We start from the raw sequence: 72089 nt of genomic DNA, 5'->3' as shown, positions 1-72089 counted from the left end.
TTTTTCATCAATGAAATGAGAATTCTGGATCAACAGGAGACTTCTGCTACTGGTTTGGTTTTCTTAATACCATCCTGCATCCTCTTAAATAGGACACAAATGGGCCAGAGGATGAGATCAGTGACAGGAGGAAACATAAAACGGTGGCTTGACTGGCAGTTTTTAGTAATGCTTCAGATTAGGAAGCACAGGTCTGTGGGCTTTAAAGAAGAAGGTGGTGATGACATAATTATGAATGAAAAAGAAGTAATAACCCTGATCATGATATTGGTACATAATAAACACTGAAGTGTCCAAGTTTGCTTGGCATGTTTATAAAGAAATAATGAATTGCTCAATAAAGATGGACAAAATGATTTTTAATTATATTCTACATCATATCATTTACATACAGAAGTTTCACAGATATCATGGGTGAGGAATGATATAGGCCACCATGAAAACACACTGTCAAAGCTTAGAACTTCAGATGATGTCATAGATGAATATATATTTAGGAAGATAGAAATTCCAAGGCGGAGGAATGGTGGAATGGTGACTCAGTGGCAGAATTCTTACCTGCCATGCCAGAGGCCTGGGTTCCATTCCCAGAATCTTCCAATGCCAAATGAAAACCAAGGATGAAATAAAAATTTGAGCTCTGATAACATGAACACTAGGAAATCCTTTCTAAAAATATACTTTAAGGATGTGAGAAAATGAAACGATATATTTCCTCTGTCCATCTCCCAGACATGAAATGTCTCCAGTAGAGGTAAAAAGTATTTCTACCCATCATGAATGAAGGAATGACCCACAAGTAAAGTAATAAAAGGAAAATGGGCAGGCAGTCTGTAGACTAATTAACTTATACAGTGAGTAATGCTGTATGTTATTTAAATACAGTGTTTTGAATAATAATCTACATGCCAATTCAGTTGTCATCATTTCACTTACTTACAATTATTCAAATCCCAACAACACACTTGGGTCATGATGTTGGAAATTGAACTCCTCCTATCCAGGCTTCATGGATGTTTACTTGTTTAAACCTCTTAAGAGGAAGCTATGGTCCCAAATTCTCCATTTAAAATTGTGAGAACTATACACATGAACTGATGTCCTGATTTTCTGATTATAAAAAGACATTAACTGTGTCTATTCATGGCAGCATTGACAGTGAATAAAAATTACTGGAAAGAGTAAAACGTTGTCATCAGAGCAGACATTAAATGCAAACAGTCAAAAATCCAGTACATCTACACAAGCAAACCTTTGGTGAATTTGAATTAACTGAAAGTACAAGAAGGAGACTTTCAAGAAAGTTATTTGCTCCGAAAACCTATGTGGATGTAGACACTATATTTACTTTTGTATAAGTACATTAATTAGATGCAAAATAACATCTAACTTTAAGAGTAGTTTCAGATGTGTTTCCATAAGAACAATGCCTGGGAATATAAAACAACAAGTTGTAGGTGATTGCATCAGCCATGCACAGTGATGATAAAATAGCAGTGGTGTGGAAAATTAACCCTCCCCCCGAAATTATCAGAGCAAACCTTGGGCTAGCAAAAGATGATTTGCTCACACAATAGTGCTGTCTTGATTACATAAGCATGAATGCAATAATGTCCTTAGGCCACAAAAAGTCCACCTGGAGAGGGAGCTTCCCATTCACCTCACCCTTTCTGGATTTTACTGTCAACCCCACTTTGATTTCTTGATTTTCCAAGTTGCCACAATCTCACCTTCAGAAGATATGTAGGGAGAATATTTTCCTTTTCACTTGAGTTCCAGACTTCACTGCCCATTGTGGTAATTAGGTTCAGGTGTCAACTTGGCCAGGTGAAAATGCCTAGTTTTGTTGCTGTGGACATGCACCAATGGCATGTGAAACTCATCTGTCATTGATTACATCTGCTGTCAGCTAAGAGGCATTCTGGCTGCACTGAATGATGTTTGATTTAATTGGCGGGAAACATAAATAAGAGAGCTCAGCCAAAGCAGCTCAGCATGCCTCATCTCATTACATCTCCAGGCCTCTGGAGATCCAGAAAGGAATAATCCCCTGAAAGTTGGTGGAACACAGAAGCCTTGAGAGAAGGCCAGCAGAGATTGCCCTGTGCCTTCCTGTGTTAAGAAAGAGCCTCAGTTGAAAGTTAGCTGTCTTTCCTCTGAAGAAGTATACTTTCTTAAATAAGACCCCCTTTATTAAAAGCCAATCCATCTGTGGTGTGTTGCATTCTTGCAGCTTTGGCAGACAAAAACACCCAGGAAATAAGGAAATGACAGGTATCTATATTGGAAAGTTTTTTAGCATTACTTAAGTTGTTCATTGTTTAATATTATATGTCAGAACAGAATTGGATTCCAAATTTGCAAGGAATTTTCACCAATGAAATTAGAAGTGAGGATCAACAGGAGACTTCTGGTATTGGTTTATTTTTTCAATATAATCTAGCATCCACTTATCTGCTTGCCTGCTTGTAGTCCTCACCACCTAATTTTAAGATCCTACCCAGTTGACACTGCATTTCATATGAGGAAAATTTACACATTAACATTGTCAATGTTTATATTTCAAAGATGTGAAAAATTTTACTGAAAATAACACCAGTAATGAAGTACAAATAATTTTTGGAAACATTTGTCAAAGTGATGCATTATTTATATTCAAAATTTAAAAATGGAATTCTAATCATTTGTAAAATTAAAGAATAGGAAAGAAACTCTGACAGCATTTGACCAGTTTTCTTTCATTCATTCCAAACATCTGCATTGGCTAGGGTGAATGGAGCTCAGATCATTTAATGCAAATCTTTGCCTTATTTCACTTCTCTTATAAGTAATTCCTATCTTATGAATGTTTTTGCTGTCAATTAATCTCTCATTAAAAATCATGAGCTTTAGAGTCAATACAATTCCCACTACACTATTAAAACAGAAAAGGCTATATATATTTTTGCTGTTGTTTTATGGAGCCAATACCATAAAGTGTTCAACATTATAATTATTTAGTAAACTTTTAAGTTTGGCATAGCCATTAATGTCATCATCAGGTTAACGGCTAAATAATAATTTAAAATATACAGATTTTGAAACTATGATAAAGAGAAAGAACCATGAGTTTTATATGGAACACATCAGGATCTCTGTACTGAAACTTTAGAGCACACCTGATGATTCATAATAATAGATTAATGACATTAAAGACAAGTTAACAGAAAATGCAGGCAAAGAATGGAAAACAAATATTTTATCAGTAAAAAAATAACTATCAGGGCTTTTCTTTAGTGACTGATGGTGCAATTATCTACTTGTAAATGTAATCAAGGATGATAACATTCTGGTGTTATTAAATTTCAAGTTCAGCACAAGTCCTGGGTACAAAAAAAAGTGCAAAAATCAAAGGCAGTTACATATATTTCCTAACTATTAAAATACCATTTAGAAGATGTAATGTTAAAGATTGCAGTCGAAATTCATAAGCTCAGAGTCTAGCTCTCATCTTAAGCTCAAAAGAGGTTTAGGAAGAGAATTATAAAATATTCCACATTAACATGATAGAACATTTAAATACTTTGAGAGTTACATGTTTCATTAGTTCAAACCACAATGCTTTTCTTCCCAAACTAATGTATAATTTAGTCAATTCCAATCAAAAATATTTTTTTTTCTGAGAGTAGGACAAGGCAGTTGTAAAACTTCTCAAAAAGATATATGTAAAACAGCAAAGACAAAATAAAGAAATAATAGTGTGAGGAATTTCCCTGCCAAACACCAAACAATATTCTAATAAACCTCTTTTTTTTTCATAGGCAGGCACCAGGAAATGAACCCGGGTCTCCAGCATAGCAGGTGAGAACTTTGCCACTGCACCACCATTACCCTCCCTCTAATAAATTTTTAAGAGGATTTTGGTAGTGTAGTTATGAATGAAACAAGGAAAGTAGCCCTGAAAGAGTTATTCTCACATAACGAATATAGAAATTTCAGAGTTGAATTTCATGCCTGTAAGGAAATAATGAATTGTGCATTAATCAAAGATGAAAACAAGTTTAATTATATTCTCCCTCATATCATTTATATACAGAAGTTTCACATGTATCTAGGGCCATCTATGAAATTGTAAAATAAGAAAACAGTCCATTTAAGTTTAGAACTTTGGATTATGTCATAGAGGGATACTTCCTTAAGAAGATATAAAATCCAAAGTTGAAACCAATTCTCAAATATCTGATAACATGAATGCTAGGAAATGCTGTTGGAGAACACACTTAAAGGACTCCAGAATATGGAATAATATATTTCCTGTCTGTCTCCCAGAAAAGAATTATCTCCAGTGTGCATAGAATGAATGCCTACCCACCATGAATGAAGTTAATGAAAGAATGACCCATAAGAAAAATAATCAAAGAATAATGGGCAGGCAATTCATAGAGCAGTAAACTCATATGGTGAATAATAACATGCTATATACAGTGTTGTTAATAATAATGTAAATGCAAATTCAGCTGACACCATTTCACTTACAATAACTAATAATCCTGACAACACTGGGTCCATTATGTGCGGAATTGGATTCCCTTCTAGGCTGTGGACTTGTATTAGTTTAAAATTCTTCAGGGGAAAATATGGTCACATCCTAAAATTGAGGATGTGAAAACTATGCCCAGAAATTCAAGTTCCTAATTTTGATTCTTAAAAATGAAATTACCTAAGTATATTCATGGTAGCATTTACAGTTGATTAAAATGACTGGAAACAACAAAACATTTTCACAAGGTCAGACATTAAAAAACAAATAATAATCCAGTGTATCTACCAAAGTAAAAATTTCATTAAATTGAATTAACTGAAGATACATGTATCATCAAGAGGACTTTCCATATAGTTATTTGGTTGGAAAAGCAATATGTACAATTAGTCACTATAATTACCTGTGTATGCATAATTTCATCATGTGCAACACAATGTATAGTATTAAAAATATATGCAGACATATTTCCATATGTAAGATGCTTGGGAATGGAAAAAAAACAAATCATGGGTGATTGCAATAGCTGTACACATAGATGATAAAATAACAGTGCATAGGAAAATTAAACTCCAATGAAACAATTGCAGCATATCTTGAGATGGCAAAAGGTGATTATATCAAACATGATTGCACGGTCTTGATTAGGTTAGCATGAATGTAAGAATGCTTTGAGGCAACAGAAAGTCTAACTGGAGAATGAGAAAACTCCCCTGTGCCTCACCCTTCCACAGTCTTCCTGGAAGCCACACTGTGTCCTGTGGAATTGCCCAACCTCCATAATCTCAAATTCTGAACAAAGGCAGGGAGAATGTTTTCCCTTACAATTTGGTTGTAGGGTATATCACCCAGAAAATAGACAAATGGCAGATATCTATATTGGAAAGGTTTTTATCATTAGTAAAATCATTAATTGTTTAAACTCTTTCTCAGAATAGAACTGGATTCAAAATTGCCAAGGAATTTTCACCAAAAGAAATGACAAGTGGAAACCAAGAGGTGACTTCTCAGACTAGTTTTAGAATTTAAAATTCATCTTGTATCCACTTAATATCAGGCGGAGGAGGGCCAGTGGGCCAGAGGATGAAATCAGGGACAGGAGGAAATAGAAGGTGGCTTGGAATCCAGGTTGTTATGTGGATGATTAAGAAGCTGAAGCACAAACCAGGAGGCTGTGACCTGGAATAGCATATTAGGTAAATCTCAAATTTAGAATATGTTTATCCCATGCACACAGGATTTAAATATTGTAGTGTGTAGTTTTAGAAGTGGGTCCTGAGAGCAGTCGAGCCTAATATACTATTTCTGAGAAACAAAGGAAAATTATCGACATTCAGTATAATGGGGATATATTCAATACCTTTTGCTAATAAAACACCTCCTAACCTATGACATACCTGCATTCTATCTTTATTTCCAAAGTATTTCAATAAATTATTTCATTCTATGTTGGCTGTCCAATGTAAGTTAAACTATAAGTTGGGCTCTGAAGCAAAGTGGAGATTCGCATTATTTAGTTTGGTGATCATCACAAGAAGCTTATAAAGGGCACAGAAGAAAGTAAGAGGGACCAAAGAAGGAAAACAATAGAGTATTTGTTATGAGTCAGATTATTTTTATTTATAAGAATATTTTGGTGTTTTCAAAGTCAAAGAATTTATATCACCTCATACATAGTGTTCATTAACAGTGTATTTTTTTCTCGTGGTATATCAAGTTGAGACACAATTTAATATAAAGGCTCTCAAATTTTACTTGTCTGAGATTCACCTGTAGGCTTATAAAAGAATGGATCAAAATGTCCATCAACAGTAATTCTGATTGTGTAAGTCTGGACCAGGCAAGAAGAATCCTTATTTCTTTGAATTTCCCACTAATGCCAGAGCTTATGATCCAGTGTCACAGGTTGAGAACCAGTGTCTTTTGACAGATGTATTGGTTCTTATCCAATATGAATGTGGGTCCTACAGAAAAAATGAAGTCAGGCAGGTGACTGGCATTAGTTGTAAGAACTCTTGGTATGATGCATCCATGACCAGTTGGGTCAGGCAAGGATAGGGCTGGACTTCCCCCATGTCCCTGCTGGGAAGTCTGTGTTCACTCTCTGGGCCACTGCAGTCAGAGAAGTATCCACACAGGGACTGGGAATACAACCTGGGATGGGACCATCATTTTTCTCATCTCAAACCATCCATGTCTTCAAAGGCTTTCTGATCTTTTGTCAGGTTGAAGTGAACAGTCATCATGAGGGCTTCAATGAGAGAGAGGGGGGAGGTGGTATCTCTGAGTATATGGGGGTGGTACTCAGCCATACCAGACTGGCCTAGATTCTCATATTTCTCACACAAAGGGAAGCAGAACAGCTGGGCTGTTCCTAAGCCTCTGTATTTACAACGAACTACAAGCTCCAAAACTCCAGGGTGTATTCCAAGATGGTCTTTTCTCTCATGTAAATAAATTTTAATGAATAAAAACTTTCTAAAAATTGAATGGCAAATTTTAGAAGTCAAAATACATGTATTGGGGTTGCACGGGTGGTTCAGTGGTTGAGTTCTCACCTTTTTTGAAGGAGCCCTGGGTTTGATTCCAGGACCTTGCATCCCCCTGAAAAAAAATCATTAAAAATACATATACGGACAGTGCAAGGGTAGCTCAGGGGTAGAATTCTCGCCTGACCTGTGGGGGCCCTAGGTTCAACAGCCGGAACCTGTGCATACCAAAATAAATATACATATACAATATATCATATTTATAGCAAGTTATTTTCATTGAATATAACTGAAAACTGTTAATTTACAATGATTTTAATAACCCAAATAGTCAAAATATATCAGGCCAAGAGATTATTATCCTAAGAGTTCCCACTGAAACATTTCTGTATAGTCAAAAACTCTCCTCAGACAGGAACTGCTTACAAGATGCAGTAATTGGTAAGTAAGTTCTTCACACATATTTTCTTAAACTCCATGAATATAACTCCCTTGTTCACCATATTGCTCCCAAAATTTCAAATAAAGTATCAGATATTCTAAACACTTAATGAGTATTTGCTGCAAGGAAGAAAGCTATTGCTAATATTCCTTCCCTTCTACCTAATTTTGGAATCTGTCATCTACTCGATGACTGTCCATTTCCTTGACATCTATGAAGTCATCACCTTCTCTAGTAGTCTTCTACCTACAGGACATGGCTGAGATGAATGTGGCCAACATCAATGACATATCCCAATGTCTAACCCCAAGAGTCATAGCTAAGGTGCCTATTGATATTATTCTCAACCTATCCACAATCCTCTATTCTATGTATAGTTTAAGGAGATTTTTATGAGTTTTTGATATAAGCAAGTTTTTTTGCCTCATAAGCTGAATCTGGAGTGAACCATGAGACAGTCATTATTCCACCATCCAACATGCACTTCCATACTTCCTTTATCTCTCCCAGTGACCTCCACCCTCCACCCCACCATCCCAGTGACCTTGAGACTTTTCCTAGACTTCTACCACCCTGCTCTACATTCATCTAAGACTTCTTGGTTTGTATCATTGGACTTCACCTTAATCCAGCAGACTTTATGACTTCAATTCCTCCTTGGTCCCTATTGTCCCATTTCCCTGATGGTAGACCATTTCTCACACATCTCTGCCTTTTACCCTGAAGTTCCCTACTGCCCATCCATCAAGCATCTATAGTTTTCTAATGATCTTCTTGCATCACTCCAACCCTAAAGCCTCTGTTATTTTCCCCTGGCCATTTATCTCACTCATGCCATTTCCTAACCAGCTCCCTTAATCATCTTGTTCTCATTTTGCCTCTCAGGGCCCTTACTTTTCCCAATTCCATCTTCCCTTCCCACACTCCACCTGTGCCTTCCACCAGTAATAATCCTCAGGTCCTGCCTATTCTGTTGTTTTTTCCCTTTACCCCTCATTCTATTTAACTACTCACAGATATTAAGTATTTATGCATTTTAGCCACTGCCACACTTTACCAACCTTTGCCTATTATCTCAACATCTGCATGATCTCCTGCTTTCCCATGACCTATTATGTTCAGTATTCAACACCTACAGTTACCTTCAATTCCTGGACACTGACCCATTCCTACCCTGAAACATGGCAGTGTACTTTAACCCAAATGGGTCATTATCTGCTGGCTTTTAACCCTTTGATTTACTCTCCCCATCTTCATTCTCTATCCTCCACATACTCAGGCTCCTGGGTTCTCCCTCATCTCCCTATTCTTCCACCACTTCCTATAGCCCTTATTTTGACCCATCTTTATCACACATTCTTGCACCAACACCACAATTTTTTATCTTCTTACTTAATGCTCATTGTACTTTTTACATTTTATGCATTGCAACAACATCCATGTGAGTTGTCAGACCATTGAAAGGAGTATAAACGTTAGATTTATGAAAGAGGCATGGAGATACCACTATTATTCCACGTATGAACATGTGATTAATTTATACATAAACACACTGACAGAGTGAGTATCATCTGATGCATGTGAGCAGGACCTGTGAGTTTGTGGGAGTGTGTATTGGTCTGTATAAATATGAGTGTGTGTTTATATGTTGAATGTGGAAAGGTATAAGTTTGTGAGGAAATGTGCTATGAGGTGTACGTTTGTAATTATGTGAGAATATGTGTATATCTTCAGGTGTACATGCATTAGTGTCTGTTGTGTTTGTAAGCATGTAAATGTCATATGGGTTGCTCTTTTTGAAGGCTCTAATCTTTGACTCAGAAATTTACTGACTTTTGATAGTGGAGCTGTGTAAACATGAGTTTATTTGTAGGTAAAACCAAAGGAATAATATGGACTCATTAATTTGTTACAAAACAAATGAGTGCTCATTACTGAAAATTCAGTAAAAAATAAGGTTTAAGTACTCAGATGACTAATCAGTGCTCTCAAATTGAATAACTAGCATCGTTTATCTGTTAGTTAAATGAATGACATTAAACTATTTGATCATTGGGCTTTTTAAACTGAAGCTCTTATAAATTTGTCCTTTCTTTATTTATTGGTTTTTTACATAGTTTATCAGTATTGGGTATTCAATATTGATAAGGTATTCTTTCCTTAAAATTTTCCATATTATCTGGATTTCCAAATTTGCTGGCATTGATTGGTTGTTACTATAGTCTTCCTTTGACTTGGATATCTGAAAATGCTTCTCAGATGTTTCAATTCCATATCTCAGGTATTTACTTGAATGACTGTGTGGCCCAGTGATTTAAAAACTAGTAAAGCACTCAATTTGAAGTAGCAGACTGTCTTAGGGAGATGGACCACATTCAGAAATATACACCCTTTGCTGCAGTCCCTCATGTGTTAAATCTTGTCTCATCTGCCCCCTGCATGGCAGACCCTGCCTTCCCCCAGGAACCTGGAAATAAAGACATCTGGACAATACCTCTCTAATGATCTCTTTGGTGGTGCTAACTAGAAAGTTGTAATTAGTTTTGATAATTAACAATTGAGAAAAATGTTTTCATAAAGATTCTCATCTCTGTCAAGAACAATCTAGGTCAAATGATAATTGCAGTTCCATGGGGAGCTGAGGTCATAGAATCTCAAGCACATAACTCAGGATCTGGCTGCCTCCCTCCACAAAACACACTGGCTGTCATGCCCATCACATGGAGCCCACTGTATTCAGAGGAGGCCGTAATTGGTAATTGTTTACTATTTCATTCTGAGTAGCAGAGCATGTAAATGAGGGAGGCATATTGGGGGGATGGAGAAGTGACTATATCAGACAAAAGGTCCTTCAGAGTTTGAATTGGGTCCAAAGCCAAAGCCACAGAGGAAGGAGAAACTATCTGTGTGGGATGCCCTGAGCTATAAGAGAGATGAGGTCCCAAGCCAGACACCAGTCCCTTATGGCCCCTGATGGTATTTAATGTAATCCTCACTGATAGGGATTGCAGGTGATAAGTCCAGGTGAATAAAAATATTTTTAAATAAAATGTACTCAAATCCTATATTTCTGAAATCGCTGCCCATCCACCCTTACAGGAATCAAGGAAACACTTTTCAGGAATAAAAAAGTGTGCTTCTAATAACTCTAGTCATGTAATAAACAGGATAAATCTAGGGAAATTATCTCATTCTGATTAGAAAAAGTAGATATGAATGGAAACTGCTGGGATGCAAATGTTTCTCTATCTCTGAGAGTATATTGTGCATAATGGAGACAGAAATTATGTCTCTACTGCAAATATCCAGAGTCTGTTGATGGCATTTAGTCTGTTTTCCCTCTTGAAGTCATGGAAGTAGAATTTAAAGAAAATAGAACTTTATATTGTGGGTGTCACATAGCAGTACCAGGCTCATATATATCTTTATTCAATCTCTGGTTTAAATATTCTAATAGCAATCCAAAAATCTACTCTCTTGATTTATGATATGCACAGTATTTTAAAGTTTACAGATACTGTTTTGAATGTCTTCATTTAAAAATCTTTCAGAAATCTCACTGCATAGCTAATAGCTTTAAATAAGTCAGGCACTAAAATATGCCAAAGCAGTAACTTAGTTTATACTCTCCAATATTTTATGTCATGTTAGTGTTTTATAGCACTCAGTATAGGAGAAGACATGAGATTGTTCCATGATTCTTTTAATAGGTGACATTGTACTTTTCTTTTTGACCTGATTGCAAACGAGCCTTTCTGCTGCTATCATAACATGGAGACATTGTTTCATTCATAAATTCCTACTGGCTCATTGGGTTGGCTCCTACACTACCTTTCTACGGTCTGTCTTTAGTTAGGATGTCTATTTTATTAAGCTCTCTACATCTTTACATAGACACTAACTTTACATGTAAATGGAAAATTGCTTTAACCAAAATTGTAAAACAACATACTACAAAGATAAAACCCAACGACAAGGTAGAAAACAAAGCTTAATATAGTTCTGCATTATTGGAAGAACACACTAAACAGATTTGCTTCTATAGCATGGTCATTAAAAGGGCCTCTTTTTTTGCAGCAAAACAACCAGGTTCAAGTTACCACTTTATGTCTATGCAGGATGGAAATTTTTACAAGTACTTAAGCTTTCTGTATATGTTTTTCTCATCTATCTAATGAAACTCTTAGTAATGCTCAGATCATGGATTTGTGAAAAACAAATAATTTATCTCACGTATGGCTTTCATAGCACAGATTTCTACATTTTAATTGCTTTGAAATATTATACCTTCAACTCTTAAAAGCCTCTTAATAAGAGACCGAATATAAATAGTCTAAGGGAGAATTAATGTAAGCAGAGAATACTGTATTTTAGTGTACATACTAATTATAGCACACATACCCTACTTCCTTGCAGGCTTATCTGACTCTAAAGGTAAATATCAATCACTGTGAACGTGCAGAATGGACTCCAGGGATTTGGCAATGGGGATGGTCCTCTTATTCCATATTACATTTGGAGTACTTGGAAATTTCTGTCTTCTCTATCATTATCTCTTCCTTCATTTCACTGGGTGCAAGTTAAGGAACACAGACTTGATTATGAAGAACCTGATTGTAACCAATTTCTTAGTTCTATTATCCAGAGGAGTCCCCCAGACAATGACTGCTTTGGGATGGAAACAATTCCCCAGTGATTTTGGATGCAAACTTCTTTTCTATGTACACAGAGTGGGCAGGGGTGTGTCCATTGGTAGCACCTGCCTCTTGGGTATCTTCCAGGCCATCACCATCAGCCCCAGGAACTCCAGGTGGGCAGAGCTTAAAGCGAAAACTCCTAAGTACATCAGCCTCTCCATAGCCCTGTGCTGGCTCCTCTACATGCTGGTAAATATCATTATTCCTATATATGTGACCAGCAATTGGAGAAACAATACCATCAGAAAGACAAAAGATTTTGGGTACTGTTCTGCTAAAAGTACTGACAAATTAATGCTCTCAATCTCTGCAGCATTGCTGGCATTCCCTGATGTTTTATGTTTGGGGCTGATGCTCTTGGCCAGTAGCTCCATGGTTTACATTCTGTACAGGCACAGGCAGCGGATTCAACGTACTCACAGAACCAACTTCTCCACCAGATCCTCCCCTGAGTCCAGAGCTATGCAAACCATCCTTATCCTGGTAAGCATATTTGTATCCTTTTACACCTTCTCCTCCATCTTACAGGTCTGTCTTTCTATTTTTGATAATACCAGCTGGTTGCTGGTGAACATGAGTGCACTATTTGCTGTGAGTTTCTCAACTGTCAGCCCCTTTGTTCTCCTGGGCCAAGACTCCACTGTCTCCAGACACAGCTTTGCCTGGGTAAGGAACACCAATACCCTAATATTATGATTAATACATAATCCATACATTTTTTGACAATGGTCAATTGTTTATTCAGCTATCACCACAGACTTGGAAGCAGAATTATGAAACTATCACAGTACAATATAGGGGTGAGCAGCATTGTGAGCCTGTGTTCCCAAATATAACAATAAATAGGAATAGAAGAAGTAAATGAAATGTTAAATAATTATTATGAAATACTTATGAATTGAAATTTTAATATTACTTGCAATGGAGTTATTCAGAGTTTGTAAAGTAAAAAGCAAGTGGGTTCTGGGCGGGCCGCGGTGGCTCAGCGGGCAAAGTGCTTGCCTGCTATGCCGGAGGACCTCGGTTCGATTCCCGGCCCCAGCCCATGTAACAAAAACGGAGAAACAGAATACAATAAAACAAGAAAATGTTTAAAAATGTTTCCCTTTCTTCCTTCCTTCCTTCCTTCTCTCTGTCTTTCCTTTAAAAAAAAAAAAAAAAAAAAAAAAAAAAAAAAAAAAAAAAAGCAAGTGGGTTCTAAAACATTCTAGAAATTATGAGTGAAATCTTTGTGTGTGCATCTTTCAATCTGATATTGAGTGTCTCCTGAAATTAACTAAGCAGAAACTCCAGAGATGTTAACAGAGATCTTTGAGAAAGGAATATGTGAGAAAGTCATTGAGAAATCTGAAGAAAAACAAGTTCTTAGGTCATATTAAGTTAGTAAGGGATGGAACTGGTCAACAACTTCAGTTTCTGTGGAAGCATTGAAGACAAAATTATGAAACGCATATCTTTAATACTTACAGAAATGACAATCATTTGAAATGAAATTATATGGAGTGGTATTAGCATAATTATAACATCCTGATGCAGAAATGGACAAACGAATGGTCGAATAAAGGCAACACAGAAATATATTTACACTAATTAAAAATATGCAGAAAATGTTGATTGTTAAAAAAATGATTTCTGGAATAAAGGTGCATGGATTTGGGGGATTTATAAAAGGCAGATATTTCTGTGTAATATCAGGATGTCAACTGGACAGATTAGAGAGCAAGAGTTAGGGGTTGCCCTCACATCTTTAAGGTGAAGAATTAATTGCTGAATTTCATGAAACTGGAAACAGTGAGAGAATAGCCATTTGAATGGGGTAATGCCATGAATAATTTTTATGTTGAATTTGTGACTTGTGGATTTATAAAGGAACAAAATAGGTATTTTGGATGGGTGCCTGCTCATGAAAAATAAAAAGGGAATACACACACACACACACATACACAGTTGTACATATATATACATACATATGTACCTACAATTGTCAATTTGAATATGTGGGTATATGTGGTTTTATATAGATATGTGTATTCATATGGGTGTTTTATATGTATAGATGTTTCTGCATAATCATTGTGATAATTTGCCCTATCAAGCAATTGTATTGGAAATATTATATTAAAACTGCAATGATACTACTTACTTTAAAAAGTTACTTTAAATTTAATGTCTTTTTTATCTGACATTTAGACAGTAATGATAGTTGCTTAATATTATGTATAAGGCATCATTCATTATTCTACTTTAACCCAAAGGTTTGTGGTGTATGTTGAAAAAATGCCATTAAATAAAGTCAGGCGATGATGGTACCCAAATAGGAACAAATGTTCTTTGCATATTTCATGTGGAAATTGATAGATTTTTTGGTTAGATAAATCAGTTTGCATGCTCTTCATTACTGTTCATCTAACTTGCAATTATTTCTATTAACTTCTTCTGTGCTTTATAAGTTTTTAAAAAGGAATTCTAATTTTTGCTCTTTGATTTGGAGTTTTTATACTCTGTATCTCAGGGTTTTTTAAACTAGAAATTGAAACAACTATTAAAAACACAATTTAATAGTTCTTATGTGTGTTGTTTGAATAGAATTACAGTAATGGAAAATAAGAGTCAGGAATCAAATTTGCGTTTCAAAAAGAATTTTAGTTTCATTATGCCTACAGATCTATATCTATGCACTCAAAAGAAAAGGGAAAATTCCTTGTTTGTAACCTTCTAGATATTTACAGATTTTTCCATGTTAGATAAATTAGCTACAAATGCACCAAATAGCAAATAATGCTATGTTTTTTATTAAGACTGTTTTTTTGCTTGGGCAAGCACAGGGAATCAAACTTGGGTCTCTGGCAGAAATGTGTCTCTGTTGATGCTGTAGCTATGAGGAGGGAAATTTCTTTTTTTTCTAGAAACTCTTCCTAATGTTTTTTATTAAGAATAGATGCATTCTCAAACCATAATTAATTAATTAATCAACACGTAATTTATCTAATAGTTTTCAGTTTCATTTTGACTACAGAAGGAAGTATCAATGCTAACTTAGCTATCTTCCCTTACTTTTAAAATTTGGAGATAAATATTTCTTTTTTAATTTTCTAATTTAAATGCACAGAATTTAGCACATAGCACAATGCAATGTAATGAAACAAAATCAACCCTGGTTATAGCTCTTAATTCTTAAAACAGAACACTGCCATTTAAAGACTATTCATGTGGCCTCTCTTAGTCTTCCAAAGGAAAACTGCTGCGAGAACATCTAATAGGACAGAGCACTCTCACCAATTTATACCTTTTATTTATGGAACAACAGAAAATGACCATACTCAATTTAACTTTTTTCATTCCATAGGATGTTTGTGAATTCATCTTATGAATGCACATGTTTATAGATCACTTATTGGCATTTGTGTGTAGGATTCCATTATGTGACTCTCTAACAATTTATTTAATCATCCCATTCCATGCAGATGTAAATAGTTTTCAGTTTGGAGCTATTACACATAATGCTGATATACAAATCCTAGAACCTTCACAAAAACACAAATATGAATGACTCTTTCCAAGGATATTTTGTTCCATTACAGTCTTAGACTTTCCTCAGTCTTCCTTGTCTACTTTGTCCTGGCTGCACATCAACAACACAAAGACCTAAGCTCACTCATGGAATCCCAGAAGAGTACTCTTTCACAAAAAATACTCACTGAGCCATGTGGTCATTATTAAAGACATTATAAGGTTGAGTGTGTGTGTGTGTGTGTGTGTGTGTGCGCGCACGACAGAGAGAGAGAGAGAGAATGCAAATATTCCCTGTGGTAAATAATGAAATAATCACACAGTAAGTGATTTGCTTCCACGTTCCTTCTGAGCTGCTCTAGCTTATCTCCCTCCATCCATTCCATGCCAAACTCTGTTGATCCTATTCTCCTCTATACCAGCAACACCTATCCCAATTTTTGACATTTTCTTTCATTTTTCTAGACCAATTTTCTCTACTAAGTCCCTTCTCCAAACTACACATTACACTCGTCTAGATTTGGTGAATAGATGAACATTCTCTTCTTTTCAATATAATCAAAGTCTTAAAGTTACCAGTTAGAATGCTATATCAAACAAAAATCAATATCATGTTGTTTCAAATCAAGCCTAAGGCTCCCCTGAGGAATTTTAAAGAACACAGAATTTCACACTATCTCAAAAGCAAAAAGTTAACCTACAATAGTTTATCAGAGCTGACAGAAGACACAAAACTCCTGGGTCAGAGAAAAATGTCTTTATAAATCATGAGATTATTGACTTTAATAATGAGAATGAGAAAAGAGAATGAGAATGAGATTAGCATATGCTTAATTCCCCTTGCCCTCCATGTCTAATGAGAAAGATGCAAGCAATTGCATAGAGATACAGTCCCTGCATTGGGTTAAGTCACTGTGAACTAACTGAACTTAGGAAATGCTGGTCTTCTCATGGGGATTGCTACTACACCTGCCTTACCTTTGCCCTAGCAGAAGAGAGAACCATTATTAATAAGAAAGCAAACAAGTCTGTACTTTGTCCCAAAGTGAGCCCATATCTCTGTCTACTGATTTATTTTCTGTACAAACATCCTTGAGACAAACATGCCAATGTTTGTCCAAAACAAAATATGCCTATGTCTCTTCCAGAAGAGATGTACACCAGAGAGAATCCCATGATTAACTGTCTCACTATGATACCAATCCATTTCTACACTGTTTGCCTTCTAGAAAATTTACCCATGAGGGCATAATTGATTAAGCTATCTGAGGGCCTGGGAACAAATTTGTTATATTCACCTTATGCTGTATTTGATGGAGAATATTATCACCAGGATGTTAAGTAACAGGGTGAAGTCAACAGGTGATGTAGACCTCAACATTGCCCCTTAGGGTTTGGGCCTAATCTTGTGAAATAGTTTCATCAACCATCAGGATCTGCCTTATAACATCACGTAGCTTTCTCTTAGTTTCTGTGCTGATTGTTCCTGCTGGGCCAAAGGCATGAATTCAGGTATAATAGGACATAGGAGTGATTGCTAACTTCCACACTGGCCTGCCAAGAGAATGTTGAGGTCAATATCATCCATCAAAACCCTGACAGAGAAGTGATGCTGAAATGAAATTACATGATTCCATTGATATGAAAAAATTCCACCATAAGAAAATGTATAGATCCTGAAATCAGTTAGTGTGAGCTAGGGATGTAAGGGGAGGGAAAGAGGGAAGAGTGACTTTTGACTCTTTTTTAGAGCAATGAAAATATTCTCAAATCAGATTGTGTTCATGGTGGCACAGCTCTGTAAATGTACTATAAGGCTGAATTTGAAACATTAAATGCTGTTTTATGCTATGTAATTACATCTCTGGAGGCTGTTAAGTAAATAAATAAACGTTTGATTCATATCTTAAAATCCAAACCCACCATGAGATTGTCACTATGAATTAGTGATCTCATTATTCACAAGTTTCATCTTGTGGAGAATCCACATGGGAAGACTTTGATACCCCAGGTTTCTATCAAAGATGAGATCCTGTTGAGGTAAAGGAAAGACCTTACCTGGATGCCTGTGAGTTCAGTTTAGACTAGGAATAAGAAAATGAAATTTCAAATCAATTGTTTTAGTAGCCCATGATAACTCAGAAAATTCTGAAAGAATTTCAAGGAGAAACTTGCCCTGACAGAAATCTGGAGAAATTCTTAATGTTGAAAATACACAGTTAAAGACTACAGAAACTAGACATGCAGGTGGCTTGTAATTGTCTTAAAATTTGCCATTAAAATCAGAATAAGAACAATTTGTGGGTATATCATTCACTGCCTGATGATTTTATATGATATTGATAAATGTTTTAGTTTGCTAAAGCTGCTGGAAATATATCAGAAATGGAAGTGCTTACACAAAGGGAATTTATAAACTTCCAAGTTTATAATTCTAAGGCTGTGAAAATGTCCATATTAAGACACCAATAAGAGTTTACCTTCATTCAAGAAAAGCTGATGCCATCCAGAACACCTGTCAGCTGGGAATGCACACGGTGATTTCTCTCCTCATTTCAAAGTCTTCCCTGGGGACCTTTTCCTTTTGTATCTCCAAAGTTCTGTGGTTCTGTGGACTTTATCAGCACTGAAGCTTTTTCCAAAATTCTTCCTTCTTAAAGGACTCCAGTATGCAACCTGAACTTGACTGGGTAGGAACACATCTCCATGGAGATGTTCACCTAATCAAAAGTTACAACTGGTTGGGCTACATCTCCATGGAAATGATAAAAAAGATCCCACCAAGAAATGTTGAATGGGGATCAAAGAAATGGCTTCTTAGGAGCACACAATCATTTGAAATCAGCACATTCCACACTCCAGACCCCCAAAAGACATGTTCTTTCCATGTTCAAAATGCATTCATTCATTACAATATCAGAAAATCTTAAGCCATTTTAGTAACAATACAAATGCAATATAAAGTCAGAATGTAAAAAATCTCATGAAAGAAAGCTAAAGGCCTATTCTTTCCTAAGGCAAAATCCTCTGGCTCTGGACCTATCAAACTCAACAATTTGTCTACTGCCAACATGCAAAGGAGAGTTATAGGATACATGTTTTCATTTCCATAGTGAACAAATGGAAGGAAGAAGAGGTCACAGGACTCAAAGTGTTCTAAAAACATGTAGGGCAAATTCCATTAGCTTTCATAGTCTGAGAATCATTTATACTCATGGCCATAGAAAATGGCAGGCCCACACTTTCCAAGGGCTTATGCAGTAACCCTGTTCTCTTCAAAATGCAACCATGGTGGGCACTGGAGAGACCACCATTTCCTTGGTTTCATCTTCCACAAGCAATGGGGCAGCACCCAGGCTCTCTGCCATCTCTGGGGCACATGGTCAAACCCCTCAGAAAAATACAGTAGCAGCAAGGCTCTCCCTAATCCCCAAGGAATGTACTCTACCCTCTTCATGGCATGAGGCAGTACAAATCTCACACAGCATGGAGATGGAGGGCCCCCTCTGCTTTTGGGGCAAATTCACCCTCTCCAAACCTAGCTTCCATGGTTCTTTCTTTGAAGTTATTTTTTCTTCAATTTGTCCCTCTTTTGTCCCTTTTAGTCCAGGCTGTCAGTGACTCCATTTTTAACAGATTTCACAACACCCTTGTTGATTTATGTAGTATACAAGGATCATAACTTTGGACAATAATACATTCCATAAATCCTTCCTTGAAAACACTATCTCCAATTCTGGCACGTCCTGTAGTGGTTACTTGGTTCCATGTTTGGTTAAATCCTCACATGGGGCACTATTCTCTGGGGTCTCACTTTCTGGAAGCCCAGAATTTTTCAAACCATCTAGCTCTTTTTACATTGTACACAAGAGTTCATTTTTCTGCTCACCTCTTTCCTACTACATTTCTCTATAGGCTGAAAGGAGAAACCAGGCTGTTGACTTTCCACATTCAAATTGGAAATCTCTTTAACTAAGTATCCCACCTCATGGCTTTTAAAATCTGCCTTCCATTCAAAACCAGTAGTCAGTTTTGTCAGATTCTTTACCACTTGAAACAAGGATCACCTTCCTTACAGTTTGCAATAACACATGCATCATCCCAGTCTAAAACCTTATCAGAGATATCTTTAGAGTCTGCATTTCTACCAACAGTCTCTTCAAAGCATCCTAGACCTGCTCTATCATGCTTCTCACAACTCTTCCTGAATCTTCCCCTTATTCATTTAAAAAGCCATTCCAGGGGGCCAAGATGGCGGCTTAGTAAAGTACGTGTGTCTTAGTTCCTCCTCCAAAGCAACTACTAGGTGAACTGAAACAGTGCAGAACAGCTCCCGGGGCCATGGCAGGGAATGGACACACAGGGTACCCCAGTCTGGACTGGCTAGTCTGACTGCGAGACTCGGCTGCGGTGAGATCCCTGAGCGGCGCACGATTTCCCGAGCAGCAGCAGGTGGCAGCCGGAGCTCCTCCCTCCCTCCTTCCCAGGCTGGCTGAGAGTCTCAGAGAGGCAAGTTTCCCAAGCCGAGGCGGCCGGCACCCCTCTTTTGTGGGCGGCTTCCTGGTCCGGCTACGAGTCTCAGATCAGAGGGCTACCCAAGCTGTGGTGGCCCTTCCCCGCGGGCAGCCTCCTGGTCCAGTGGGGAATTCCACAGGCCCACTGCAGCTGGCGACCAGCCACAGGGTCCCCTCAAGCCGCGGCAGCTGACGCCCCCACCACACGTGGCCCCCCGAACCAACGGAGAGAATTGGATCGGAAATCCCCAAGCCATGGAGATCGGTGACCAAGGGGATCCCTTCCAAACACGTGAGACAAACGTGTGCCACGAGCGCCACCTACTGGGCAGGAGAAGAAAAACAGAACCCAGAAATTTCACAGAAAAATCTTACAATCTTGTTGGGTCCGACACCCAGGGAACTCTGACTAAATGCCCAGATGCCAGCAGCAGAAGATAACGATCCACGCTCAGAAGATTGAGAATATGGCCCAGTCAAAGGAACAAACCAATAGTTCAAATGAGAGACAAGAGCTGAGACAACTAATGCTGAATATATGAACAGAAATGGAAAACCTCTTCAAAAATGAAATAGATAAATTGAGGGAGGACATGAAGAAGACATGGACTGAACATAAAGAAGAAATAGAAAAACTGAAAAAACAAATCACAGAACTTATGGAAGGGAAGGATAAAGTAGAAAAGATGGAAAAAACAATGGATACTTACAATGATAGATTTAAAGAGACAGAAGATAGAATTAGTGATTTGGAGGATGGAACATCTGAATTCCAAAAAGAAACAGAAACTATCAGGAAAAGAATGGAAAAATTTGAACAGGGTATCAGGGAACTCAAGGACAATATGAACCGCACAAATATACGTGTTGTGGGTGTCCCAGAAGGAGAAGAGAAGGGAAAAGGAGGAGAAAAACTAATGGAAGAAATTTTCACTGAAAATTTCCCGACTCTTATAAAGACCTAAAATTACAGATCCAAGAAGTGCGATGCACCCAAAAGACATTAGACCCAAATAGGCGTTCTCCAAGACACTTACTAGTTAGAATGTCAGAGGTCAAAGAGAAAGAGAGGATCTTGAAAGCAGCAAGAGAAAAACAATCCATCACATACAAGGGAAACCCAATAAGACTATGTGTAGATTTCTCAGCAGAAACCATGGAAGCTAGAAGACAGTGGGATGATATATTTAAATTACTAAAAGAGAAAAACTGCCAACCAAGACTCCTATATCCAGCAAAATTATCCTTCAAAAATGAGGGAGAAATTAAAACATTCTCAGACAAAAAGTCACTGAGAGAATTTGTGACCAAGAGACCAGCTCTGCAAGAAATACTAAAGGGAGCACTAGAGTCAGATACAAAAAAGACAGAAGAGAGAGGTATGGAGAAGAGTGTAGAAAGAAGGAAAATCAGATATGATATATATAATACAAAAGGCAAAATGGTAGAGGAAAATATTATCCAAACAGTAATAACACTAAATGTCAATGGACTGAATTCCCCAATCAAAAGACATAGATTGGCAGAATGGATTAAAAAACAGGATCCTTCTATATGCTGTCTACAGGAAACACATCTTAGACCCAAAGATAAACATAGGTTGAAAGTGAAAGGTTGGGAAGAGATATTTCATGCAAATAACAACCAGAAAAGAGCAGGAGTGGCTATACTAATATCCAACAAATTAGACTTCAAATGTAAAACAGTTAAAAGAGACAAAGAAGGACACTATATACTAATAAAAGGAACAATTAAACAAGAAGACATAACAATCATAAATATTTACGCACCGAATCAGAATGCCCCAAAATACGTGAGGAATACACTGCAAACACTGAAAAGGGAAATAGACTCATATACCATAATATTGGAGACTTCAATTCACCACTCTCATCAATGGACAGAACATCTAGACAGAGGATCAATAAAGAAATAGAGAATCTGAATATTACTATAAATGAGCTAGACTTAACAGACATTTATAGGATATTACATCCCACAACAGCAAGATACACCTTTTCTCAAGTGCTCATGGACCATTCTCAAAGATAGACGATGTTCTGGGTCACAAAGCAAGTCTTAACAAATTTAAAAAGATTGAAATCTTACACAACACTTTCTCGGATCACAAAGAAATGAAGTTGGAAATCAATAATAGGTGAAGTGCCAGAAAATTCACAAATACCTGGAGGCTCAACAACACACTCCTAAACAACGAGTGGGTCAAAGAAGAAATTGCTAGAGAAATTAGCAAATACCTCGAGACGAATGAAAATGAAAACACAACATATCAAAACTTATGGGACGCAGCAAAGGCAGTGCTAAGAGGGAAATTTATTGCCCTAAATGCCTATATCAGAAAAGAAGAAAAGGCAAAAATGCAGGAATTAACTGTCCACTTGGAAGAACTGGAGAAAGAACAGCAAACTAATCCCAAAGCAAGCAAAAGGAAAGAAATAACAAAGATTAGAGTGGAAATAAATGAAATTGAAAACATGAAAACAATAGAGAAAATCAATAAGGCCAGAAGTTGGTTCTATGAGAAAATCAATAAGATTGATGGGCCCTTAGCAAGATTGACAAAAAGAAGAAGAGAGAGGATGCAAATAAATAAGATCAGAAATGGAAGAGGAGACATAACTACTGACCTCACAGAAATAAAGGAGGTAATAACAGGATACTATGAACAACTTTACGCTAATAAATACAACAATTTAGAGGAAATGGACGGGTTCCTGGAAAGACATGAACAACCAACTTTGACTCAAGAAGACATAGATGACCTCAACAAACCAATCACAAGTAAAGAAATTGAATTAGTCATTCAAAAGCTTCCTAAAAAGAAAAGTCCAGGACCAGACGGCTTCACATGTGAATTCTATCAAACATTCCAGAAAGAATTAGTACCAACTCTCCTCAAATTCTTCAAAAAAATCAAAGCGGAGGGAAAACTACCTAATTCATTCTATGAAGCCAACATCACCCTCATACCAAAACCAGGCAAAGATATTACAAAAAAAGAAAGCTACAGGCCAATCTCTCTAATGAATATAGATGCAAAAATCCTCAATAAAATTCCGCAAATTGTATCCAACAACACATTAAAAGAATTATACATCATGACCTGGATTCATCCCAGGTATGCAAGGATGGTTCAACATAAGAAAATCAATTAATGTAATACACCATATCAACAAATCAAAGCAGAAAAATCACATGATCATCTCAATTGATGCAGAGAAGGCATTTGACAAGATGCAACATCCTTTCCTGTTGAAAACACTTCAAAGGATAGGAATACAAGGGAACTTCCTTAAAATGATAGAGGGAATATATGAAAAACCCACAGCTAATATCATCCTCAATGGGAAAAAATTGAAAACTTTCCCCCTAAGATCAGGAACAAGACAAGGATGTCCACTATCACCACTATTATTCAACATTGTGTTGGAGGTTCTAGCCAGAGCAATTAGACAAGAAAAAGAAATACAAGGCATCAAAATTGGAAAGGAAGAAGTAAAACTATCACTGTTTGCAGATGATATGATACTATACGTCGAAAACCCAGAAAAATCCACAACAAAATTACTAGAGCTAATAAATGAGTACAGCAAAGTAGCAGGTTACAAGATCAACATTCAAAAATCTGTAGAATTTCTATACACTAGCAATGAACAAGCGGAGGGGGAAATCAAGAAATGAATTCCATTTACAATTGCAACTAAAAGAATAAAATACCTAGGAATAAATTTAACTAAAGAGACAAAAAACCTATATAAAGAAAACTATAAAAAACTGCTAAAAGAAATCACAGAAGACCTAAATAGATGGAAGGGCATACTGTGTTCATGGATTGGAAGACTAAATATAGTTAAGATGTCAATCCTACCTAAATTGATTTACAGATTCAATGCAATACCAATCAAAATCCCAACAACTTATTTTTCAGAAATACAAAAAACAATAAGAAAATTTATCTGGAAGGGCAGGGTGCCCCGAATTGCTAAAAACATCTTGAGGAAAAAAAACGAAGCTGGAGGTCTTGCACTGCCTGACTTGAAGGCATATTATGAAGCCACAGTGGTCAAAACAGCATGGTATTGGCATAAAGATAGATATATCGACCAATGGAATTGAATAGAGTGCTGAGATATAGACCCTCTCATCTATGGACATTTGATCTTTGATAAGGCAGTCAAGCCAACTCACCTGGGACAAAACAGTCTCTTCAATAAATGGTGCCTAGAGAACTGGATATCCATATGCAAAAGAATGAAAGAAGACCCATATCTCACACCCTACACAAAAGTTAACTCAAAATGGATCAAAGATCTAAACATTAGGTCTAAGACCATAAAACAGTTAGAGGAAAATGTAGGGAGATATCTTATGAATCTTACAATTGGAGGCAGTTTTATGGACCTGAAACCTAAAGCAAGAGCACTGAAGAAGGAAATAAATAAATGGAAAGTCCTCAAAATTAAACACTTTTGTGCATCAAAGAACTTCATCAAGAAAGTAGAAAGACAGCCTACTCAATGGGAATCAATATTTGGAAACGACATATCAGATAAAGGTCTAGTATCCAGAATTTATAAAGAGATTGTTCAACTCAACAACAAAAAGACAGCCAACCCAATTACAAAATGGGAAAAAGACTTGAATAGACACCTCTCAGAGGAGGAAATACAAATGGCCAAAAGGCACATGAAGAGATGCTCAATGTCCCTGGCCATTAGAGAAATGCAAATCAAAACCACAATGAGATATCATCTCACACCCACCAGAATGGCCATTATCAACGAAACAGAAAATGACAAGTGCTGGAGAGGATGTGGTGAAAGAGGCACACTTATCCACTGTTGGTGGGAATGTCAAATGGTGCAACCACTGTGGAAGGCAGTTTGGTGGTTCCTCAAAAAGCTGAATATAGAGTTGCCATATGACCCAGCAATACCGTTGCTGGGAATCTACTTAAAGGAATTAAGGGCAAAAACTCCAACGGACATTTGCACACCAATGTTTATAGCAGCGTTATTTACAATTGCAAAGAGATGGAAACAGCCAAAATGTCCATCAACAGACGAGTGGCTGAACAAACTGTGGTATATACATACGATTGAATATTATGCAGCTTTAAGACAGGATAAAATTATGAAGCATGTAATAACATGGATGGACCTAGAGAACATTATGCTGAGTGAGTCTAGCCAAAAACTAAAAGACAAATACTGTATGGTCCCAATGATGTGAATCAACATTCGAGAATAAACTTGGAATATGTCATTGGTAACAGAGTTCAGCAGGAGTTAGAAACAGGGTAAGATAATGGGTAATTGGAGCTGATGGGATACAGACTGTGCAACAGGACTAGATACAAAAACTCAAAAATGGACAGCACAATAATACCTAATTGTAAAGTAATCATGTTAAAACACTGAATGAAGCTGCATCCGAGCTATAGTTTTTTGTTTTGTTTTGTTTTGTTTTGTTCTTACTATTATTACTTTTATTTTTTTTCTCTATATTAACATTCTATATCTTTTTCGGTTGTGTTGCTAATTCTTCTAAACCGATGCAAATGTACTAAGAAACAATGATCTTGCAAAAAAAAAACAAAACAAAAAAATAGCCATTCAAACATTTCTAGTATTTGTAAATCACAGAAGCACCCCACTTCTCTGGTACCAAAATCTGTTTTAGTTTGCTAAAGTTCCTGGAATACAATATGCCAGAAACTTAACAGCTTTTAAAAAGGAAATCTATTTAATTGCAAGTTTACAGTTCTAAGGCTGTGAAAATATCCAAATTAAGATATCAATAATACCTCTTAACAATAAGAGGTTACTTTCGCTCAAGAAAGGCTGACGCCATCTGGAACACATCTATCAGCTGGGAGACACATGGCAACATCTGCTATCTTTCTCTCCTCATTTCATAAGGCTTCTTCATGGCATTTTCCTTTTGCATCTCCAAAGGGCTGTGGCAGTGTGGATATGGAACCTTTGTCCAAAATTTTCTCTCTCTTAAAAGACTCCAATAAGCAACCCCACCTTGAATGGGTGGAGACACATCTCAATAGGAACATCTAATTTGATTAGATCCACACCTAATCAAAAGTTACCATTCACAATTGGGTGGATCACATCACCATGGAAACAATAAGAAAGATCCCACCCAGCAATATCAGATGAAGATTAAAGAAAATGGCTTTCTGGGTTACACAACGGTTTCAAACAGGACAATAAAATAGTTTTCTTGTTGCTTTCAATGTAATATTAGTAGCATATTTTTCTAAAGATCATGAAGTTCATGCTACATACAGAAATTTGTAGAAGCAAAGTTGACCCCTCTTATGATCTAATATTTCTCCTAAGTGTTGATCAGACATTCATACATTTCCTGTGGCATCTCTTTTTCATAAATCTCAATTACATTGACAAGGCCCTACTTATTTTATTGCTCTTTTGCAATAACATGTTTTCATTTCTATTTTTATTGTCAATTATTTCCATTAAATTTTACACATATCCCCTCTTTTTGCAATATTTTATAACGTTGTTTAATTCCTGTTTTTGCTATTCTTCCCTTAGACTGCAAGGGAATTGAATTGGCAAATTTGATAGCATTGAAAAACTTGTTCATTCATTCTAATGCCATTTGGCTTCTAAAAAAGCATTTTCATAACTTGTAATTTCAAAATAATTTTGGATTCAGAGAATGAAGTTGGAATATTTTATAAAGAATGCACATGTACATTTCACTCAATTTCTGCAAATGCTTGCCACTCTGTTTCCTACTCAAATGTATACCCATATGCATGAAACATATATAAAATATAATACATAATAAATACCATATACAATTCATATCTATACAACATATAACTTTTCTAAAATGTTTTAAATTAATTTACAGGAATAATTTTCATTTTTATTTAGTACAAATTCATTATTAATTTCCTAAATATCACAGAAATCAATCTAGATTCAGACCACTTTTAAGTTTTGCCAGTTGACATATTACATCTTTTATTGAAAAATGTCCATGTCAGAATCACAGCAAACAGGAGTCCTCATGATTGCTCAACCTTCTTCAATATAAAATATCTTCCCATATTCCCTTGATTTTTGTCATCATGACATTTTGAAGATTTCCAATCATTTATGTAAAATGGGGCTGAATTTGTGTTTGTCTGATGTTTGCTCATGATTACGTTAAGATTCAAACTTACTGTGTTTTTTACTCTCAACACCACAGCAGTGATGTGTTCATCTGGGAACATCCTATCGGGGGACACATGGTATCGATGTGTCTTGTCAGGCTTGTTGTTCACTTCACTCACTTATAGCACTCTCTGCCAGACTTCTCCACTCTAAAGTTAGTACATTTCTCCTTGGGATTAATAAGTATCTGAGAATGACGTACATAAGTTATCTTGCTTGATCTGGAAATTCCACTTTCTTATTTAGAATCTGTTTGTTTATTTGTACTTTCTGTTGGAAAAAAAAAGATGCCCAACTTTGTTTACTGGAGATATTGGCTTTTGCACGTGGAGGTTCTAGAACAGGCCCCTGACCTGTTGGCTTCTAGTTTACTCCATGCTCAAGTCACAGATGTACTACTCTGCTAAATTCCATTTTGTATCATAAGAAAAAAAGCAATTAATACTTATTCAGTTTCAAAATGCTAGCAATGAATTCAACAGAAATGAGACATAAAAATTTTCCCAAAACACAAAACCAAGGCTCAGTAACCACAGCCTGTACTTTAGTTTATATCATTTTGGACGGTTGTTTCCATGGTGTGTTAAAAATCCACACAGGTTGGGCCACAATCACTCAGCAGGCAGAGTTCTACCCTAAGAGCAGACCAATAATGAAGAAGTCTTTGTCATATTAATAGAGAGAAACTAAATCCTAGGCTTTATCTGTATACTGTTTCATATTAATACTCTTAAAAATCTCATAGATAGACCATCAACCTAATTATGGTCACAAGAAATAAAAGTATTTTCCCCCATACCTTCTACAACTTTATTTTTAACTTTCTTAACTTACTGAATATCTATATTTGGATCAACATACTGACATTTCATATATCAGATGCTACCTTCTGATGCAATTAGAGGGACTTGGGATATTTTAGTTTTATAAGACTATTAGTTATAATTATTTTTCATATAACAATATGGAAACATTAAATTATTGCAGATACTCCTTTCTTTTCACATGCATTATATATGAATGCATTAATAAACTTTTAATGCTGCACGAAGCAATTTATCATTTTCAAACTTTCTTGTAGCCATTGTACATTGTTTAACAAATATCAATACTGAAAATACCTTTCCTAACACATGTATATGTATATAATTAACGAAATTAAGAAGTCAGAACAAGAAAATGATACCCTGTTGTTATGGTTAGGGACACGTGTCAACTTGGCCAAGTTGTGGTACCTGTTTATCTGATTGGGCAAGTGCTGGCCTGACATTTCATAGGATTAGGTCATGATCACGTCAGCTGCATCCACAGCTGATTCCATTTGCAATCAGCCAAAGGGGAGTGTCTTCTGCAATTAGTGATGCTAAATCTAATCATGGGAAGCCTTTTAAGGAGGACTCAGAGACAGGTCCCATTCCTGCTTTGGCTGGTGAGCCTCTCCTGCGGAGTTCATCCAGGCCATCCATCGGAGTCGTCGGCTTTGCAGCCTGCCCTGTGGATTTTGGACTCTGCATTCCAGTGATCACGTGAGACACTTTCATAAATTTTATATTTGCAAGTGTTCCCTGTTGATTCTGTTTCTCTAGAGAACCCCAACTAATACACCTCTCTTTCTCTTTTTTCATCTTTGTCTTCTTCACTGTAGTCTTTTCCATAAAAGATGTCAATAAATAAGAAACCTTGCTTTGGTTTTCAGGAGCCTGGATCTCAGTGCCTTCTTTCTCCAGCTACTTTTCTAACTTTTGCTTAAGCAAAGGCAGACAGGTCTCATAAAGGCAGTCTACAGTATCTGGAAAAGTCTTTCTCTGACAGAAGGAACCCAGATAATGTTCAGATTATAAAATTTATTTTGAATGTAATATGGGAGAATATCAACTTTGGTCTTAGCAAGCTCTTTTCAGGCTATCCTGTTGGCACTGACCACATTTACTTCATGCAATCTCTCAATAGTGTTGCTTTTAGCTGTAGGGCGTTGTCTCCATGGGCACATCCTGACATTGGTCATTCTTTTGGTTAGAATTTCAGTCCAAATGGGTTTCCACTCCCTCCAATTTGTTTCCACTTTAGCTTCTACTTCTACCCATGACATGCTCTCGTAGAGCTTTTTGCAAATGATTTATAGTCAGCTTTCAGGATTTTCTCGGAGCTTAGTATCCATATCTTTTAACTCATGGAGAGACATTTTCATTAGAATCACTTCTTCAACAGCCTTGATTAATTTCTGGGTTTCTGTCTTACTCCAAGTGCCATCATTTCATTGGCAGCTGATCTGTGAGAATTTCAGGACAACATAAAAGCTCCTTCAAGCCACCATATTGCCAATATTTTTCCAATCATTTCCATGGAGTGCATGGTATATGTTTAATTTCTTCATATCTCCTTTACTATACCTGGCTTTGTAATTATTAATATCAAACTCCTTCTTTCTTTATAATATTTAAGTTTAAGGGTTGAGCAATGCCCTTATCAATGTGCAACCTAAATGAGTATTTCCCTTTTTTTTCAGTCTACCTTCATTATATTTATCTTACTAAATAGTATGGTTAAAAAAAAATCACAAACCAGAAAACTTCTACCTAAGACTAGTCCAACTGAATGGATGGGTTGATTCCATCCCAGCCTTCTTCTTTCCATATATATGGAGTTGGAGTCACATCAGATAATGAGCACTAAGGGACATTTTGCCTTTTCTTCTGAGCATGAATGAACACGTCTGAGCCAAGAGAGACAAATGAAGTTTTACAAGATAGAGGCACTTTATGTTCCCAGTATTAAAAATAAGCCAAGTGAAAATTACTTAATAAAAGCTACTGGAAGAGAGAGCTTTAGGAGTACTCACCATTTCTTCTAGAGATTTATACTCATTGCAACCAGGTAGCATCAAGCAAGTAAAATGAACAAACAAAAGTTAAACTGGGTAAATGGCATATAGGTAAAAAAGAAATCCAGTTTTCTTCACTTGGATAGAAATGGCCATTTGAATCCAACTTAAATTTATGCCTGTAATATGCATTAAATCTCATGTAGCTGTGCATTTGAAAAGCATCTGAGAGCTTTCTATGAAATTAGTAAGAAAAGCATAAGGTGCTTTAGATTCCATAGTATCCAATTAAACAAAACAAAGCAATTTAAAAAATGATTTTTTAAAATGATACTTTAAATATTTCATCATTTTCAATAATACATACTTGTTAGTCCTGTTCTTGGGGATTTAACTATCTAAAGGTGGCATATAACTATCCAGAGGTACAGGAGCAAGTTCACAAAAATAAAACAGTGTGAATTCACTAGCCACAGCTCCAGTCAATGGCTCCAGGTGTTTAGGTTGATTCTGGGCCCAGGCTGTTATCCAGAAGCTCATCCACTTCTATGGGTTTATCTGCAGAAGACATAACTTCTGATGATCCTGTGCTTCCCTGCTCAACAGTGAAAGTGGGGTTCCCATCAAGGAATGCAGGAAGTGAAAAGGGACTGTACTTGACAAACCATTTATCTCGGTTGGGTTTAGATTTTCTTCCTTCTTTTGTAACTGGCTGCACTATATTTTCCTGATAGTTTCTAATCCTTTTGTTCTCTGGTTTAGTATTATTGATGTACTCTGTGGGGTTCATCTGCACAGAAGTAGTGAAAAGAATCTGGGTCTATGCTATACTGTGTTCCTGTCAGAATGACCTGGAAGACCTCTAAACTGCAATCAGTAATGTGAAGATAATCTAACAGTTCAACCTTTCCCAACAGATCAATGTTATCATTCAGAATGGAACCCATCATGGTCACGGGATCATCTATAGTCAGACTGGAGGAGCCATTCAGCTAGACAGCACTAGACATGAGTGGGCTGTTTCCATCATTACCTGACTTCAGGGACTCACTGGATGGGTCACTCTGATCCCCACTCTGAATAACAGATGCATACTCATCTTCATTCTCATCTTCAACAATGACAACATCAGGGTACTGGCTATACTACAGGGATCAGATATAGCATCCCCTTTAGTTTGTGGAATAACTGGAATATTTTAATAACCTGCATTATCATCAGTTACATCATTATCTATCAGAAATATGCTCCCTTGGTTTTAGGTCTTCAGTCCAGTTGTGTGGAAATTCATGATGGTGTTTGTCAGCTGGTTCTTCGATTGCATACTAAAATAGATTCTTCTTTTGGGCTCCATTCATGTTTAGAAGTAGAAGCCTTTTACATTTTAAACTTGCAAGTTGGTCATTCTGAACCAATGTAACCATAAACTGGACAATCTTTAGAATAACTTGTTGCCATTGTGCATGTTTTGCTTGTAATTCTGAGGTCATCTTCCAAGTGGCTCATTCTTGCTTTTCAATTCAGAAAGTGAGTGCTCACTAATCTCTTATTTTATTAGAAACTTCTGAGCACTGCTTATACTTTTTGTTAAATCTTCTTGAAGAATTTTATTTTCTTCCAGAGGAAACTTTCCTTTTAATGTTTTCCATCAAATCATCCTGGCCTTGTTTGAAGTCAGAACACTGAAATTCAGCAAGACCCTCTCATTCCTGTCTTACAATGGCAGAGCCAATTTGTACTACTTTATGGAAGCCAGACATACTCAGTTGCCTCACAAAGCTTGCCATGTTATTGTGCATGAAGTATTTGGAAAGAATTTCTCTTGCAAATCTTTGTTCATACAAAACCAGGAAACTTTGGCTATTCTGGCTCCAGGTGATGAACTCATTGATTCGGGCCACCTCTACGAGCATCCATAGCTTGCTGAGAAAGGTGGCACGTTGGAACCCTGTTTCGCTGTTAACAAGGCTCAGAGATTCAAAATTCTACACCTAAAGGCAGCAGCGGCTGCCTCAGGTCAAGTATTTCCTTTTGAAGATCGTGATTATCAATTTCTCCTCTGTGCATGTGTTAGTAGACAGCATTCTGTCTGCATTGTCAATTCCTTCCTGTCAAGGATAGAAACTCCTGCACGTTTTTCTCCAATGATTTATTCCTGTTTATTGAAACCTTGTCATATTTAATAGAGACACCTTGTTCTTCAAATTCTTTAAACCACCCTAAGTCATCTCTTTATATGCATCTCTATCATCTACACTACTAATCTCACCCATGACGTGTTCATTGGGGTACATAAAGAGCCCATTCTCAGGTCTCCTAGGTGTGGCCAATGCCCCATATTCCTGGTTATATGAAAATATTTTTCATTGTTTTCTTAGACTCATTTTTATCAGCAGATACTGGTAGGTCTGCAATTTCATTTTCTAGGCTCACAGAGAGCAGGGAATCCTTCCCATGTAATCCCACCAGGGGTAAAACAAGGTTTTTATATGGGTTTTCTTGTACATCACAGAATAATTTTGTTCCTTTGCTTTTTGAAAGCATTTTCCCCTGACTTTGTTATTTAGTCATTCTGACCCATTTTTACATGATGTAGTACCTGAATGCAATTCATCTGCTTCAGAAATTTTTGCTGACCTTTGTTCGTAGCTCATATCAACATAACATCGATGCCCTTCTGAAATTTTTTCTTTGTATATTCTCACCATTTACTTTATGCACAAGGACATACATGACACCTGCTTCCTCATCTACCCCCAAAGCACTATTCTATTCTTTTTATGGTGTTTGGATATGGAATTGGCATTTTCACTCTCATTATAGATTTCTGATTTTTTCAAAGGAGAAAAAATGCATTCCAGGAAATGTTTTCTCTTTTCTTTGCTCTTAGTCATTTGAGACTGTTCATTTGCCAGGAGGAAACTTTGAAGCTTTCACTGAACCATTCTGATATATTGGCTTATATACAGAACACATTTTATTTTTGTTATCAAAAACTGGAGTGTGGATTTCAAATATGCTAGATTTGCTTTCCATTTTATTCCGATAGGGAAGCTTTTCTTTGTTTTTATGTGGTAATAACTTATATGTTTGCCAGTTAGATGTTCTTATTCAATTCAAGTTATGTGAAGCTCAAATGCTTCTCCTGCAAACATTCAAAGCTTCTACTATCCTCCTTACAACACAGAAGTGCTGTGTTATTCTCTATAACACTTTCATCTTTCTCATTCTGTAACAACCAGACATTTTAATTTAGGACAATACAACTCTCCTCTTCCTTAATTAAATCATAACATGTATACCCCACTTATTTGTGTTACCAAAATGATCTTGGAAACTACCTGTAAGCTATCTTACAAAATGCAATTACTGACAAAATAAGCCTTCTCAGAAGACTTATTTGTTTAATGGCAAGTAAATTTTCATCAAGCATTTATCAATTTTGCCATATAAACATCTAGTAGATGTAAAACTAGCTTAAGTGATCAGGATCCTGTATATGCTAAGGGAGAATATCTCAAAAATGCATGCATTTTTTTGTATTAAGCTCCAGTTAGAATTTTAAATTCATCATGTAAATGTTTGGATCATTTTAGGATTATGAATTAATTTACAATAGCCCTGAACTCTGCTCTTGATCATGGATAAATGCTACCAAGGTGCCATTCTGGCAGTCTCAGAAAGTCTGGTCTTAGGAGGCATTTGCTGAATTTAATTTGAACCTTCAGGGAAGTAACTTGCCATATTTTCTGTTATATCCTTAAACTTAAAATGCTCATGTTCAGCACTTGTAAATGTACAGCATTGAACTTGCTTTCCTTTTGGTCATTGCATAGTTAGAAGGAGTATGGTGGGTGGAGCAGACCCTTTAAGTCATCTATAAGTCTGAAGATAACGTTATTTTTCCCAAAATGGACACATTGTCAAAACATGCACATGGTGTGTGAGTGTCATTTTGTGAATATGGGTAGGATTGCATGAGTTTGTGTCAATGTGGGTCTTAGTGAGTGTGTAGAAATGTGTATTATGAGGTTGCAGAACATTGTGAGATTATTATGGAAAGTATATATTGTTAGGTCGGCAGAACAGGGAAGGACACTGCAACTTGAGCTGTGGAGGTTGTGTCACCCCTCCAAACATGACTTTTGGAACTAATGAACTGCCCCTTCCAGACGTCACTGGACCACCATCCTTAAAAGCTGCCAGCACCAAAGCCTGATCAGATGAACTCTCTTCATCTTGGGTTCGGTGAGCTCTGCACAGAAGTGCAGAAATAAACCCACCCACTTCAAATTTCCTGGTCTACCTTCCTTCTTTCTCACACTATCACCTCCTAAAACTTTCATATATGAGTATTATGTGGTAAGTATGTCAGGGGATGTGACTATGTATTTGATTGTATGGGTGCATCTGCACATGTGTTTACTTCTTTGTGCAAATGGGTAACTGAGTGTGTGTTTGCATGAGAAGTAGGGCTTCCCCAACACTATGGCTCACATCCCTGACTAGGATATCCAGGTCATTAGATTGTAAACCTGGATCAAATTGTGGAGTTTTGGAGGGAGGAAAAACAAAAGGACAAATTTGAACTCGTATTTTAAATTTCTTAACTAATTACACAGGGAACTCGTGTTCATTATTGACAAAAAAATGTGTATGTAGGTATGTGCATGTGTGTGTAAGTGTAGAGAACTGTGGTTACTACTCAGTGCCCAGGAATTGAGTAAGCAGCCTTGAATTTTCTGATAGTTGATAAATGTAGACTCTGCCTGTTAAATCATCTGATCTTCATGCTCTTATTTTGAGGGATTCATAAACTTCTCTATGGCTATGGATATTGTTCTGCTTAGACTTCTGATCACTCCTGGGGGAGCCAAAATGGGAAAGCACATTTTCTAATAAACATGTGGAATGAATCAAAAGTAATTGGCATTCAGCTGTTCAGATGAGTTCCTTAATTTCTAATACAAATAACTGCATCATATTCTTCCTGTACTTGTGTCACTTTACAAATCTTTCTCAATCATATTACCTGATTCCACTTCTCTGGCCATAAATTATGGTGAAACTAAGTGGACTAAAGATTTGTAAAGAGCTCCATGCTGTGTGGAAGGACTTCTCAGGGAAGCAGGGTCTCCAGTGAGATGCACCTACTTTGCTGCCTGTCCCTCACATCCAGACCTCAGCATTACTTGCAAACTCCATGTGAGACCCTGTCTGCCTCCAGCATTCAGGGGAAAGAAAAACCCTCTCCCAGAACCTCCAAATTCTCCTTGGAGATTCTCAGCAGGAGCTTGTAATTGTTTTCTGGTAATTAGCGCCTGGGAAAGGTTTTCTGAAATATTCTCAGCCTCCCAAGCCTGCAGTCTCATTGCTGCTGCAGGTGACATGACAATTGCAGGTTTTGGGGAGTGGAGGTCGCAGAGCCACAGGCCCTCATATCAGGCTCAGGCTGCTCTTCTCACTCTTGCCTGGCTCTCATGACTATCCCACTAAGCCCACTTACTTGGCAGCAGAAAGGAGGAGGGTGAGAATTTTGTATATCTGTTCAAGGAGACTCTGTAAAGAAAGATATATGAGGAGTCTTTGTAAGCAATCATACTGGAAAAAAGGGAATCTGCTGGGATAGAAACTGGTCAGTGCCAAAATCACAAAGACAGAAGTATCATTCCTGAGACCTGGACTGAGCTGGTACAGAGAGATGGGGGTCCCAGACCAGAAACCAACCCCTGAGAGCTCCTAGTGGGATTCTGTGACACCATAAATAAACAATTATTCTTGGTGTGTAATCCAAGTCATAAGATAATCTGATTTTATAGGTGTTAAAGTGGTACTTTTGAAATATACCTACTGTTGTGACACCATGACAGGAAACAGACAAAATTTTTATGATCACTAGGGTAGCAGATATAACAAATCCATGCATATAATAAAATGTTAGATGAATCTGCAAGCATCACTTAATCCTGTGTAGAAACAGTTTATGGGAATGGCAACTGCTGGGATAGAAATGTTTTCTCTAACTCTGAGTGTATGAAGTGCTTTTTGAAGACAGTAATTGCATCCCTACTGAAAATACAAGTGGTCTACCAATTACGGTGAGGCCATTTTCCCTTTTGAATTAGGGGAGCAGCATTTAAGAAAAGAGCAAGTTTGTAATTATGGCTTCAGACAGCAGCTATCATGGTCAAATCTACCTTGTGTCATTTTCTCTGATTTAAAAATATTCTAATATCAACCAAAAAATATACCATTTTAATTTTAAAATACACAAATTCCATGACTTGCAGGTTTAATTTTCCATATGTGTCTTACAGTTTTAATAATATTCTCATCTCGTTACTTAACTCATGTGTTAGCTGACTGATGAGTATATGAATTGCAGATAGAAATGCTTTGGTTTCTAGCCTACACTATTGCTTTTCTTTTTTTACATTTTAGAGTTTCAGGTCATAAACTTTAGGATGTGATATCAGATTGTTGAATAATTCTGGGATAGGCACTGTTATATCTTTGTCCCTGGCATAAAAGCAAATGAGTCTTTCTGTTGCAATTTTAATATTGAGCAAATCTTGCTTTCTGAAATCTAATTTGCTCGTGGGACAGGTTCCTGCAGTATTTTATACTGTAATCAGGTCATCTACATTTTATTCAGATCTTTAAAGCTTATTTATAATTAATATTGGCATCTGGATTACAGTCCTATACATAACAGGAAATTTGTTACCACCAAACTGGTAAAGTATGATATCACCAGTGCAAAGTTAAATTACAAGAGGTTAAAACAGAACTCATCCTAAATCTGGATTACTGCAAGAACGTGGTTAACTAGTTTCGTTAGTAGAGTATGGGGGTTAACTGGCATGACAGGTTCAAGTCTCCTCTTTGTCCCTAACCAGCATGTGAATGGAGACAAACCTCCCTGTGCCTAAGTTCTTATCATCTTTATAATAAAAAAAATATAGACAACAACAAAAATTGTGAAGAGTAATGAAATTAGGACATGTAGCACTGATTCATTCATTAAAATTCTCTTCAAATGTTAAACATCCAACTATCTCAAAATTGTTAATAAAAGACAAACTTTAAGCAATTCTTCCTTAGTGGGCATTAATGGAAAATGGAGAAGATTGGATTTCAGTCGATACTTAGCCCACCTCTCCTATTCTGGTGCAGTATCTTCTGGCTTTGAAAAGATAAATATCAGGACCTGGGAACAGGAAAAATGTCCTCCAGGGATTTTGCTACAGGCTTCGTCTTCTTATTCCAGGCTGAAGTTGGAGTCCTTGGGAATTTTTCTCTTTACCATTATATCTTCATTTACATCACTTGGTGCAGGTTAAGGTTCACAGATTTGATTCACAAGCACTTTGTTTCTTGCAGCTCCTTGTTCATTCTCACCGATAGCATTCTGAGGACAATGGCTGCATTTGGGTTGAAAGATTTTCTCCATGATTTTGGATGCAAGCATCCATCCCACCTTCACAGAAGGGGCCAGTTTGTGTGCATTGGCAGCACCTTCCTCTTGAGTATCTTCCAGGCCATCACCATCAGCCCCAAATGGTCAATGTGGACAGTGCATAAAGTGAAATGTCCCAAGTACATTTGCCTCTCCATATCCATGAGTTGGCTGTTCTTCACACCGGTAAATATAATTTTTCTTTCCTGTGTATGTGACTGGCAAAAGGAGAAATATTACCATCAAAAAGAGAGAAGACTTAGGCTACTTCTCTTCTATAGTTCATGACAAAATCATAGTCTCATGTTCACTGCATTGAATACCCTCAGTGCAGAATAGTAGGAAGGAATGGCAGCCACAGGATTTGACAGGGCAGAATGTGTGACACTTTCCCATAGGACTGTTGTGGACCGTATGTGAGAGAAACTTTTTCTCTGAGATCTTGCCAAACTTGCCCACCTGGAGACTTTCTTTGACTTGTTCTCTTCTGAAGCATCTGTTCATCATTTGCCTTAAGCTGTCAGACTTACAGACCACCTGTTACCTGGTCTGCTGTGGAAACATGGTCAGGTACTTCACAGACTCCCTGGCATACAGACTTTTGTCAATTAATGCTCAAGGAAACACTGAAAGGGTCTGGTGGGGAAAGGTATCAAGGTGTGGGACATTCCCCTGCTCATGGCCCTGGATGCTGGGCTCAGGTAACTCAACTCTCCCATGTCATCCCTTTAGCCCCAGGATGGCTGTGTATGTGGAGAGGAGCTTCCAGCTGGGGCTAATTTATGCATTGCTTCAATATTTCCTGTGAGCAAAACACTCAGAGTGGGTTCTCTGTCCTCATTGGACCTTAGCTAACAGAAAGTGACATAAAAATAAATGTCTTATAAATAATGGCATATTAAATTTAGTGTATTAGGATATGTATTTTTCCATTCACATGTAAAAGTATGGTTTATAGACCAATATTAAACAGAATAAAGATTTAGAGACCTTAATAAAATTTAGGTCCTAACAAACTGTAGATTGTAATATAGTAATACAGTCACTGACCCCATAAACCAGCATGACTATATGAATGAAAGATGTGTCCATATTAGGATAGCAGCCAAGAGATTTATTTTCCTTTGTGTCAAAAACAAAAGTACAATATCATGCATGAAAAGAATTATTCAACAATATCATGGCTTCTCCTAAACTTAGGGCCATGAAACACTAACATTAAAAAAGTTTGTAGGGCAGAAAGTAAGCTATTGCTTAATTATGTATTAAAATATAACCTAATAAAAACATTTTGTATTGCAGACAGATTTCTCAAAGATTTTTAAATGATGACATGCAAAATAGAATCTGTAAAGTGAAATATCTTGCACATTTTATAATTTAAAAGAGGGATTTTTTTGTTTGTTATTAGAATATTTTTAAATGAGAGCATGTATTTGACCCAGGCAGACATTGTATGGAATTGAATTATAAAGTTATCTTTTCCTTAACTTCTGCTTCACTCAACATAACAGGGAAAACAGACACACCATATCAACAGGCCTTGAATGTTTTCAGGAGAGACATAATTACCGTTTCCATTAAGCTTGTCATACATCCAAATTTAGAGAAACATTTGCATCCTGGCAGCTGCCATTCACATATACTGTCTCTGCACAATATGAAATCATTCCTATAGATTCACCTACTACTTATTACAGATTTAGAGTTACTGGAGACACACTTTTGTAATCTGGAAAATTGTTTTTATAATCTATAGGGGTAGCTGAGAAGTGACTGTTTTAATAACTACAGGCATTGAACTCCTGTTTCTTTAAAACAGAAGTTTTTGATTCATCTAGATAAGCACAATCCCTCTCAGTAAGGATTACATTAAATCCCACTAGGAGGCATCAGGGATTGGTGTTTGGTTTGGAACCCTTATCTCTATTTACATCCCTCAGGAACAATTTGCCCTTCCTGTGTGCTTTTGGTGCTGGACCCAATTCAAATTCTGAAGAATCCCTTTTCTGATATGATCACTTCCCTAGACTCCCAATGTGCCTCCTTCCTTTGCAGACTTTCCTCTCAGGCTGAAATAGAAAATAGTCATTGACTGCTACCACCTACCAGGATGGTGGGCTCCATGTGATGGGCATGACAGACAATGTGTGTGGAAGGGAGGCAGAAGATCCTGAGTTATGGGTTTGAGGTTCTGTGACCTCACCTACCCACAAGTCCATAATTATCATTTGACCTGGTGTGGTCTTGACAGTGCAGGATTGGGAGCTGAGAATCTTTCTGAAAACATTTTTCTCAGTGACTAATTATGAAAACTACTAGTATCAGTAGGTCTATCCTGCATATTAATTCAATTAATATGACATTCTGAAAACAGAAACTTACGCCGTCAGAAATCAGATCAGTTTCCATAGAGATTAGGTTGGGAACAAATAGTGATTTCCAAGAGACAGAAGGAAAATCTGGGATCCTGAAAAATCTCTGTAACTAGATTGTGATGATGGTTAGAACACTATATGTATTTCTACAAATTTTAGAACTGAACACAAAAGCAATAATGAAATCTGCTTTATGTAAATTAAGCCAAAATGTAAAAGTTTGACATGGTTGTTACATAGTCAAAATGCCATAAGGATAAGCACAGAAATGGTTCAATGACTTTTAGTTTGTTAAAGATGCTAGAACGCAACTTGTAAGGAATGGAACAGCTTTTATTAAAGGTCTTTATCCAGTTACAAGTCTACAGATGTAATGGCTTAAAAATGTCCAAACTGAGTCACCCAGAAAAGGGCAGCTTGACTTCAAAGGAAGGCTGAATTGCCTCTGGAATTTCTCTACCAGCTGGGAAGGTATGTGGCTGGCATCTGAGGTCCTTACTTCACTCCACGGGGCAAAACTGTGGGTTCCAGCTTTCCAAGCATTTCATGAGAACATGGCCATGTCTGCTGCCCTATGGCTCCTTTTTTTTTTTTTTGATGGAAGGTAATGGTCTCAGTGGCCTCCCCTCTGACCATCTCTTTGCCCCCAACCACTCCAAATGTCTGCATTTCTGTCAGCTCTGACCTGTCTTTCTTTATCCATGAGTACACTGAAGTACTCCAGTAAGCTAATCAAGACCCACCCTGAATGGATGGAGTCACATCTCAATTTAATCAAAAGTTAACACCCTTTTGGTGCCTCTCTGTGGAAATGATCTGATCAAAATGTCCCATCCCTACAATCAGGACTAAAGAACATGGCTTTTCTGGTGAACATAAAATTTTGAAACCTAGAAAAATGACCATTATCAGTATTCAATTAAAGAGTCTGTTTATTAAATTTCTGAAATTTATTAAGGTACTGTGTCTAAAGTCTTCCCTGGGACATATGTATATTTTTGAGTAAGCTCAGAGTGTTGTTCTCACTGCAAGAGCAGTGTTGACTGGGGAATAATGTTGCATGCATCTCTGCTGAAGCCTACTCAGATCCACTGGTGTTGCTGGCTCCTGATTCCCCATGGAAGGAATGGGCCCTTTGTTCCACAGAAGAGGCCTCAGCTACATCTCCATCGTGCATTGGATCCTAAGAATTAGACAGTTGGGCTGGGATGAGCGAGGCTTCAGCAGGGAAGCCATAGGCTGCCTGGGTGACCATGGCATTGAACTTCTCTGCTGCGAAGCACAGAGGTCCCTGGAGATAGGTGAGTGTAGATAGTTGCTCCCAGGTCAACAGGGAATGAACCTGGTGGGTCCACACCTCTACCATGTCCTGATAAATGTCCTCAGACAGGGACTGCAGGAAGGACACAAAGCTTTTCCTAAGAGGTGGTGGCTGATCTCCTGGGGGACTGGGATTCGGGCACAATCCTGCACCCAGTAGATGACCTTGAGTGTCCAGTGTGGTATTCACCTAGGTTCTTCTGGATCTTGTTGTAGTCACCAGAATTGGAGGCCTTTCTTTTCTTCCTTCCATAGATCATGTTGTGTTCAGTGACAAGACAGGACCCTATGGGAAAACATGTGTGTGTCAATCGCCTGACCCCACTTTCAGTTTTCTCACCAGGAGTGAGGTTTCTCCAAACCCCAGAAACACTCCCCCCTCCCTAGCATAAGAGCCTCTGGAAAGAGGCAAGACCCATTCTCAGTCCCCAGTGCTCCCTGGATTCTGGCATCTTCAAAGACACACTGAAGTCATCATTGCCCTGGATAGACATATCTGCATGCCTGCCTGTGGTCCTAGCCACCTAAAATTAAACTCCTACCTGGTTGCCCAGGCTTGATGTCCCTGTTAGGGGCTTTCTTCTTCCTGTATTTCACACCACGAGAGCTGCCCTCAGATTCTGTGGGTAAAGAGAGAGTAGATGAATGCCCATAAGTGAACACTCCCAAAACCTGTTTCATCTGGGACAGACAAGTCACTGTCGTTGCAAATGAATTTCAGTAACCACCTGTTCCCCAGAGTCTGGGGTCGGCATACCTCTGGCTGTCAATGAGCTCCCAGCTCTCTTCTCAAGGACTCTTAGTCACCTCAGGCCATGGACCTCCTTCTGGGAGAAGAATAATATCCTAAATGAAACTCCTAGGCAGCCATTTCTCATTTTGAGCCTGCTTTTCTTAAAATAATTCCTTAATGGACTCTTCAGAGAACCAAGGCTCTGGGACAATTCCTGGTCCAGATTTTTGGGTCATTCTGTCAAGGAGGCTGTTCATTGTTCCTGACAGTTGACGTGAGATCATAACATTCCACATGAGAATTTCCACCTTTCTCAATGCACCCTGAAGACTATAACATCATTGTCTCATCCTTTCCCCCCAAAATAAACCCAAGAAAACATGTGTGTGTCTGCATATTTGCTTGCATCCCTCCATTTAACTTTGTAAAAATACCCCAATGCCCTACCTTATCTTTGGATGGGGCTCTCCCTCGACCTGCATGAGACTGTTTTGTCCTCTCTATCAGGTAATATTTCCTCCATATCAAATCTCTTTTCCTTAAAAAAGCTCAGTTGGAAAGGTGGCTGTTCTGCAGCCCTTTGGTGGAGGGTCAATGAAATTTCACTCTCCAGTTTCCATGCTGATGTTTGAGCCCAATGGCAAGGTCCTCTCTCTTCCTGATCCAGGGTCAGAGTGAAGGGTGACCTGGAGGACCTGCCTTTTATTAGCTTCTCAGACAACTGGGTGTGATTTTTTTTATGATTGGTTGTGACGATTCCTCTGCCCACGTCTTCCCCACCCCCCACTCATTTGCTCCCCACCTGCTTTGTGATTGGAAAATTTTTCTATTTCTTCATAGAGGGCACCAGATATAGACAATGCCAGAGATATAGAGGGTCCAGTCATGACATCAAAAGCCAGGAGAACAGAGTCAGTGAGCAAAAGAGGCAAAATGTCAGAGTCTCATCCCAATGTCATCTACAGTCAAAGCCTGCAACTTTTCTGCAACTTCCTCCACCATGAAATGAGAATATCAGCATGCCAAAATGTAAAGGCAAATTTGAAACATTCCCTGTATATTTGTGGAGTACTGTGTATGTATTTTCAATCCTCTTGTCTCCTATAATTTCACGCTATATAAAGTACAGGAATACTGATCTCAGAACATAAGTGTAGATTGAAACTGCAACCATGGTGTCTGATTTAATGTCCACTTTAAGGCTTGGGATAAGAGGAGAGTCAATCCAAAGTCTGGAAACACTGGTTATCACACGAGGAAAATTTACCATCAATGGTGTCAATGAACATATTTCAAAAATACCACACATTGTCAAGAAAGCTGTGGAGGGCCAGGAGCAATCAATCAGACCCAAGCAGAGAAAGTCCCCACAATGTTGGGGTGGAATGTCCCCAAGAGTTAAACAATGACCAATATTTAGGAAACTGAGAGATGTCCCATTAGGGATGATCTCCCTGGGGCCTACAAATGTTGTGGGGCTCACTGAAAGAGAGACCACACAATTCAAAACTGCAAGCCAATTGGGAGTTTTTATTAGCTGGCTGGCAACTGACTCAGATGTCCCTAATGAGACATCTGGTGGCCATAGGTGTTAGGAATTGAACCCAGAACCGAGGTCCAGCCTAGGGGAAGGCCTCAGAGAGAGGTTCCTCTGCCCCAGGTAAGGACCAGGGATGAGGCTGGTTCTACAGGACCCTCCAAAATTATACAAAATCTGGTGGACTCATCTGTTTCTGGAAACCTCACCATTGAGTGCAGCTCTGTTATTGGATCCAGTGAAGATCTCTGAAAGACTGGACACAACATTGCTTCCGAGGTCCAGTTCCAGAGCAAGACATTGCCTGGGTCTATGGGTTAGGAATTAGTTAGGGATAACATTTTGCTTGTTTTGATTTGTTTTGTCCATTCTCTCAACTGTTGGTCTCATTGCATTCTGTGCCATTCTTGTCATAATTGCCATGGGTCAGTCAAGTTCATCTGTCTGTACTTCCCTTCAATGTTTTTTAAAATTTTTCAAGAATTTCAGCAGAGGGCTGGAGACTGCAGAGCCCTTGTCAATGCCCTTGACTTGGAAAAATTCTGCTCACGGGAGTGGCCAACTTTTGGTTCTGGGTGACCCCCTGAGTGAACCACAGACCTATCTATAGCTTATAAAGTCCAAAGGACAATTTTTGGTAATCCAGGCCACCCTGACTAAATCCCCTATATATTAATTTGGATTGAAATTTTAACAGAAAACCCCAAGTGGTTATGGTCTTTCCTGGAGTCCCAAAAAGAAACTCCCCCCAGACCCAAAATGGCCCTCTTAATAAAAACCTTTAAAAAATAAAGGACTAATGGGATCCCAGTATTGACAGGACCAAAGGAAGAGCCATCCTTGATGGATCCTCCTCCATACCTAACAACCCCTCTGCTCCCTCTGAGACCAGAGGAGAGAAATGGCCAAGGGGTGATAACTAGCCCATCTGATAGCCAGGAGATGACCTTCAGTCCTTCCCATACCAGAAGTGGCTCTGCTTACCACCCTTCTTCTGGTTCACAATCACTGGATTCTTCCAGAGATCTAATTTTACCCTTGGGCAGTTTGGCCCTGCCCCAGGGGATGTCCACCCACCTTTCATGGTCTATGTCCCCTTTTCCTCTAGTGATCTGTATAATTGGAAAAACCAGAATCCCTCTTTCTCTGAAAAGCCCCAAGTGTTCTTCCTCTTGGAAACTGTATTTTTTACCCACTAGCCCACCTGGGATGACTGCCAACAGCTCCTCCAGGCCCTCTTCACCTCTGAGGAATGACACAGAGTTAGGAGAGAGGTGAGGAAGTTAATTCTTGGACCTGATGGATAACCTACTATTGAATCAACCTGATTAGAGCCTGTGTTCCCCACCACCCATCCCGGATGGGACCCCAACACTGATAGAGTTAAAAACGCTGTCAATCGATATCACCAGACTCTTCTCTGGGAAATAAAAATAGCAGCCAAGAAGCTGACCAATTTTTCTCAGGTAACCAAAACCATACAAAAGCCAGATGAGTCTTTGACTGCTTTCCTTGAGTGCCTCCTGGAGGTATATCGCTTGTACACCCTGTAGATCCAGAGGCGCCTGAAAATAGGCAAGCCATAAATATAGTATTTGTCACCCAGTTGACCCCAGATATAAGAAAACAGTTAGAGAAATTAGAAGGATTTAAGGGTAAAGTGCTGTCTGAACGGATAGAGATTGCCCAAATACTTTAAATAAGAGATGACCCCGGGAACATGCAGTCCAAAAAATAGCCAAAATTTTAGTATCTGCAATGGCTGAACAGGAAAAACAAAAAGGCTAATGGAAAAGTGTTGAAAAAAGAAAGGGAAACCAAGGAAAAAGGTTGGGCCTAGGTGCAAACCAATGTGCCTACTGCAAAGAAAATGAGTGTTGGAAAAATGAATGCCCTAAAAGAGGACTTAAAGGACTGAAACTGGTCCCTCTTCTAGTTGAAGAGGTGAATTGATGGGGCTGGGACTCCATTCTCTTGAGTCCCTGGGAGCCCAAGGTCACCTTAGAAATTGGGGGCAGGCCTATAAAATTTCTTGCGGATACTGGGGTGACTTTCTTTGTCTTCCAGCAAGCAGAAGGGCCCATATCTAAGGAAAAAATCCCCATACATGGAGCAATGGGAAAGACAAAGTCTTACCCATGGACTAAGACTAGGATCACTAACCTTGGGGAAGGAACTGTCATCCACTCATTTCTTATAATGCCAGAATGTCCATAACCCCTTTTGAGTAGAGACCTTCTCCAGAAATTACAAGCCACCATCTCTTTCAAAAATGATTTGGCCAAGCTCTCCTCCAGTACAACCCCTCAGCAATCTCCTCACTTGCCCCTTATTGGAAGAGTATTTACTTAATGCAGAAGTGGTGCTGCCAGCCCCAGGCCCGTATTTGCAGGAATTTAAAGAAAAAATATCAGACATATGGGCAGAAACTAACCTACCAGGATTAGCCGCCCACTGGCCCCCCATTGTTGTCCAGCTGACTAGCACCGCCAACCCAATCAGAGTCCAACAATACCCAATAAGCTTAAAGGCTAAAAGAGGCATTGCAGTCCATATCAAAAGACTCCTGGAGGCAGGTATTCTAGTCCCCTGCCATTCAGCCTGGAACACCCCCCTTGTCCCAGTACAAAACCTGGGACTGATGATTTCCAGCCAGTGCAAGATTTCTGAGAGGTTAACAAAAGAATTAAAACTATTCACCCCACTGTGCCTAACCCATATATGCTCTTAAGCCTGTTACCTCCAAGGCAGCAGGTCTACACTGTTCTGAACTTAAAGAATGCCTTCTTTCTGCTTTGCCTGGCCATAGTAAGTCAACCCATCTTTGCTTTTGAATGGACTGACCCAGAGTGGGAGTTCTGGACAACTAACCTGAACTCGGTTGCTGCAGGGTTTCAAAAATTCTCCCACCCTGTTCGATGAAGACTTAAGCCAGAATCTGTCTCGTTTTAGACAAGATCATCCAGAAATAACCCTCCTACAATATGTGGATGACCTCTTACTGGCAGCTAATAATCTGTCAAACTGCAAAAAGGCAACTGAAAACTTGTTACAGGAACTAGCCCAGTTGGGCTATCAGGTGTCAGCCAAAAAGGCCCAACTCTGCACCAGTTCAGAAACATACTTAGAGTATGAATTAGAGAGAGGAAAAAGAACTCTGTCTTCTAATAGGATTGAAGCCATCCTAAAAATACCCCAACCAAAAACTAAAAGGCAGGTACGGGTGTTCTTAGGAGCTGTTTGGTATTGCTGGCTCTGGATTTCCAGGTTTGCAGAGAAAGCAAAACCCCTGTACACAATCACAGGGGGAAAGGAGGAAGCTCTAACCTGGACCAAGGCTGAGCAAAATGCTTTCACAACACTGAAATAAGCACTTGTGAGTGCTCCTGCCTTACCTTGCCTGACCTGTCCAAACCTTTTCACTGAAACCCAAGGAATAGCAAAAGGAGTCTTCATGCCAATGCTAGGACAATGGAAAAGGCCAGTTGCCTACCTGTCTAAAAGACAAGACTATGTGGCAACCAGGTGGCCAAGCTGCCCCTGAGCCATTGCCACCAGTGCCATTTTAGTAAAAAAAAAGCATCCAAATTAACTCTGGAACAGGATTTACACATAGTGGCCCCACATTCTGTAAAAACATTACTAAGGAGCCCAACTGAGAGATGGCTCTCAAATGCCTTGATGACCCAATATCAGGCATTGCTACTGGATCCCCCAAGAATGCACTTCTTAAAAATGGCGGCTCTTAACCCTGCCACCTTGCTTCCACATGAGCTCTCATGAACCGGAGGGCTGACCTCACCAACAACCCCTCACCAATTCCTGATGAAAAATTATATACAGATGGGAGCACTTGCATCTCAGAGAGAATCAGGTATGCAGGGGCAGTGGTGGTAACTGTGGATGGGGTCATCTGGGATCAGGCGCTAAGATATGGGACTTTGGCCCAGAAGACCAAACTAATAGCTCTGATCCAGGCTCTAATGTGGGGAAAAGGGAAGGTTGTCATCATCTACATGGATGGCAGATATGCCTTCACAACTGTGCATGTCCATGGGGCACCATATCAGGAGTGGGGACTTTTGACATCGGGAGGAAAGGAAATAAAAAATATACCAGAAATATTCACCTTGCTAGAGGCTATCAGATTGCCAAAAAGGGCAGCCATTACACATTGCAAAAGACATCAGACTGCCAAAACTCAAATTGCTAGAGGAAATGCCCTGGCTGATAAAATGGCAAAAGAGGTTGCCCAAAAACCAGTGGGGACACTGCAGATACTTCCTGCTTTACCAGGGCAAGTGCTGCCAAGCCCTCCAAAAATATACCAGGGAAGAAATTAGACTGGGCAAAACTCTGGGCACTAAAACAGATCTGGATGGTTGGAAAATTCTCCCAGATGGGAGAATCTTAGTGCCAGAGCACCTGGGGAAAAATTTGGTTACCCAGGTTCACCAAAGTACACACCTGGGCAGTACGAAATTAACTGAACCCTTATAGAGAGATTACTACATTCCCTGATTGCAACAACAAGCCCAGCAGGTATCATCCAGATGCCACATCTGTGCCCAAGTGAATTCTGGCTGAGGGAAAGAAATGCCTCAAGGAACAAGGCTGAGGGGACAAGCCCCAGGAGAACAGTGGGAAATAGACTTCACGGAAATATTACCTGGTCCATATAGATACAAATACCTGTTAGTCTTCATTGACAACTTCTCCAGATGAACTGAGGCATTTCCTACCAGAACTGAGACAGCAAGAATAGTAGTAAAAAAACTAAATTCTGAAATTGTCCCCGGATTTGGCCTCCCAACTGCGGTGGGGTCTGACAATGGGTCAGCGTTCATCATGCAAGTTACCCAATTTTTAGCAAAAATATTAAAAATCAAATGAAAATTACATTGTACTTATAGGCCTCAGAGTTCAGGGCAAGTTGAAAAAATGAATAGAACAATAAAGGAAATTTTAAATAAACTAAAGCTTGAGACTGGCAAAAACTGGGGGAGTCTCCTTCCATTTGCCCTCCTAAAAACTAAATGTACTCCCTATATTAAGGAAATTACCCCATATGAAATCATGTTCAGGCAATCACCCCCACTAATCCCTAAATTGGGAAAAGAAAAAATAGCTAAATTAAATAACCATTCTCTTCTAAAATCATTACAGGCCCTGCAATCTGCCACCCAGAAGCTCAGAAACTGGTGAAAGCAGCCATTCTGGGACCAACAAATCCTGTCCCTAAAAAAGATCTATTTCAGGTGAAACCCAGAGACCTAGTCTGGATAAAAAAGCTTCAGTCAGCCACCTTGGAGACCCGGTGGACGGGACCCCTGCCAGTGATATGAAAACTTATTTTCCTGGTCCCCGTGGCTGACCACGCTCTTGTCCATGGTAGCGGGGCCCCTAATTCTCATATTATTAAGCTTAATGTTTGGACCCTGTGTAATCAACTGTCTAACCTCATGCATGCAAAGAAAAATACAAACTATTAAATTATTAGTCCTTGGAACTCAATATCAGCAAAAATAATCAAAATAAAGAAACAATGATTTGAGTATCTCATAAAACCAGTGGGGAATGTGGAGGGCCAGGAACAATCAATTGGGCCCTAGCACGAGCAATCAATCAGGCCCAAGCAGGGAAAGTCCCCACAAAATTGGGGCAAAATGTCCCCAAGAGTTAAACAATAGCCAATGTTAGAAAACTGAGAGAACAGGATATGTTTTGGCAACAGTTAACATTTTTCTGCTTCTATGATATGCTTGCTTGCTAGCAACTGCAAAACCACAACATGATTTTAGCCTTTATAAACCCACCTTGAAAACCTCTGGGGGCTGTTCTCTGAATCTTCCTTCTTGGAAATTTCTGCAGCAAACGCCAGCCGGATAATAAAGACTCCAAGTTGGCTTGCAGATTTGAATTATGAGGTCTCTCTTTTGGTGCACTGCACAACACCTCAATTCTCTAGGTTTGGCAGATATTCAAAGATACATTTTCTTATGAAAGAATTTTTGGTTCTCTTGAAATATCAGTGACTCTGAAATGTATTCTTTTTGTGCAATTTTAAGGAGTATTGTAAAACACTGTGACCTTATTTTAGAAGAGTCAAAATTCTAATCTAGAGAGTAAACAATTACAAATGATACATTTTTAGCATAGCTTAAATATTTGTACTTAATAATAGTAAAGTAAGTTACCCAAACTCAGAAAAGATGCATATGGAATGCTTATAGTGTTATAGTGTAGTCTCCAAAGATGGAATCAACTCGAATGTCTAACAATTGACTGATGATGAATTAGTCAGCATAATCAGGGTTCTCCATAGAGATATATAGATATGTGCATGTGAAACTATTGAGAGATTTATTACATAATGTCCCTAAAGCTTCCATGAAGTTTGACAAATGTGAATTCTGTAAGGTAGGCTGCAAATTGGAAACTTGATGAAGGTGATGAAGTCCCCAGAAAAAGCTGGCTGCTTGAAGTAGAGATAGAAATTCTTTTTCCTGACTGCTCACATCTTCAGTTCTCACTTTAAGATTTCCAACTCATTGGATGAAGAGACTCCTCTCATCTCTGTTTGGAGATGTAATCACTGGGTAGATGCAATCAACTGACTAATATTTAGATCCATCTAAACCCTCACAGTAATAATGCCAGTACTGGTACTTCCTTGACCAAACAAGTGCACACCATAATCTCAACAAGTTGATGCATGAATTTGGCCATCATAGATGTATAAACTAACTGTGTGTGGATACAATGAATTAATAATAAGCAATAGAAGTAAACAAACTGGTGATATATGCAAAACAGGAGTGAATATCAAAGATAGTACACTGAGTGTAGGAAAAAGTTTCACAATGCCAATACACAATATGATTCTATATATATGATATTCTGATAAAGAGAAATAGATAGAGAAAGAAATCCTTTCATAATTTCCTATTTTGTGATGTGAGGTGAGGTTGTTGATTTCAAAGAAAACTTTTTGGAGTACTGAAAATGTTCTATACCTACGTTGTGGTTCTGTTTGCATGTCTATATACATTTGTCAAATCTCACAAGTGAACACCAAAAATATGTTAATTTTCCATGATATAAATTATCTCAGTAAATCATACTTCAGTAAAGTCTGTTACATAATTAAGTAAAATTATGTGGAAATAGGGAATTTATCATAAACCCAGTAACCAGGTCATCAGCAGGGGAGGGACAAACACCCTGACACTTTCTACTTCCCCAGTCCCAGCTAGAGCCTCCCTGTGCATGAAATTCCCCAAGGCCACTTGGCTGGGGAATCTGTGAAATATCTGTTCATGTGTCCACAGCACAGCAGGTGACAGGTGACAGGTAGTCTGTAGGTATGATAGTTTACAGGCGAACGATGGGTAGAGACTTTAAGTGAGAAAAGGAGCCAAAGAGGTCTCCAGGTGTGTATGTTGGACAAGGCCTAAGACCAAACCATTGAGCTCTTCCTCATGTGTGCTCCATGGCTGTCCATGGGAAAGAGTAGCACATTCCTGCCTTGGCAAATACTGGTGCTGCAGTTTATTCCTACTATTCTGCATTCAGAACATCTTCCTGATGGCATTTTGTCCTTTAGCATTCTTAGGAGGTTAACACCATCATAGTAATTGTCCCCTACTCTAAATGTCATGGACATATGATCAACTCCCTGCCTGGCCTCTAAATCTCTTCCCTTCCTGACTTGGTATAAAGGATCCCTGTCTGATATTTTGCTGGTGTAGGTGGTAAAAGTCAAGTCACCTCAGATAGTCTCATCTAGAAAAGTCCTAAACCCTCTTGTAATCTTAATTCCTAGCCACTGGCAACACGTGGTGTGATAGAAATTTTCATAGTCCTGCAGATGAATTGTGACCAACTTCTTAGAATCTGTTTGCATGTCTCAGAGCCTCAGCTGGAGCTTCTAGTAAAATGCTCCTATATAGGCTTTATGTAAACATTTGGTGGAAATAAAAAAGATACCATCCAATAACCGAAGGTGTACTCATAAGTTATGTCCAAAACAAATGTGCACCTTTTGAACCTGCAAAGTTTAATGCCTAAAGGTGGCACTGGAATACCTGTCTTTGTTACAAGTCTGCACCCCTAACGGTGGTGCCAGGGTCTTTTTGCCTAGTGTCTACCCAGGTATCATTTGGTTGTGTTTTCTTCCCTTCCATTTTCCAGTCTCCCAAGCATGACTGGTGATATATGCAAAACAGGAGTGAATATCAAAGATATTATTGCAGATGGTGCCCAATCTGCAATAATTACCCAAACTACATGCTCTCTCCCTTACTCTGTGCCTGGCACAGACACATTCCTTTCCATGGATGTTCTCTGAAAATTCCCCACACCTCCCACAGATGGTTGTAACAAACAAAGATTGCTGTGAGCCACACAGGCTCTCTGGCATCATTAGAGGTGCAGGTGGGATGGAGCAGCACATCAGAGGGTCCATGAAGCAGGGACAAGTAAATCTGCATCACAGCTGAGGAACCTCAAGATTAAGAATTCTTGAGGTTAAATTGAATTACAAGCAAAGCTGCCCAATGTTTCCTTACATGGAGGAATATCTTCTATGATATTGGTCAGGTAATTAACTTGCCATCTGGTAAGACACACTACTGCCATTCTCCAAGGCTGTTTGTTATATGAAAGTTCTTAAAACATAGTGAAGAATAGAAGTTGATACAAGATACTAAAAGAAGAAAAGGAAAAATAAATCTGAGACACTCAAAAAGAATTTTTCCCAGTAGCATGTAAATGTGCCTTAAAAATTGGAATAATCAATCTTCCATGCAAAAAAAGCACATATAAAATTTCTGAGAAGTAAATTAATTTTAAGTGTGTGGTGCTATGAGGTTGTTAGTAATGGAAAATCATAGAATGTAAGAGATAAGATCCCAGGAGATTCCATGGAAAAATCAGTGCCATGGGTAAGTTTAGCTGTGTGAGACAGTGAAAGAAAAAAAAATAAAAAGCATACTACAACATTGTCAGAATAATCTGACATTTGTTATCTCATTGGGGAAAATTAAATCCTACTAATTATACAAGTAATTAATTATGAATAACTTGCTGATGTAAATTTCAAAGATAAAAAATATATTTTTAGAAGAAAGCAAAGGATAACTGTGGTTTTAAAATAGGCATAGATTTAAAAATAGATATATGCAAAAGAAATCAGAAATTAGAGTACATTGAAATTAAGAACTTTTATTCAAAAGACAGCATGATAGACAGTGAAAGAGCGACACAAGGTGAGTCAGAGAGAGAGAGAGGAGAGGAACAACAGACACTAAGAAAGGATTTCTCTGCAGCATACACAAAGAAGTCCTATAGACCAGTAAAGAAAACAGACATGAAAAACAAGAGGCAAAAAATGGGCAAAATGAACAAATACACACTTAAAAAAAGATTTTATCCTACATCTAATAAACATGCAAAAAGTACTGAAACAAATGCAAATGAAATCACTACTTGATACCATTACATACTTACAAAAATGGAAAACACAGAACATTTCAAAGGCAAAAATATAGATACAGCATTAACCTCACTGTTTTTGGGTGTGAACATCAATGCACACATTTTAGAAAACAGTTTCACAGTATGTCCTAAACATGAAGATACATAAACATATGAAATAAAATTGCCATACCATGGACAGACTTGGGAGCAATTCATATGTGTGCCAAGAAACATTTTATAAGATTAACATCCAGCATTATTCCTAACAGCCCCAATCTGAAAACACTCACATAAGCATCAACACTAGAGTGATTAAATTGTTTGATATTCACACAAGAGAATCCCATTACCAATGCTAATGAAAGAGATGCAAAAATTTGCAAAAATATAGATGAATTCAAGACAAGAGAATATAGATGAATATAGATGAATTTCAGAGGTCCAGTCCTAAAGAGTCTAGGTAGTGTGATTCCATTGATATGATGCATAAAAAAGGTGAAAATGATATTGGCTATAGGGTGGGGAAAGCATGGTTAGCCTGGGGAGTGCTGACAGGAATGGGGCACAAGGATGCACCACAGGGCTAATAATATTCTGTGTTTATTTTACCTAAGGGCCTCATGAAAAATTCTGATTTTTAATATATGAGATTTATAAAATACTCTGGTTTCTAATCTGGGAGTTTCATGCAGAAAGTGTTCAGTTTTATTAATTTCTTCAAGCTGTATACTTATGACAAAGCATGTTCCTTAAATATCTATAATAAAAAATAATTATTTAAATATTCAAAACATCAGAATTTCCTTTAAATTGAGAGTTATATAGATTAGTGACATGTTATCTTCATTGTATTGTGAAAGTATAAATTAAAGGTTTTAACTTTTGAAACAGTGATTAGTTTTAAAATATATGCTGTAATTTTTAGGTTAAAAAATGATGGCTACTATATATACAATTTCCAAGAAAAAGTGTAAAATATAGAATTATTCAAAAATTAACAGGGAAGAATTTAAGATAGACAAAATAAGAAAATAGAACAAGTTTTATGAGAAGACAATCAGTTGATAAATTTAATTCCAAATATATCCATTCTTAACAAATAGACTAGTTTCTCCAGTTAAATTGAATAATTGTTTGACTGTATTCAATCGTACATTTTTTGAGAGATATGGCAAAAGCATAAAGATTATTTAAATAAAATATTTTATGGAATTTTAATTAATCAATATGATTATATACATATATAGTATGTAAATAAATAGATACAGATATAAATCTGATAAAATAGACTTTAGGTTTCATGCATTTTGTCATTGTAATTAGTATCATTTTTACATTTCCTAATATACAATTTTTAAACATTACTACCTGATAGAAGAGAAAGATCATCTGTGTATGAATGTAGGTATGTATATGCCTGATTGACTATCTTCGTATCCTTTTACATTATCTCTTTGATCCTTTAAGTTTGCATTTGTCTTTTTAACCATCCCAGTTTGTGGCTTCTGCAGTTAGACATAGTATTTGCTACATGTTTCCCAAATGACAGAACCTTTGCTCTCCTGGGCAATGACTCCAATATGTTCAGGCTCAATTTTCCTGCAGCAGGAATAAAAATTCCCCAAATTCCATCAGATATATGTAAATGGTATTTCTTTGCACAGCATCCAGGTGCTTGTTCTCTTGGCACTCACGGAATTCTATGCAGAATTATTGAAGTTTTCACATATTACAAGAGTGGCTTTTCTATATGTATGAGTGCATGTCTATGTGTGTATTTATGTGCCTGAGCATATTTATGGGCTTATGGTGAAGGCCTGGAATAGTAGGCATGACTGAGGAAAGAGGCGGACTTGTATCCACAGGATGGATCATCTTATCCACCTGATTAGTAAAACATTCCTCTGCCGAAATCACCCTATGGAAAGCATTCACATGGGACACAAATATCTTCAAGACCTTTGCATTCTCAGAAAGTTCTATTCAAATATCTCTTCCCTAGACCTCTTTGTCACCAATTATCCAATCATGCTTCTTTCAAGTCTCTGACCATCCAGCCAAACCATTAGGTGCGGTCCCTAAGGTGAATAGTAATTTGTTTATGGTGGGCCATGACTCTAGGAAATTTGGGTTTCCATTCTTCAGGATGGACAAGAGAGGGAGAGGTAGGTACAGAAGAAGGGTTAGTAGATTCCATGAAAGAGTTTGTATTGATTAAAGAGAAAAAAGTGCTTGATCTGGTTTGTCAAAAAAAAATGAGTATTTGGGCTTTTACAATCATTTTAGATATCAGGGCAGCTGAATTATAGTTTAGGGATTTTAGGTATTCACCCATTCTACTCTATAGTCCCAGAAAACCAAAAGGAATATGATTCAGTAATTAAATTATCACTTAAATCCTCATTTCTAAGTTATAATTCCTTCCCTTTTTTTTGCATTGGCAAGCACTGGGAATCAAAACTTGGTCCCCAGATTGACAGGCAAGAAGTCTGCTTATTGAGCCACCAAGGCCACCCCAATTCCTTCCTTTTATTTGATAATTATCTCTCAATATTGGTTGGTATCTGGGTGATGACTCCCTAGCTTCTTCAAAGCTGAAAAGGGGCATTGTTTGAAGGGGCAAAAGGATGACACAATAAAATTTGCTGTTCTTGAAAAATTCGGTATCTCTGGGTTTCAGTGCTTCTCTGATATTAGAACAATCTGGAGGTTTTCAGTCTCTGAAAAACATACTTAATAAGTAAAATTTTATAGAAATCAAGATATCTTTCAGGAACACTATTGGTTGGGGTTTGCTATATTGTGGTAGGTAGGTAATTTTTTTATTTGTCCAAAGCTTAAGCCCAAGAAAACATATCCATATTTCTCAAAGACCTTTCATATTATTTATTGAAATTTGATTAGAATTTATTCAGTTACTCTTATTCCAGGGCTGTTTTTATTTTAATAATAACCTGATTAGTGCAGTTAACAGTGCAAAGGTTTTATTAAAAAATATTAACATAAATAGCTCATTATGTTGCATTTTTATGCTTATCATTTATAATCTCTAGACCCAGGAAAGAAAAATAATTTTAAACCACACATCACCATATTTTTCTCTGTTTAACATTCCCCCCATAACTACTTTAGGGGGTTAGACTTGGGGTAAGAATAAATTAGACAGAAAGAAATTAAGCTTGTTGAGCATAGGTTTAGTCTGGAGATGGGATGAAGAGATGGGAGAGTGTTCTCTTCTGGCTGTGTTTCAGAAGTACTGCATCTTGGGCAGGAGAGACTGCAAAGGGCAGAGAGAGTACCTAAGCAGAAGGTTTTTTGCATGATTAAAGGAATAGTTGAGAGGAGAAAGAGAAGGAGCACTGGGTTTGGAAAAAGGCTGTTTATGGAAGGGAAAATAGAGAAGGATTTGATAAGTGGAACAAGTTTGGCAGACAGAGAGAGGGGCCCTACGCAAATGGAAGATGTATTGTATATATGGGACTTCACTCCACTTGCTGAGATGCTGACAATAATTGTCAAGATTTAGAAAAAAATGTTGGTCAATCAATCTGTTTTCTGGATAAACTGACCCATTATCTATTTTTTACTCTGTCCAGGCAGTATTTCAATAGAAAATCAGTCACTTGGGTGTTAAATCAGCAGCAAGATTAAGAGCTTTACAATTTTGATATAAGCAACACAAAAGAGTATGATGGTCAGGTTGGAGCTGCCCATTATCCATGAGAGAGAACAGGGAAAGGAGAGACTCTTTCTCTTTGATGACTTACAATGAAGGGGGCATCCCTCGTTGAGAGTTTTAAGCTTGTGTTGATTGACTTAGAAACAATTAAGAGGGTATCACCCCCTGAGAGTTTTAAGCCCAGTGAGATTTAGGGTCTTAGACCCAGCAGAGGCAGCTTGTCCCAAGAAAGAGAATACCAAAAAAATGGAGAGCATTTTCTTTACCCCAAGACGAATCACCAGTGTTGGTGCTGAAGTCAGGTAAGTGGGTTATGCCCCCTAATATGGAAATTTTGCCTCCATTCCTGTTTCCAGGTTTTGGCACCAAAATGATAGGTTTCTTGACCAGAAGGGAAGAGAAAAGACCAACACTCAATCAAAAGAGCTTTATTGTGCATCTATGTTCATGTGAGCTGAAGCCTAAGATGGGACAGCTCAGAGCAAAGGGGCAGGTGTTCAGTTTATATAGGATGGTCACTGGGGGGTAGAGAAAGGAAGATGGTGGATTTTCATTTACCAGCTTGGACGCAAGAAATTGGAAAGCTAGGAACAGAGTTATTGCAAGTTTGTAGCTGTCAGTGCTGAAACTACCATAAAACATGTGTGGATGAAGGGAGCTACTGCAAGATTGTAGCTGCTGGGGCTATAACTGTCAATGAGTGGAGGTTGGATACAGGGAGCAAACATAGGCCTGCAGCTGACAGAGGGCAGGTGTGAGGGCAATCCTGGGACTACCTTGTGAGCTTTGGCAGGTTTTGCTTTATTAGGGGTCTTCTAGAAGTTAGGAGTGGGGCTAGATTCCTGGGATGGTTGCTAAGGGTGCGTTACATTATGAGGAGTTTAGACCAACAGTAATAATAACACTTATATAAAGTATTATAAAGATTAAAATATGCTAATGAGTCAAACACATTATTTTCATGAATCAATTAAGTTTAGTAAGAAATAAAAATGGATTTTTAAATAAATTTCATTACCTGGGTTTCAAATGATCTGGTTTTTGGTTACTTGGCCATTTGTTACCTCCTATGTGGAAGAATATGAATTTACAGCAGTTTTGTCAGTCAGTATATTTTTTAGATAAATGCTGTCATAAATAGATAAAATGTCATTCTTGTTTTCAAATAATTCAAAATAGTTAGAATATACATGTACTAGGGCATAGGAGAACACAGTAGCAATAACAGAATAAAAGCACTAGGAGAATTTAAAACAAAGAAGATAAAGAATAAATTAAAATGACATCATAAAAAAGTGACATTTATTAGCCCTTAAAAAAGAAAGTAGCATTTAAATAAGAGAGCTCTGAACTAATTTTTAAAGACCATAACTTAATTGTTGTTAATTAACATATTCCTCATATTATTTAGCATTTGGAAATAATGTAGAGAAAAATTTGAGATTTTTTCTGAATACAAATCCCTTAAACATTGAAAAGCTGATTATGTTTTAAACTTGGGACTTTCTGACCTTTGAAGGTAGTCCTGGATTAAATTGAGAAATTTTAAGCATATTAAAAAATAATCATCTCTGTGTTTTGATTTTAAAGTATATGGATGCATGGCTGTGTTTCAGATGCAAGCATAAATTTCCTTCTTCTTCCATTATTGTGGAGAATCTCTGTCACTTCTTCCCTTCATATATACTATTATTTCAGGGAAGTATGTATATTCAGAAAGATTTGGGAATATATTATCAAATTTATTTTTGATTAAGTGCTATAAGCCCTGAATGCATATAGAAAGTTGAAACAAAAATGAGTTTACAAAAGTGAATTCTCTGTGTCATAGTCAGTCTTAACCAAAATTTAACAAGTTTGTTTATCATATTGTCAAGATCAGATTCGGGTGTCAACTTTGCCAGATGATGACACCAAGTTGTCTGGCCAGGCAAGCACTGGCCTAACATTACTGCAAGTATATTTCATGGCTGTTGATAAACCCAGAAGGCTGGTGTATTAAATCATCTGTCAATTCATTGCATCTGTGACTGACTACATCTACAGTCAACTAAGAATATGTCTTCCACAGAGAATCAATCATTTGGATTTGATCCAAGTAGTTGTAGACTTTAATGGAAGAAGAATTTTCACTGCTTATTCAGCCAGTGATCCTATGGCATTAGTCTAGGCACTTCATCAGTATTGACAACCTCACAGCCTGCTCTATGGATTTTGGACTCTTGTATCTCCATGGTTTCATGAGAAACCTGGATAAAGGCAGGAGTTTTTTGAAGTTATAGCCAAAGGGTCCATTTGAACCCATATTAAATCATTAAAGAAGCAAGTGGTACACATTATTGAAAATTCTTCCATAAATAAAATTAGAGAACTGTGATGACCATACAGTGCTCTCAAATTAAGGAAGTAACACTGGTTTATCTGATCATTAAATAAATGGTCTAATAAAGCATCTGATCCTGGCACTTTTAAATCTGAGACTGTCTAATAAACCTGCCCTTTCTGTAGTTATTGTTCTATTTATGTTTCATATCATGTCTGGGTACTCAATATTTTAAAGGATATTCTCCTAAAAAACTTCTATATAATGCAAATTTTCAAATTAGCTGATTTGAATACTAGACATCATGTTCTTCCTTTGAACTGATCTATGAAAATCGATCTCAGATGCTTTGATTCCATGATCTGGGTAATAAATTAAATGATCATGCATTTAGAGGGTTGAATGATCTGTAAAGGATACACTTTAGGTTGGCAGAAAGTTTTAGGGCAGAGAAACACATGGCCCTTGGCCCATGTCCCCATATGAGAGATGAAGACTTGTCAGCCCCTCCATGGAAAACTTTGCTTTCCCCCAGGAGCCCCTAAAAGGATGATACTCCCATGCTCTCTTTGGTAATGCTAACTAGAAACTTGTGATAAGTTTGGTTATTTAGGAACTGAGAGAAATGTTTTCAGAAATATTCTCAGCTCTCAAGCCTGCACTGTCAAGAGCACACCAGGTGAAATGATAATTGCAGTCTTGTGAGGAGATGAGGTCACAGAACCACAAACCCATAACTCAGGATCTGGCTGCCTCCATCCCACTGGCTTTCATGACCATCACATGGAGACCACCATCCTGGGAGATAGAAGCAGCCAGTGAATATTTTCTGTTGTAGCCTGAGAGGGAAAGTCTTTAACAGAAGGAGGCACATCAGGAGATTAGGACAGTGATCATATCAGAAAAGAGGTCCTTCAGAGTTTGAATTGAGTTCAGTGCCAAAACTACACAAGGAGTAGTACCTGAGGCCTGTGCTGAGTTAATAAAGAGAGAGAATTTTCCCTGACCAGACAGAGATCCCTCATGTTCCCTAATGGGATTTGATGTAATCCTCACTGATAGGGATTTGTGAGTGTTTATCTAGATGACCAAAAGACTTCTTTTTTCATAAACATGTGTTCAATGCCAGTAGTTATTGAATCAATCACCATTCAGCCACCTTAAAGGATCATAGAAACAATTTCCTGGATTAGAAGAGCTGTGCCCCAAATAACTCTAATTTTGTAATAAATAATAGGTGAATCTGTAGAAGTTATCTCCTATTGTGCAGAGACAGTGTATGTGAATGGAAATAGCTAGGATGCAAATGTTTCTCTAACTCTGGGAGTATGACAGGCTTAAAGGAAACAGTAATTATGTTTCTACTAAAACATTCAAGCTCTGTTGATTGTGGAGAGTCTATTTTCCCTGTTGTAGTTGGAGAAACACAATTTAAAGAAAAGATAACTAAAATTGCTTTCCATACAGCAGCTACCTGGGTCAAATATATATTCTGGTTAAAAATATCCCAATAGCAAATGAAAAATCTACTCTTTATATTTAAATTGTTCATTTTTATAAATTGAAAGAGCAAATTTTTGGTTTATTACTAGCATATTTTCAATTTTGCATGTCATCACTGAAAAATCTTTGAGAAATCTCTAAATTCTTAAAAGTTTTGTCACATCAAAATAAATACATAAACAGTAACTTATTTTCTACCCCACAACCCTTTTTATAATATTAGTGTTTCATGGTCCTCAGTTTAGAAGAAGCCATGATATTGTTGAATAATTATTTTCATAGGTGATATTGTAATTTTGTCCCTGACACAACTGAGAAATGAGCTTCTTGGCTGCTATCCTAATATGGGCACATTTTCTTCATTTGTAGAGTCATACTGACTCATGAGGTCAGGTCAGCTCCTGTATTACTACACGACAATACACATTTTGTTAGGACCTAAATTTTATTAAGTTTTTAAAATCTTTATTATATTCAATGTTGGTCTATAGATTATGCCTTTCCATATAAATGAAAAAAATTCTATAACCAAAATTTAGTTTTAAATTCCATGAAAATAAAAGCCAATGACAAGTTTTAAAGACAAAAATAGCTGTCTAGATTACAGGAAGAGCACACCTACATAGCTCTGGTCCTATAGCACTGTGGTTAAAGGCAATATATTCCACAGAATTCAGCAAAGCGCCAGTCACCAATTCATCCCTAAGCAGGGACTGAATTTAGAGAAATCTGTTAGCCATTCTCTGTGTACATTTTCCTAATTTTTCTAATGAAAATGCTAGTAATGCCCACTTTATAACTCTGTGAGAAGAAAGAAATTACATCATATATGGGCCTTTTAGCCATGATACCTGAATTGTAAGTGGTTTTTAAATTTCCTACATCTATCTCTGGACAGTCTTTTAATAAAAGAACAACTTTGAATACTGTAATATTCTAATATTTTTTAAATTTTTAAAATTGTATTTATTTTTTATTACATGGGCAGGCACCGAGAAATGAACCAGGGTCCTCTGGCATGGCAGGCAAGTGTTCTTGCTGCTGAGCCACCATGGCCCGCCCTGTAATATTCTAATATTTTTAATGGCAAGTGGAGAATATTGGACTGCAGTAGACTGTGATAATTAGCCTCCAATTTCCTTCCAGGCTCTTCTGACTCTGAGTCATTTAAATAAATGTCAGTGGGAACTGGCACAATGTCCTCCAGGGATTTGACAACAAGAATCACCTTCTTATTCCAGACTGTATTTGGAGTCCTTGGAAATTTCTCTCTTATTCATTATCAATTCATTTATTTCACTGGGTGTAGTTTAAGAATCACTGATTTGATTCTCAAGCACTTGATTGTAGCCAATGCATTAGTTTTAATCACCAGAGGAGTTCCTCAGACAATGACAGCTTTGAGTTGGAAACACTTCCCAGGGATTATGGATGCAAACTTCTTTACTATCTTCACAGGGTGGACAGGGGTGTGTGCATTGGCAGCACCTGCCTCTTGAGTATCTTCCAGGCCATCATCATCAACCCCATGAACTCCAAGTGGGCAGAGCTTAAAGTGAAAGCTCCCAAGTATGTCTGCCTCTCCATAGCCCTCTGCTGGTTCCTCCTCATGCTGATAAATATCATTATTCCTATTTATTTGATTGGCAGTTGGAAAAATGATACCATCAAAAAGAAAAAAAGTTTCTGAATACCGTGCTCTTCAAGTTCCTGAGAAACTCGTGATCTCAGTCTCTGCATCATTGTTACCCTTCCCTGATGCTGTATGTCTGGGGCTCATGCTCTGGGCTGCCAGCTCCATGGTTTCCATCTTGTATAAGCACAAGCAGCTGGTCCAACACACACAGGATCAACTTCTCTGTCAGGTCCTTTGCTGTGCCCAGAGTTATGCAAACCATCCTTTCACTGGTGAGCACCTTTGTGTTCTTTTACACCCTATCCTCCATCCTTCAGATTTGTCTTACTGTTTTTGATAATCCCAGTTGGTTGCTGGTTGACATGGCTGCACTATCCACTACATGTTTCCCAACCATCAGCCCTTTTGTACTCATGGATGGAGACTCCAGTCTATGCAGACTCTGTTTCACCTGGGCAAGGAATAAAAAGAATTCTGATCTGATTAATAATATATAGGGCTATGTTTTGCACAGTGTTCATTTATGTATTCAGCCATTCTCACAGATGTGGAAACACAATTATGAAACTATTATGTAAAGCAGAGTGGGGCACAAAACAGTGTGAGTTTCTGCCCTCCAAATATAACACTAAATAGAAATGGTAAATGGACATGGAAATATGAAGTAGCTGTCATGACGTTACATATAGTATTGAAATTTGAACGTTACATGTAGTGGAGTCATTCAGAATTTTGACAATAAAAAACAGATATGTTCTGAAATATTCTGGAGATTGCAGAAGAAATCTTTGGGTGGCAACAGTCAATCTGATATTAAATTCTCCTCAGGTTAACTAAGGATGGAATTGTTGGTAGAGTTCCTTGAAAAAGGAAAATGTGAGAGAGTCCTTCAGAAATCTGAAGTAAACCTGTTCTCAGTTAATAACGAGCTTTGGGTGAAACTAGAAAAGAACTTCTGATTCAGTACAAGCATTCGGGTCCAAGCTATGAAATTTGTACATTACATCCTTAGGGAGATGGTGATTGTTTGAAATATGATTACATGCAGTCATATTATCATATTTAAAATATTCTTATGCACAAATGGCCAGAAGCAACTGCAGTGGGAGATTGGTTAGCAGAAAATATGTCTTTGCAGATTTAAAAATGTGAGGTAAATGTTGATAGTGCAAAATAAATGATGTTTGGGATAAAAGTGCATGGATTTTAAAGATCTGTAGAAGGCAGACAGATATGTCTATAAAATATGAGGATGTTACCTGGGCACATTGTCACATCTGAAAGTGAAGAATTAAGTGCAGACTTTCTTGAAACTGGAAGGAGTGGAGGAGTAGCCATTAAGAGGGGGTGAACTCATATTCCTTCTTTTTTTTGTCAAGCTATGGCTTGCGCACAAATAAAGGACAAAATAGATAGTTCTCAAGTGTATGAAGAATTTGAGTATGTACAGATATACACACATGGACATATATTTTTCAAAGTGCATATGTGTGTATGTGCCATTTTTAGAAATGCACATATATTTATTTATTTTCTATGTGTATCTAAGTGGGTTTAATCAGTGAGATAATGTTTGATGCCCATCAAGGAATTATATCAGACATTTTACATTAAGAAATGTAATGATACTAATTACAGTAATGACAAGTTACTTTAACATTTATATCTATTGTACCTCACGTTTAGATTATAGTGATAGTTTAATTGTTTAAAATTATGTCTAATTCATCCATATTTGTTCTTCTTCAATCTATATTTTGTTCTTTGTCTTAAAAAATATCCAATTAAATATAGCTAACCAATTATGTTACCCAAATATGAGGAAGTATTCTATGTATATTTAAGGTGGTAATTGATAGGCTTGGAGTTAGGTATGCTAACTTATTGTGCATTCTTCCTTACTGTTCATCTATTCCATATTGTTAATATTTTAACTTATTCTGTGGTTTTAAATTTTTTAAGATAGAATTCTGTTTCCTGCTTCTTTTATATCAGAGGTTTTATACTTATTATATCTTTTTTGTTTAGTCTACATATTACAACATGTTTTAAAATACAGTCTAATGGAAATGTGTAGCATAGTGAATCTTGTGGTGGGCAATGTCCATGATTAACTGTACAAATATAAAAAATACTTTTAATGAGCTAGAGCACATGAATGATGCTATTATAAGGAGCTAATAATAGAGGGTATATGGGAATAAATGTACCTATTGCGAACTATGAAGTATAGTTAACACTAAGATTTTAATACTCTTCAACAAACGTGCCACACCAACTGTATGGGTAAATAATGTGAGAAGATAAGGAGCATTGGAGGACTGGGATTTGCATTTTATTTATTTCTTTACTGGAGTAATGAAAATGTTCTAAATTTGATTATAGGGTAGTATGCAAAACCATGTGTTGATCTGTGAACCAGTGATTGTATACTTAAGATTATTTCTATGTTGTGTGAATGTATCTCATTAAAATTGTATTAAAAGGCTGTGTAACAGTTGTTATGGGTTGCTTTAATAGAATTACAGTAACTGAACATAAGAATCAAGAAAAACCTTGTATTTACAAAGGAATTTGAGTTTCACTATCAATTTCTACCTGTTAACTACAAGAGGAATGTGAAAATATCTTGTTTGAAACCTGTCAGGGATTTACAGCCTTAGGGGATTGATAAATACCTTACCAGTGCGCTCAATACCAAATGACCCTGTTTTTTGGAATTAGATATTTGAAAAGTAATTCAAAACAAGTTTTGTAAAACTTTGAAATTGTCCCTTATGTTTAGATGTCTTTCAACAACATTTCCAAGAAGAATAATAAAAGAAACGAGAACCGAATTTAATAATCATATTACTAAATGTTTCCTTATTTCACATAATAAAGCATATTATTAAATTTTTCACTGTGATACATAATCAGATCAGATTCTTTGAGCAGTTATGATGCTGCAGGTAGAGGGTGGTGAAGAAATTCATCTTTTATACAAACTCTTACTGATCTTTGTTACAAATGAAAGCATTCTTCAACAAAAAATAAATAAAAAATTAATTAATTGAATACATTTTAAAGTTATTTAATACCTTTACCTGCCTTAGTGATAATAGAAAGATTTTTCAAAACTGGCTTTTTTGTCTTCTTCAAACATTTTTATATTTGTGGATAGGTTTTTAAAAACAATTTTCCAATACACATGCCCAAGTCTTCAAAGCACAGCACAATGCAATTTTGAAATGAAATACCAGCCTGGAAATCGTTCTGAGATCACAAAACAGAATCTTTTAAGCATGAAGGCTCCTCTGGGGATATTCTTAGTCATCAGAAAGGAAACAATTGTGAGGGCACCAGACAGTGCCAATCAGTTCACTCATTTTACACTCTACATAAACGGAATCAGACAGAATGAAACTTCTTTATTTGGATGTTGTTTTTGAATTTACCTTTGAATGTATCTTTATGGTCACATGTTCTTGTAGATCATTCATTGGTTTTGGTGGGTAGGATACCATTGTGTGTATTGCTGACAATTTATTTAATCATTTTACTTGATGCACATGTGAATGGACTGCAGTTCGCAGCTATTATGAACAGTTTTGGGATGTAAATTCTAGAACGTATATCAAAATACAAGTGCAAATGGCATTTTCCCAGGATTTTTGGCTACATTACAGGAATGGACAGTATTAGACGTTCTTCATTCCTCACTTCAGCTTTCACAGTCAAATTTTTCCTGGCTATGCATCAACAAATATAGAAATTACCTCATGTATCCCTGAAAGAATGCCATTTCACAGAAAAGCCTCACTGAACCAACCGGCCATGATTAAAGAGATTATAAGGTTGAGTGTGTTTGTGTGTGTGCATGAGAGATGTACAGAGAGACAGAGACAGAAAGAAAGAACTGCCAGCTGTCCCTACAGAAAATAGTGCAATAATTTCCTTGTAAGTGATTTTCTTCTGTATTCATTCTGACCTGCTCTGGTCATGAGGATGGTTGGCTCATCTCCATTCCCAGTTCTGTGCCCAAATCTATTGGTCCTGTTCTCCTCTATACCAGTACCCTTTTCCCCAATATTATACATTGTTTTCCCATTTTGAAAAAGCAATTTTGACATCTAAATTCCTTTCCCAAACTACACATTAAATATATCCAGATTTTGAGCGTATTATAGTGTATGTGCATTATCTTCTACTTAACACAATCACAGTTTTTAGAGACTGGTTGGATTTAAATATTAAATATATAGCTTATTATGATTTCATGTGTTCAAATCATGGCTATTGGTCACCCTAGGAATTGTAAAGAGTGCAGAATTTAACATAATTTGCAAACATACAGGTTTACCAACAATAGTTTATGGATGCTGAGTTTTCTGGGTCATAGACAAAGATCATTTTAAATTAGTGCACAGCAGACAGCATGAGTTTATCATTTGCTTCATTTTCCTTATCCTCCAACTTTTATGGGATAGAAGGAGAGAATCTCATGTGAAGATAGCACCTTCCCAGGTTAAAATCATGTTTGATTAACTCTGAACTTAGGCAACTCTAGTCATTTTAAGCAGAATGTTAGCACACCTGCCTTACACTTTGCCACAGAAGGAGGCAGTATCTTTATAAATATGCAAGCCATCAACTCTTGGCTTTGTTCAAGATAGAGTCAGTATATTTTCTTTTCTAATTCTATTTTTTGTACAAACAAGCTTGGAAAAAGGGTCCAAATATATGCAAATCCCTCTTCCCAGAATAAATGTACATCAGAGAGAAGCCCATTCGCCGTTGTCTCCCAATGAGGTCTACCCCTCATTCCCACGAGTGCATGATTGATTAGATGACAAAGGGTCTGGGAACAAACTGATAATCTTTACTTCCTTAACTATTTTATGAAGATTATTGTTACAAGGGTTCCAAACATGTGAATGAAGCCAACACTTAATATAGACCACAACACTGCCCCTTAGCGTCCTTGTCTCAACCTGATGAACTGATCTCATCAACCTTCAGGGTCTACCTTATAAAATCAAGTAGATCTCTCCTTAAGTTTCTATACTGAATTTTCTGCTGTGTCAAACACACTGAATCAGGTAGAAAATGACTAGTGATTGCACAGATTCCAATTTTTGTTGCAAGGAGGATGTACAGTTCAATAACATGCATAACAATCAGAGAGCTGATACTGAAAAGAAATTACCTGATTCCACTGATGTAAAAAAAACACAACAGAAAAAAAAAACCCAATCATAAAATATATCAAGAATGCACATAGATTAATGTTAGCCTGTAGGTGAAATAAGAGGGTGGGAGGAGTGGCATTTTTGCCTTTTTGGAGTGACAATAATATCGTCAATTTAGTTTATATAAATGGTGGCATGAAAAGACTGAATTGTAATATTTTTTTTTTTTTTTTTTTTTTTTAAAGAGAGAGGGAGGAAGGGAAGGAAAGACAGAGAGAAGGAAGGAAGGATGGAAGGAAGGAAAACATCTTTAAACATTTTCTTGTTTTATTATATTTTGTTTGTTTGTTTGTTTTTTACATGGGCTGGGGCCGGGAATCGAACCGGGGTCCTCCGGCATGGCAGGCAAGCACTCTTGCCCGCTGAGCCACCGCGGCCCTGTAATATTTTTAAAGGTGAATTTTTTATATGGAATTTTATTTCTGCAATACTTTTAAGGAGATACACAAACACATGGCTCACTTCTTAAACTCCAACTCTACCTTGTGATTATCACTATGCATTAATGACTTCATTATTGGCAGTTTTCAACTTGTGGAGGAGTCATATGGAAAAACTTTAGTTATCTTGCTTGGAGGGAAATGTAGAAGAATGACTGCAATGGGGAATGAGGAGACTTTTGGAATAATGAGAAAGTTCTATCAGATGGGATAACAATTGCATTAGTATTTACTTACATTTGTTCAGTTGAACTCTTCAGTTAAAGCAAATACACTTTATTACATATAAGTTATACCTCAGTAAAATTGATTTCAAAAATAGTAAAATAACTGCAAGGCTGCATTCATATTTCCTTCTAAAAATAACTGGTGGGTAATGTCATAAACACTACTGATATTTTAAAACAAAATAATAATGTGGTTAGCTATTATTTGAAATATATAAGATGTGAAAGACAAAAGAACAATAGCAGAAAGAAAAACAGAGCGATGAATGACATTATATCACTGTTAATCTTTTAGAATTGTTAAATGCAAAGTGGAATGAATAGAGTGGGAAGGAAATGGAACTGTGATATTGGATGTGAGGGAACAGAAATAAAAGTATAAAGTGTGAAGTGTAAAGTATCAGGCAGAGAGCAGTATTGATACTTACTGCCATGCAGAGCATTTTATTCTCATATTCATATTTCAGAGTTTTGATCATTGTTAGGTCAGATTATATATCTCAACTTAAAAAGGAGTTCCACTATGTTTCTAAAAAGTACTGTAATGTTTTCTTAATTTTGTCATGCTGCCCTGTTTCATTTGGCCTTTATCTTCCCTTAGGATATGAAGAATAAATCCATTTTTATCATTTGATAGGAGTATGAAGTTTTCACCATGATGTAGTTTTTATAATAAACTTTATTTTTGCAGTTTTAGATAAACAGAAAATTGTGCAAAAAGCACAAAGAGTTCCCATGTACTTACCCACCTTACCCAGTTTCCTAATTATTAAAATCTTACATGTGTGGGACATTTATTATAACTGATCAACAAACGTTGGTACATTATGATTACTGGAAGTCCATAATTTGTACACAAGTTCACTCTTTATATAAAATAATTCAGCATGTTTTAACATATGATACCATTATCACATAATACAGAATGTTTTCCCTATCCTAAAGGTGTCCTGCACTACACCTATTCATCCATTCCCCCAACCCCACCCAGAGCTTATGACCAGCAGTGACATTTTTATTGCTTCTATAATTTTTCCTTTTCCAGAGCATCATATGGTGGATTTATGTGGTACATAGAATTTTAACTCGTGCTTTTTGATCAAAGAGATGGAGTCAATTTTATGCATCCCATGTGCTATTTTTTATTATCTGTTTACATAGAAAAATAACTTAATATTTAAGCAATATTTCAAAGTCTAAATAATTTCCTTCTGAAAGAAATTGCATTGTAAACATTCAAAGATTGATTATGCCATTACATATGAAGAAGTGTAAGGAAAGATCAAAGGCTGTTTCCATGGCTGAAATCATGGTACTATTTGGGTCTGAATGGTTAGCATGTAAAATGATTCTGCTACAGAGTCATATTCTAAATATTAGAGGCCAAACATTATCTACAATCAGAGAGGCTAATGTGGTGGTATATTTTACAAGTCACATATATGTTTAAAATGTCCCATAAAGCTCAATAAGGAAATTGCATATTAATGAAACATCAAAATAAAGTTGATGAATAAATAGTCACTGTCTACATTTACTTGGGCTGCTATGAGAAATACCAAGGGAACATTTGGCTTAAGCTGTATGAGTAGAATTATGTTTAGCTTTCACACAAAATGACATGGAGTGGGAAAAACAAAACTAAAGAAAGGGCTGCAAAATCAGCTCAGACAAGGCACACAGGGAGGAGAAGGACAGGCCTTCTGCTGTAAGCCCACAATCAGTGTCAAATCGTTATCTGGTTAAAAACACATCTAAACAAGTAATGGTCAGGGACATTGGAATTTAAAACATAACAAAAACAGGGAGCTATCAATTAGTTAGGCTGCCTGGACAGGCTGTACCTCTGGAGTATCCAATCAGTAGCAAAACAGGGGAGGGACCTGTGTGTTAGGCTTAAGGAATAAATTCTAATGCTTTCTTTCACTCAGCATGCAAGCCACCACATTTTAGTTGTGCACCCATTCTTGCAAGATCATGAAATTATCTTCTCCACAATTGGGTGAACATTTATTCTCTTTCAGGCCCTGCTTTCTTAGATCACAGATTTGGAGCTACAAGCCCAAAATCAGGTTATCCCCTGGCCTTGCATTCTCTCCAACTTGACAGAAATTGGATTCTGGCCTACAGCAATTCTTGGGCTTCCTAGGTTTGCATCTTTGATTCCATCCATGAGTGAGAGGGTATAGTTACAACAGTATTCTCTGGCTTCTATTGACTTCTTGCTTCTTATGACTATGTCTGAACTTCCTCAGTTTATAGTGCCTCCAGTCATATGGATTTGTTCTAACCAGGTTGAATTTGACCTCTTATAAATTGTATCTATCTTTGAATAGTCTATTCACAAATGAATCCATAGCTTAGTTAAAAACATACTCAAAAGTCCTATTTATAAATGTGTTCACACCCACAGGGAAGGGATTGAGACTTGAATATGTCTTTTGTAGGGTACATGATTCAATTACTAATAGTAAAAATCGAAAAGAAAAGTTCAGAAGCAAAGTAAACTTTTTGCTATATTTTGTTTTGTTTCATTTCTAAACATACATATTAATATTTTGATCAAATGAATGCTTCTGTCAGCCTAAGTAGGTAATTATGGGACTACTCTTCTTCCTTGTCTCAAGCAGTCTTCACCTTAATTGGCCTATGAGAACATGCTTCATCATCCTCAGGACCACCAACAGTGATGAGGTGGCTGAGATCACCCAATGGTCCACCAACAGCAATTCAAATCAATAGTATTCCTCAGAGTTCCTACAGGTGTGGTTATATGTAATTTGTCATATGGATGAAACTTGTTTTGGTTTGTTAAAACTGATGAAATGCAATATACAAGAACTGGGTTGGCTTTCACAATAGAGATTTATTAACTCACAATTTACAGTTCCTAGGCTGTGAAAATGTTAACTCAAGGTATCAAGAGAATAATGACTTCTCCCCAGAAAAGCTTCTGGTGGTCTGGAACACCACTGCCACCTGTGAAGGTACAAGACAATGTCTTCCTGCCCTTCTTTCTCTGGTTTCATTGCCTTCAGCTTTGCAGCTTCTCAGTTACCCTGTGTGTCTCTATGGCTTTGTTTTTTACTCTAATAGCATCTCTGAGTTTTTTGTCAGGGCAGGAGCTTGCAAAGACTGCACTTCCTCAGGCTATAAAAGAATGTTGGGCATTGGTAACTTATTCCCCACAGCCATACAAAGGCAAGTTATTTTCAGCCCTCTATCACCTCTGATGTTCAAGCGAGTGGGTAGAGCAGTTTTTGTTACTGCAGGTATCTTTTCACAAATGGCCAAGGTGTGGGCCCAGAGGTCCAATTATGCTTACCAACAGCTGAATCAGAACACTGTTAAGTCACCCTCTATTCCTGGGGTAGGGATCTATTTCACTTGTGTCCAAAGAAGCAAGCTGGGGAAGAAACCTGTCTGTCCAGAGGCTGCTAGCTTTGTGGGTATGGGTTGGTCACTGGGAGCAATGAACAACTGAGTCATTCACAATAATATCTTCCTCACAGTTTTTCCATTTCTTCATCCAGCTGTTACAAGATTCTTCTATGGCCTCCCAAACCCTAAAACTGTGCCTTGGAAAAGTTCTACCAGTTCTCTGGGTGTTTTTATTGAAAACTGAGTTCTTCTGCTCCTTTTCCCACCACTTTCTGACTATTTTTAATTACATTAATAAGCTGTTTAATATATATATATATATTCTATTTTACATGTTTTTAATTGTAGGTAGGTGTGGAACCTTTCTGTAGCATTTAGTACAATCTCTGGGACATGTTACTGTCACTATAATATTTGATTTATAAAACTCAGTTGGAAATTTTACTTTCCTTCAAATGCCCTTGACCTTTATCACCAATTATATTGACTTCAAAATATGGAATAATTTTGAATTCCATACAAAATCAGCACTTGAATAAATATA

At 37.4% G+C, this 72089-nt stretch overlaps 2 protein-coding genes and 3 pseudogenes across 2 annotated transcripts; 2 read left to right on the top strand and 3 right to left on the bottom strand.

Moving 5' to 3' along the window:
• Nucleotides 1-11913: 11913 nt before the first annotated feature.
• Nucleotides 11914-12843, top strand: LOC143658266 (vomeronasal type-1 receptor 4-like). The gene has a single exon (XM_077130440.1). The coding sequence runs from the start codon at nucleotides 11914-11916 to the stop codon at nucleotides 12841-12843; it is 930 nt and encodes a 309-aa protein (XP_076986555.1).
• Nucleotides 12844-30608: 17765 nt separating this feature from the next.
• Nucleotides 30609-32285, bottom strand: LOC143658265 (heat shock factor protein 2 pseudogene; annotated as a pseudogene).
• Nucleotides 32286-32437: 152 nt separating this feature from the next.
• LOC143658264 (transcription termination factor 1-like) lies at nucleotides 32438-33254 on the bottom strand (annotated as a pseudogene).
• Nucleotides 33255-41454: 8200 nt separating this feature from the next.
• Nucleotides 41455-52112, bottom strand: LOC143658263 (uncharacterized). Its single transcript, XM_077130438.1, has 4 exons — nucleotides 51951-52112; nucleotides 49462-49609; nucleotides 41918-41995; nucleotides 41455-41661 (listed from the first exon to the last, which is right to left on the bottom strand). Exons 1-4 carry the CDS (start codon nucleotides 52110-52112, stop codon nucleotides 41474-41476), a joined length of 576 nt encoding a protein of 191 aa, XP_076986553.1. The 3' UTR covers nucleotides 41455-41473.
• Nucleotides 52113-61826: 9714 nt separating this feature from the next.
• LOC143658262 (vomeronasal type-1 receptor 4-like) lies at nucleotides 61827-62763 on the top strand (annotated as a pseudogene).
• The last annotated feature ends 9326 nt before the right edge of the window (nucleotides 62764-72089 follow it).

Source organism: Tamandua tetradactyla, chromosome 16, assembly GCF_023851605.1.
Source record: "Tamandua tetradactyla isolate mTamTet1 chromosome 16, mTamTet1.pri, whole genome shotgun sequence".
Taxonomy (NCBI): Eukaryota; Metazoa; Chordata; class Mammalia; order Pilosa; family Myrmecophagidae; genus Tamandua; species Tamandua tetradactyla.
This window is presented reverse-complemented; position numbering and strand designations above follow the sequence as displayed.

Bases quoted from the DNA above. Each gene is read 5' to 3' on its own strand.
- LOC143658266 (XM_077130440.1), top strand. From the start codon at position 11,914: ATGGACTCCAGGGATTTGGCAATGGGGATGGTCCTCTTATTCCATATT.
- LOC143658263 (XM_077130438.1), bottom strand. From the start codon at position 52,112: ATGGACCCTCTGATGTGCTGCTCCATCCCACCTGCACCTCTAATGATG. The intron at 49,610-51,950 runs GTAAGGGAGAGA...TGCCAAACCTAG, and splicing joins GTGTCTGTGCCAGGCACAGA to AGAATTGAGGTGTTGTGCAG. The intron at 41,996-49,461 runs GTGGGTTTATAA...CTTTACCCACAG, and splicing joins AGCCCCCAGAGGTTTTCAAG to AATCTGAGGGCAGCTCTCGT.